Source organism: Panthera leo, chromosome D1 (assembly GCF_018350215.1).
Source record: "Panthera leo isolate Ple1 chromosome D1, P.leo_Ple1_pat1.1, whole genome shotgun sequence".
Classification (NCBI taxonomy): domain Eukaryota; kingdom Metazoa; phylum Chordata; class Mammalia; order Carnivora; family Felidae; genus Panthera; species Panthera leo.
Window position 1 is genome coordinate 106,589,420 of NC_056688.1, and position 63,841 is coordinate 106,653,260.

The 63,841-nt window shown below is 43.5% G+C and overlaps 1 protein-coding gene across 1 annotated transcript; it reads left to right on the top strand.

Moving 5' to 3' along the window:
- Positions 1-25,463: 25,463 nt before the first annotated feature.
- On the top strand, positions 25,464-58,406 carry LOC122200382 (solute carrier family 22 member 9-like). The gene is made up of 10 exons (XM_042905946.1): positions 25,464-25,865; positions 26,777-26,880; positions 40,029-40,183; positions 40,294-40,462; positions 41,214-41,337; positions 53,842-53,957; positions 54,384-54,598; positions 56,443-56,551; positions 57,003-57,206; positions 58,200-58,406. The coding sequence occupies exons 1-10, from the start codon at positions 25,464-25,466 to the stop codon at positions 58,258-58,260; spliced, it is 1,659 nt and encodes a 552-aa protein (XP_042761880.1). The 3' UTR covers positions 58,261-58,406.
- The last annotated feature ends 5,435 nt before the right edge of the window (positions 58,407-63,841 follow it).

The window sequence follows — 63,841 nt, forward strand, 5'->3', positions numbered from 1 at the left end:
GAGGTATTTTATTAAGGTTACTGAATTTTGTCAAATGCTTTTTCTGCATCGATTGACAGGATCATATGGTTCTTATCTTTTCTTTTATTAATGTGATATATCACGTTGATTGATTTGCAAATGTTGAACCAGCCCTGCATCCCAGGAATGAATCCCACTTGATCATGGTGAATAATTCTTTTTATATGCTGTTGAATTTGATTTGCTAGTATCTTATTGAGAATTTTTGCATCCATATTCATCAGGGATATTGGCTTGTAGTTCTCTTTTTTTACTGGGTCTCTGTCTGGTTTAGGAATCAAAGTAATACTGGCTTCATAGAATAAGTCTGAAAGTTTTCCTTCCCTTTCTATTTTTTGGAATAGCTTGAGAAGGATAGGTATTATCTCTGCTTTAAATGTCTGGTAGAACTCCCCTGGGAAGCCATCTGGTCCTGGAGTCTTATTTATTGGGAGATTTTTGATGACTGATTCCATTTCTTCACTGGTTATGGCTCTGTTCAAGCTTTCTATTTCCTCCTGATTGAGTTTTAGAAGCGTGTGGGTGTTTAGGAATTTGTCCATTTCTTCCAGGTTGTCCAGTTTGTTGGCATATAATTTTTCATAGTATTCCCTGATAATTGCTTGTATCTCTGAGGGATTGGTTGTAATAATTCCATTTTCATTCATGATTTTATCTATTTGGGTCATCTTCCTTTTCTTTTTGAGAAGCCTGGCTAGAGGTTTATCAATTTTGTTTATTTTTTCAAAAAACCAACTCTTGGTTTCATTGATCTGCTCTACAGTTTTTTTAGATTCTATATTGTTTATTTTTGCTCTGATCTTTATTATTTCTCTTCTTCTGCTGGATTTAGGCTGTCTTTGTTGTTCTCCTTCTATTTCCTTTAGGTGTGCTGTTAGATTTTGTATTTGGGGTTTTTCTTGTTTCTTGAGATAGGCCTGGATTGCAATGTATTTTCCTCTCAGGACTGCCTTCACTGCATCCCAAAGCGTTTGGATTGTTGTATTTTCATTCTCATTTGTTTCCATATATATATTTTTTTTTAACATTTTATTTATTTTTGAGACAGAGAGAGACAGAACATGAACAGGGGAGGGGCAGAGAGAGAGGGAGACACAGAATCGGAAGCAGGCTCCAGGCTCTGAGCCATCAGCCCAGAGCCCGATGCGGGGCTCGAACTCACGGACTGCGAGATCGTGACCTGAGCCGAAGTCGGACGCTTAACCGACTGAGCCACCCAGGCGCCCCTGTTTCCATATATTTTTAAATTTCTTCTCTAATTGCCTGGTTGACCCATTCATTCTTTAGTAGGGTGTTCTTTAACCGCCATGCTTTTAGAGGTTTTCCAGACTTTTTCCTGTGGTTGATTTCAAGCTTCATAGCATTGTGGTCTGAAAGTATGCATGGTATGATCTCAATTCTTGTATACCTATGAAAGGCTGTTTTGTGGCCCAGTATATGATCTATCTTGGAGAATGTTCCATGTGCACTCGAGAAGAAAGTATATTCTGTTGTTTTGGGATGTAGAGTTCTAAATATATCTGTCAAGTCCATCTGATCCAATGTATCATTCAGGGCCCTTGTTTCTTTATTGACCGTGTGTCTAGATGATCTATCCATTGTTGTAAGTGGGGTATTAAAGTCCCCTGCAATTACCACATTCTTATCATAAGGTTGCTTATGTTTGTGAGTAATTGTTTGATATATTTGGGGGCTCCCGTATTCGGCACATAGACATTTATAATTGTTAGCTCTTCCTGATGGATAGACCCTGTGATTATTATATAATGCCCTTCTTCATCTCTTGTTACAGCCTTTAATTTAAAGTCTAGTTTGTCTGATATAAGTATGGCTACTCCAGCTTTCTTTTGACTTCCAGTAGCATGATAAATAGTTCTCCATCCCCTCACTTTCAATCTGAAGGTGTCCTCAGGTCTAAAATGAGTCTCTTGTAGACAGCAAATAGATGGGTCTTGTTTTTTTATCCATTCTGATACCCTATGTCTTTTGGTTGGTGCATTTAGTCCATTTACGTTCAGTGTTATTATAGAAAGATATGGGTTTAGAGTCATTGTGATGTCCGTAGGTTTCATGCTTGTAGCGATGTCTCTGGTACTTTGTTTCACAGGATCCCCCTTAGGATCTCTTGTAGGGCTGGTTTAGTGGTGACGAATTCCTTCAGTTTTTGTTTGTTTGGGAAGACCTTTATCTCTCCTTCTATTCTAAATGACAGATTTGCTGGATAAAGGATTCTTGGCTGCATATTTTTTCTGTTCATCACATTGAAGATCTCCTGCCATTCCTTTCTGGCCTGCCAAGTTTCAGTAGAGAGATCTGTCACGAGTCTTATCGGTCTCCCTTTATATGTTAGAGCATGTTTATCCCTAGCTGCTTTCAGAATTTTCTCTTTATCCTTGTATTTTGCCAGTTTCACTATGATATGTCGTGCAGAAGATTGATTCAAGTTACGTCTGAAGGGAGTTCTCTGTGCCTCTTGGATTTCAATGCCTTTTTCCTTCCCCAGATCAGGGAAGTTCTCAGCTATTATTTCTTCAAGTATACCTTCAGCACCTTTCCCTCTCTCTTCCTCCTCTGGAATACCAATTATGTGTAGATTATTTCTCTTTAGTGCATCACTTAGTTGTCTAATTTTCCCCTCATACTCCTGGATTTTTTTTATCTCTCTTTTTCTCAGCTTCTTCTTTTTCCATAATTTTATCTTCTAGTTCACCTATTCTCTCCTCTGCCTCTTCAATCCGAGGTGTGGTCATCTCCATTTTATTTTGCAGCTCATTAATAGCATTTTTTAGCTCCTCCTGGCTGTTCCTTAGTCCCTTGATCTCTGTAGCAATAGATTCTCTGTTGTCCTCTATACTGTTTTCAAGCCCAGCAGTTAATTTTATGACTATTATTCTAAATTCACTTTCTGTTATATTATTTAAATCCTCTTTGATCAGTTCATTAGCTGTTGTTATTTCCTGGAGATTCTTCTGAGGGGAATTCTTCCGTTTGGTCATTTTGGATAGTCCCTGGAGTGGTGAGGACCTGCAGGGCACTTCCCCTGTGCTGTGGTGTATAACTGGAGTTGGTGGGCGGGCCGCAGTCAGACCTGATGTCTGCCCCCAGCCCACCGCTGGGGCCACAGTCAGACTGGTGTGTGCCTTCTCTTCCCCTCTCCTAGGGGCGGGATTCCCTGTGGGGTGGCGTGGCCCGTCTGGGCTACTTGCACACTGCCAGGCTTGTGGTGCTGGGGATCTGGCGTATTAGCTGGGGCGGATTGGCAAGGTGCACAGGGGCGAGAGGGGCAGGCTCAGCTCCCTTTTCCTTTAGTGATCTGCTTCGGGAGGGGCCCTGTGGCACCAGGAGGGAGTCAGAGAGATGGATCCGCAGAAGCACAGAGTTGGGTGTTTGCGCGGTGCAAGCAAGTTCCCTGATAGGAACTGTCTCCTTTTGGGATTTTGGCTGGGGGATGGGCAAGGGAGATGGCGCTTCCCAGTGCCTTTGTTCCCCGCCAAGCTGAGCTCTGTCGTCCGGGGCTCAACAACTCTCCCTCCCGTTGTCCTCCAGCCCTCCCACTCTCTGAGCAGAGCTGTTAACTTATAACCTTCCAGATGTTAAGTCCCGCTTGCTGTCCGAACACACTCCGTCTGGCCCTTCTGCTTTTGCCAGCCAGACTCGGGGGCTCTGCTCTGCTGGCAGGCTGCCCCTCTGCCCCAGCTCCCTCCCACCAGTCCGTGGAGCGTGCACCGCCTCTCCACCCTTCCTACCCTCTTCCGTGGGCCTCTCGTCTATGCTTGGCTCCAGAGAATCCATTCTGCTAGTCTTCTGGCGGTTTTCTGGGTTATTTAGGCAGGTGTGGGTGGAATCTAAGTGACCAGCAGGACGCGGTGAGCCCAGCGTCCTCCTATGCCACCATCTTCCTTGACACCCTTTTAGTTAGACTGATAGAGAACATGTAAATGCAGTGGTCATACCGATAGTCTGTGCCATTTACTAAGATGTAATGAAAGTGATACTTAAAAAATTTTTTTTTAAGTTTATTTATTTTGAGAAAGAGAGAGCATGAGTGGGGGAGAGGGAGAGAGAATTCCAAGCAGGCTCTGCACTGTCAGTGCAAATCCCAACTCAGGGCTGGAACTCACAAACCATGAGATCATGACCTCAGCCAAGATCAAGAATCTGACGCTCAGCCAACTGAGCCACCCAGGTGCCCCAAAACGATGATTTATCTGTTTTCTTACTCTTTAAAAAAAAACATATCTCCAGTACTCTCATGAGAAGAATGCCAGATGAATTCCACTATTCTACAAAATTCTCCATCAGTACTCCTAAAAACTGGTAAGGTCATCAAAAACAAGAAATGCCTGAGAAAGTGTCACAGCTGAGAGGATCCTAAAGAGGCATAACCACTGAATAGAGCGTGGTCTCATGGATTGGATCTAGCGATAGAAAAAGGTGAACGCAAAAGAAACGTGAATAAAATATGGACTTTAACCACAATATAGTAATAATGGTCTATTAATTTTTTTGAAAGTTTATTCATTTATTTTGAGAGAGACAGAGCACCCAAGCAGGGGAGGGGCAGAGGGAGAGAGAGAGAGGGAGTGAGAGAATCCCAAGCAGGCTCTGTACTGTCAGGACAGAGGCTGATGTGGGTCTGGGCCCCAAGAACTGTGAGATCATGACCTGAGCTGAAATCAAGAGTCAGACGCTTAACTGACTGAGCCACCCAGGGGCCTCCCCCGACCTTTTTTTTTTTTTTTTTTTTTTAAGTTTTTCATTTATTTTGAGAGAGATAGACAGAGCTCACAAGTGGTGGAGGGGTAAAGAGAGAGGAATAATGGTTTATTCATCTTAAGAAATACACCAGACTCGGGTAGGGTGTTAACAAAAAGGGAAATTGGATGTGTGATCTGTGGAGACTGTACTACCTGGGAACTTTTTTTTTTGTCAATCTAAAATTATTCATCTTGAAAAAAGTGATGAAGTGATTTAAGGAGGTTAGATTTTTTTTAAGTTTATTTTTATTTCTTTTGAGAGAGAGAGAGAGAGAGAGAGAGCATGAGTGGGGGGTGCATAAAAAGAGAAGGAGAGAGAGAATCCCAAGCAGGCTCCACACTGTCAGCGCAGAGCCCAATGTGGGATTGGAACTCACATACAGTGAGATCACGACCTGAGCGGAAACCAGGAGTTGGATGCTTAACTGAATGAGCCATCCAGGCACCCAAGGAGGTTAGATTTTGATCTTCAAAAAAAAGGGAGAGACAGCGGGGGGCGGGGGGGAGAGTTGATGAAAACAACCCTAGATTAAATTAAAACAAAGTGGATTGTTCAGTGTAAGCATTAACTTTTGCTGACTGACCTTCTGTCTTGGGTGAAATCACACCAGGAACTTACAGACATTTCAGTCCTTGAATTGGGGGACAGGAGTGAATGACAAAGACAAAAGGAGTGGTAAACCGGCATAGGGGTTTATTTCCTCAGAGTATTGATCATTTATATAACATTTTTTGAGAATCTCTACTGTGCTAGTGCTAGGGACACAGCAATGTGTAAAACTGGGATCACTTGTGATCAGTGAGAAAAAGACAGATACATGGCAATATTATAAGATACGTACATGGAGAAAGGCTTGAGGTGTTATGGAAGAGTTGAAGAGGCAACAAGGGAAAAAGAAAGGAGGAAATGGGGGCGCCTGGGTGGCTCAGTCTGTTGACTGTTTGACTCTTGATTTCGGCTCAGGTCATGATCTTGAGTCCTGTATGGGGCTCCACGCTGTCATCTTGGGATTCTCTCTTACTCTCTCTCTGTCCCTCCCCTGCTCATGTGCCCTCTCTCTCTCTCTCTCTCTCTCTCTCTCTCTCTCTCTCTCTCTTTCTCTCAGAATGAATGAATAAAGTTAAAAAAAATAAGAGGGCCCCAGAGCTCAGTAGTTGGACCTCTCTTCTTCTCTGTCTATACTTACTTCCTCGAGGATCTCATCCAGTTCCACACTCAATATGTGTCTTCAGGGATAGATGATAAACCTAAATCTCCAGGCTGAATTAACACACTGAATTCCAGATTTGTTTGTCTGACTACCTAATCAAATTCTCCACTTGGATGTTATAGTGGGCAGGCCCCAAAATAATTTCCATGACCTCCACCTCCTGAAATTTACACTCTTATGAAATCCCTTCCCTCTTAGCATGTGCTGTCTGGGCTTATTAACTTCTAATAAACAGAACAAAGACACAAGTGATGGGATATCAGTTCTTGGATTAGGATTTACAAAGACTCTGGCTATTGTCTTGGACAGTTTCTCTCCCTGTCTCTTGCTGAGATCATAGTACTGAGCACCTCTTTCAGGAGAGATTTCCATGCCATCCTGTAAAGTCATCTTTTGGCTTACGAATTAGCTGTGCTTCTTTTAGGTGACACTTTGATCTAGGAACCTGTGTCTAGATTCCAGGGAATTCTTTTTATATTTTTTTGAAGAGAGAGAGAGAGAGTGAGAGTGAGAGAGCACTTGTGTGAGCAGGGGAGAGACAGAGGGAGGGAGGGGGAGAGAGAGAGAGAGAGAGAGAGAGAGAGAGAATCTTAAGCAGACTTCATACCCAATGTGGAGCCAGACACAGGGCTCGATCTCACAACTGGGAGATCATGACCTGAGCCAAAATAGAGAGTCCATTGCTTGACCAACTGAGCCACTAGGGGCCCCCCAGGGATTCTTTTTAGGTAATTAATGGAATCATGCTTTAAATGCTGTGACTTTAAAAATGTATAGCCACTGAGCTCAGATTGTTGACAGGACTTCCTTTCAAGGGGCTCTGCGCAGGAAAAAGCTCTAATACAACAATTAGGATAAAGAATTTGCCATAATTTCTAAGATTTCCTCTTCCATTTGAAATCTCACCTTCAGTCCTCAGGCTTATATTTTTCCTTTTATAAAAATCTATTGGGGGGCACCTGGGTGGCTCAGATGGTTAAGCATCCAACTCTTGGTTTTGGCTCAGGTCATGATCTCATGGTTCATGGGATTGAGCCCTGAGCTGGGCTCCGTGCTGACAGTGTGGAGCCTGCTTGGGATTCTTTCTCTCTCTTTCTCCCTGCCCCTCCCTCACTTCCACTCTCTTTCTCTCTCAAAATAAATAAACTTAAAAAAAAAAAACTATTTGAAAACTATTGTAAACTACCAGTGAATGAAAAATAAATCACTGATAATCTGGCTGCAAAATGATAACCAGAGAAAATACTAACCAAGTACTTGAAAAATGCATCTGGTGCTTCCTGGAAAACTGAATGACAGCCGGGCCACCATTAACCATTCTCAGGGAAATAGACTTTCTATACTTCCTATCACTGTTCTTTCTTTCTTTTTTTTTTTTTTTAATTTTTTTTGACGTTTATTTATTTTTGAGACAGAGAGAGACGCAGCATGAACGGGGGAGGGGCAGAGAGAGAGGGAGACACAGAATCGGAAACAAGCTCCAGGCTCTGAGCCATCAGCCCAGAGCCCGACGCGGGGCTCGAACTCGCGGACCGCGAGATCGTGACCTGAGCTGAAGTCGGAGGCTTAACCGACTGAGCCACCCAGGCGCCCCAGTTCTTTCTTACCAAAAATCCTCACTCCTTTTTTTTTGGGGGGGGGGTGTAAAATACATATAACATAGATTTGCAATTCTAATCATTTTTAGAAATGATTAGTGGCACTAACTGCATTCACAAAGTGGTGCGACCATTTAGCACTATCGATTTCCAAAACTCTTTCAATTCCCCAAACGGAAACTCTGGATCCATTAAACAAAAACCCTTCTTTCCCCCTTCCTCCAATCCCTGGGTAACTGGTAGTTACTCTTCATCTCTGTGAACTTGCCTACTCTACATGTTTCTCTAGTTACTCTAGATATAAGTGGAATAATGCCGTATTTGTCCTTTTGTGTCTTTTTCACTTAGCATAATTTTTTCAGGGTTATTAAGGGTTGTAGCATTATCAGAATTTCATTCCTTTTTGGGGCACTTGGGTGGCTCAGCCGGTTAAGGGTCAGACTCTTGGCTATTGTGAAGAATGCCGTTATGTACTATCATGTTCAATATTCTGTTTGAGTCCACGTGTTCAATTATTTTGAGTATATACCGAGGTGTGAAATTGCTGGGATGGGTATTCTATGTTTAACATTTTGAGGAACTCCAAACTCTTTTCCAAAATGGCGGCACCATTTTACATTCCCACCTGCAGCATGCAAGGGTTCCAGTGTCTCCACATCATCATCGATATTTATTTTCTAGTTCTGTCGTTGCTGTTATTGTTACAGCAGTCCTAGAGGCTGTGAAGTGGTAGCTCTTTTTTTTTTTTTTTTTTTTTTTTTTTTTTAATTTCCCAAACCACTAAGCATGACACGGTTGTCGATCTGCAACAGGAAAAGCTCGTGAGGATTTGTGGGACATTCTCCCAATGAACATCAGGCTCTGTGGCTTGGCCACCAGCCCCCGGGGAGATGAACAAAATAGACATCAGTCTTTCTCTTCACGAAGCAACAAATACTTCACTAGGAGGAAGAATGACTTTGATAAACCGATGGTATTCATAATAGATGGTTTTCCTGAAATTTCTCCTGTCTCTTCCCCACATTCCCTCAGATTATCCATTCTATGCTTCTTGATGTCTTGGAAGACATTTTGCAGATGAAAGAAGAAGAAGCCTGTAGACTTTTATGTCCAAAGCTAAATTCCACAGAAGGTCTTTGAAAGAGGCAGTGAGAGAAAAGTGTTTGTATAGACAATTGGGAAGGGGTGTTTGGGAAGGGGTGGAGGTAGGGGAGGGTCTGTGGATACCAGGGGGCTATGGACCCAGTCATGAGCCCTGGCAGCATCCCAGGGAAGGGCAGACCCCTTCCCGAGCGGCTGTAAGGGGAGTCGAGGGATCCGGGTGGAAACCCTGGGTTTCCAGGGCTGGTGCTGCTGCTGCTACAGTGTTGAGGCCGCGAGGCCGCCCTCTTCCTGGGCATGGTGGCCCTGTCCACGGTGATGAGAAACCCAAGAGAAAAATGGAAAAGGAGCAGCTAAAAGATGAACTGGACGGCTTCCAGACCAGGGCTCCAGGCCACTCATCAGATACACTTACAATGCCTCTGCTAATCTCTTTGAACAAGGAACCGATGACCAGTGGCGGCCCCTGTTTTTTCCCACCTCATCATGTTGGCACCACGCACGCCCCTGGAGTCTTGATAGTCCTGGCGTGGAGGATTTATGGAAATCATAAACTTTTACACCTGTCGATGCATCTTCAGTGGGTATGTTTTCCACTAGACAGAAAGAGAAGTCATCTAAATGATTTTCTATTGGGGGCCCATTGCTCCTCACAATGCCCACCATTTTGTGACAATTGAGCCATTTCTTGTTGCGTTGTTGTTGAAGGTCGTGAGATCTAGCATGCAGGAAGAGCTGGAGACAGCACAGAAAACACCCGCGTGTGACTTGTTCTCATGCCCGAGTTGAGGAAGGAGGTCTGTTTACTGGCCTTTGTGAGGGAGGTTTCCCACCATGCCTGAGGAACGTTAAAATAGTGGACACCTGAATCTGTTCCTTACCAAGGAATGCAACGTGTGTGGTGACAGGTGGGTAGATAAAACATGAGGAAGCCATAAAGATAATTGCTGTGTTTGGACAGACCCAGAACTAATCGTACAGCGAGGAATCTTGTCTACCTGTCACCCTACCAGACTCATCAGCCGGAAACTGAAGCTGGGAACTTCAGTCACAGTTCAGATTTTGGCTTTAACTTCCTTCACTTGTTTGTTGTTATTTTAATTGAGGCAAAACTACAAACAGTAAAGTGAACAAACACGTACAGTTCAATGAATATTTCCATGTGTAAATACGCAACCAGATGAAAATACAGAAAAAAACTCTAACACCCTAGAAGGCTCCATCATGTATCCTCCACAAGAACACTCTAAGCCCTTCCCCCCCCCACTTAACAACAATTAGCAGCTCAAATTATACAATTATTTAAAAATTTTTAAAGTTTATTTATTTTTGAGAGAGAGAAAGAGAGAGAGAATGTGGGCAGAGAGGGGCAGAGAGAGAGGAGACACAGAATCCGAAGCAGGCTCCAGGCTCTGAGCAGTCAGCACAGAGCCCGACACGGGGCTTGAACCCACGAACCGTGAGATCGTGACCTGAGCCAAAGTCAGATGCTCAACCAACTGAGCCACCCAGGCGCCCCTACAATTATTTTCTAGTTTAAAAATCGTCACCCGGCAAGGAAATATTCCACAAAACATACCAGGTCTTTATACTTAAAACCAGTCATTGGCTGCCTGGGCCTCTATTTATTATTGTCCTTTATAAGATGTAAACTCAAAACTTATATAAGTGTCTTTTATCTCTGTTGGGCACAGATTTTCAAGCCTCCTGGACTTTCCACCTCGAGCACTTGGGTAGCAGGGTTTTCCTGATTCAGGTTTCTTGGATGTGGAAAAAGAGTGAGTAACCCCCCTGGCTGTCCCTGAGGGGAGCTGTGTGCTCTAGGTCTGTAGTGAGGAAGGCAAGCCATCATTCAGGGTCACTGTCCCCAGGGAAAGATTTATGAACATTTCTTTTTTAAGTAAGCCAAATGCCCAATGTGGGACTTGAACTCATGACCCCAAGATCGAGAGTTGCCTGCTCATACTGACTGAGCCAGCCAGCTGCCCCTCCCAGGGAAAGATTTAGACCTGGACTGTTCCATGTGGCCAGTGCCTCTGGTTTAGCTACAGCCTCATCATTCCTGACCCCAACCTCAGACTCCCCCACGGCTCCCTAGATCATACAGACCGGCTCTGCCCAGCCTGCATCAGTAGGTTTAGTGGTGCAGGGGCCAACATTAGGTGACCTCGTGTGACATACACACCCTGGAAGGTATATCACAAACATGCCCACATCCAAACACCAGACTCTCATCCCTCAGACCCTGGCAGCCCCCAGCCCGGGGGAGTGCAGTCAGGTCCCCGGGGCTTCCGGTTCCTGTAGGCCTGAGGACTGTCCTGGCCACTGAAGAAACCTGAGCGAGATCAGGGAGAGGACCTGAGCCCCTCCCACAGATGACAGTACATCTCGGGGAGGAACCCTGTTGTGTGGCCTGTGACATTCAGATCGTCTGGTTTCACTGGGAATTAAACCGCTGAGGAAAAGGGTGGTAAGCGTTGGGATTCTGAAGTGATAACACATGAGAAGGGATTCCAAACCTTGCTGTGTTTCCCCTGCTTTTTCCAAATCCCTTTAGCCAATGCCAAGGGTGAGAGTTGAAACTCTGGCGACTGCCTTCTCAGGTCCTGCCCCGGGAGGCTGGTCATTTATTTCGGAAGATTTACTCAGCCCCTCGGGGAAAGGGTCATGGTTTATACCGAAGCCAGTGGGGAAAGGATCGCTTGTTTTACTGAATGCAGAACATCTGTGTTTATTCCATGTCTTTTCCTTTTGTGTTGGTTGGTTCATTGTATATCACTTAGGAGGGTAGGTGGCCGATTCATAAAATCTGATATTTCTTGTCAAAGAAAGTCCCGTAGATCATGGGGCGCCTGGAGGGCTCAGTCGGTTAAGCGTCCGACTTCGGCTCAGGTCATGATCTCCCAGTCTGTGAGTTGAGGTCATGATCTCTCGGTGTGAGTTTGAGCCCCGCGTCCGGCTCTGTGCTGACAGCTCAGATCCTGGAGCCTGTTTCAGATTCTGTGTCTCCGTCTCTCTCTGCCCCTCCCCCTCTCATGCTCTGTGTCTCTCTCTGTTAAAAATAAACTTTAAAAAAAAAATTTTTTTTTTTTTTAAAAGAAAGTCCCATAGATCTTCCATCGGCTGTGACCCATCGACTGTGATGTTCTGTGGTGCAGGGCAAACAGGACGAGGCATATTTTAGGTCGAGAAGTATAGTGAGCACACATCCTAAAAATGCTGTGCTCAGAGGGCTGGGCCAGTTTCCTTCCAGTGTGACAACAGGCAGCAGATGCCCTCTGGACAGTCATGTTTTCAAATGGTCATCCCTTTGCAATGGGTTACCAGGGAACATATTTCATTTACTTTGTGTTTTGCAGTAATTCTTTTTTTACTGATTGCTTTTTAGGGAAAGAAAGAGAGAGAGTGAACGGGAGGGGGTCAGAGAGAGAGAGAGGGAGACAGAGGATCCAAAGTGGGCTCTGTGGTGACATCAGGGAGCCTGATGCGGGGCTCGACCTCATGAACCGTGAGATCATAACCTGAGCTGAAGTTGGACACTTAATCGACTGAGCCGCCCAGGCGCCCCTTTGGTAGTAATTCTCGAAGGGATTGTTATAGAGAGAAAAACAAGTTGGAGAATCAATGGTGACATCAGAAAACAGGGGAGAAATGCTAGAAATTATGGCAAATTCTGTCTTCTAATTGGGGGATTAGAGCTTCTTCCTGGACATGGCCACAGATCACCCCTTAAGGAAGGTTCTGTTAACCATCTCTTTCCGAGCTATATTCTCAATTCTTTCAAGATTCCCCGAATTCTCGTCCTTATTATAGCACCAGCTCAAGGTACCCAATCTTATCATCTCAGTAAGATCCAGGTACAGATGTGGCTCATCAGGTGTAGGTCCTTAAGTACAGCTGCTGTAGTTCATTAACTCTTGCCTAACATTACATATCAAGGTTCCCCGTCACCCAATTTCCATTAACATGGCCCTCAGTCGTCTTTAGCCCTGTTCTGATTTTGCTAAGTTAACATTTGTTAAGTGGAGCACGGGGTGCCAGGTGGTGAGTTGTGGTTCAGTAAAAGACCACAAGAGAAAATGAAATAGAAAAGTTTATTACTGGCAGACCCTGGAGGCAGTACCCAGCATGCCTCAAAGGGCACCATGGGGAGGCGAAGGCAGGGGGCAGCCAGAAAGAGCAACAAAACTTGGGGCCCATGCTTTATTAGGGAATGTGGGTAGAGTGCTTTGGGGTCCCCCTCTAGGGCTGCATTGGTGAATATCAAACCAAAAAGGTGGGGTTTCGGTAAAGCCCCACGGGGGTCCTATTGAAGGGGCGCATGAGGCATGCAGGTGCTGGGAGGCAGGGAAGACCGTTGATGACAAAGGCTGTTGGGAAAGTCAGGGCGGGAACTTGGATTTGCCTGGACTCTGGGGCTGCCAGTGAGGCATGCACTTGCACGAGGGGCTAGTGTCAGTTCAAGGCCTCTGCAGGCAACCAAGATGGGTGACAGGGCAGCACAGAGCCCTGCTGAAGGGGCCACTAGATCCTGGAAATCTGTTTTGGATTTCATTTTCTTTTTAAATTTTTTTAATGTTCGTTTATTTTTGAGCGAGAAAGTGCACGCGCGAGAGAGACAGAGCACGAGTAGGGGAGGGGCAGAGAGAGAGAGAGGAGATGCAGAATCCCAAGCAGGCTCCAGGCTCTCAGCTGTCAGCACAGATCCTGATGTGGGGCTCGAACTCACGAACCTTGAGATCATGACCTGAGCCGAAGCTGGACGCTTAACCGACTGAGCCACCCAGGTGCCCCTGGATTTCATTTTCTAGTGTGACTAGCCATCCACTAAGTGGGGGGGCCCATTTTCCTCTCCCCGAGGCCCACACAATTCCTCTAGTGGGGCCCAGAGCTATAATTTTCATCTCCTGCAAACTTTTTGGTGAGTTTGTTTTAATTAACGAGACTTTATAAACTGAATAGTAAGGCAAAGCGTTGCCTTAACCTCATCTAGGCTAATAATATATGTATGATCATTATCTCTAAGCAATTTGGCAGGGGTTTGTCCCCTAGGGCTCTCCATTATAAGACTCATATTGCACAATGTGCCCTCTATCAGTGTGGAAGATGGCAAGATGAGCGAAAATCAAAATGGTAAGGGAAACATTCATTTGGTGAGCACATGTGAATAATGTCTTTTCTGAGGTCAAAAGCATGGGGGTTCCCTGGGAGTGAGTACTAACAGGGAATCTTTGGAGGAGACCGGTGGTTGGTGTAAGGTATTTGGAGATCTTAGGGCCGGGAAATAGGCAGTATTAGAGACTGGAGTAAAATTTCTGTCCATATGGGGGACCACTTGTTTAAAAGCTTGAGGAGCATGTCTTTGAGTAGGTCATTGTGCGTCTTTATGTCTGGCCAAGGGGGCCCGTTGGCTAAGTGGTAACTCCATGAGATCCCATGTTCCAGAACCCGTGATTGAACACTTGGGAGGCGAAATGGGCACCTTGATTTGAATCCATAATGTCTGGTGGGTCAAAGGGAGTGAACATATGTCTGGTTAAGGAGGAGATCATGTGACAGGAAGCAGCATGCCTGGAGAGAGCTGTCAGCACAAGTCACCAGGTAAGGGATCAACGATGATGGGTACATACCCAATAGCTCCAGCAGAGGGCAACGGTGGCCCAAGAAAACATATTTGCCATCCAGCAGGGTCTGTCCCCCTGCTGCCCAAGCCCCACCTGGGAGGCTTTCAGGATTTTGTCTGGGAGCAAAGGAGGTAATTGACTACCACCACTTTGGCTAGAGCCAGGGTGAGGGCTCAAAACAGGCCATGCTTGTATTCCCAGACAGTGAGGACTGTCCCTCCCCGATGGCCTGATGTAATATGGGCCCACTCCGCTAGTGGGTATGCCATCTCTGGAGGAATAGTTGTGTCTGGGCAATGTTGGGTATTCTGGTTCATGTGGGGTCTTGAAACAGGCAAGCCTTCTAGATAAGGATCTGCAGTGTGGTTATAATCTGTTTCTGTTGTCTGCCGGTGTGTGGGTGGGTTCGTGCAGACACAGAATGACCAGAATCAGCATGTGAGAGTGGGCTGTTTCTCTCCGAATGGAGGCACCCCAGATAGGCCTTCCCTGAATCATGAAATTACCCCTTTGCCATTTTCTAGGACAGACAATGAGATCATTGGCTACCGTCCAGAAGTCAGTAAAAATGAGCGTCGTTGGGAGTCTCGCTTTTGCGGCCTGTGTAGAGCCGGGCACACCGCTACCGATTCTGCTAGTTGGACCAGGCCAGGAGGGCCCTCCCTACTAGGAATGTGCCGCTGGCAGGATGATAAACTGAAGCCTTCCAGGCAGCTGCGTTGCGTACAGGAACTTTGCTGCGGTCAGTGAAAAACATCAATTCCCTTTCCACTTTTTATTTGTTTGTTTGTTTGTTTGTTGAGAGGCAGGGCATGAGTAGGGGAGGGGCAGAGAGAGAGGGAGAAAGAGGGAATCCCAAGCAGGCTCCACCCTGCCAGCGCGCGGAGCCTGACGCGGGGCTCGAACCCACGAACCGTGAGATCATGACCTGAGCGGAAACGAAGAGCTGGATGTCTAACGGGCTGAGACACCCAGGCGCCCCCACTGCCCCTCAGTGTCAATGGACAAGGGGCTGAGCGTGGAGGAAGCCGCATCCCCTCATAATTTGGAAAGGCCCCTAACATGAAATTTAGCCCTTTCTTGAAGGTATCGTTTCCTTTTTGTCAGCGAGGCCTCCGTGGCCAGGCCAAGCCTCTGCTGAGCCGAGTCTCTGACCCAAAGCGGGGTAGGGCTTGTGTGTAAAGCAGTTTGAACTGTGAGAACATTCATGCCTCTTTCTCTAAAAGGGCCCAGTAAGCTGCCGAGATTCCGTGCTCATGTATGTATGGTGAGTACAAGGCTGCTGTCTGGGGCAGACAGTCGGTCCGGAACCCACAAGCAACCAGGTAGAGCCACGTTTAGTCCAGTGACTCCACGAGGCATAATCAGGTATTGTCAGTAATTCAACTCAAAGTTCTGGGCCCGGAGGAACTAATGGCAGGGCCTGCTGTAAGGCAGTTGATTAAGCTTCTCCCCAGTGGAAGGAGGCTGATTTGCTTGCAGCGGCATAAATGGGCCTCAGGAGAATGGAGAGGCGTGGAATGTGTTGCCCCCCAAAGGTGAAAAGGCCTCGCATGTGCTGTCCCTGCCGAAGCGTAGCAGGAGGCTTGACGGTGAGCGGTTGGTATTTTCCAGAGAGATCGACTCTGCAGCCCTCAGCTGACTGCACTCTGCCAAGAAACTTGACAGAAGTGGCCAGTCCTTGGACCTTACACGGGGCAACGGCAGTCCTCTGTGCTGTGAACGTTGTGTCACTGGATAAGAGTCTTCCTGTGTGGCATTCTCAGAGGGCCCCCCTAGTAGAATGTCATCTATGTGATGTCAGAGGCGGCAGTGGGTTAGTTTGAGTGGATCTGGATCTTGTCTGCAGAGGCTAGAGGCTATATCTGATGGGGGGGGTGCTATTCAGCTCCTCCATGGACAGCCAAGGAAAGGTATATCGGATGCCCCTGGAAGTGAAAGAAAATTGAAGTTGTCTTCAGTCTTCAGTCATTGGAACCCAATAAAACATGTTGGCTACAGCTAGGACAGCAGAGAGAGGCCCTGAGCCCTTGCAGACCACCTATTATCTCTACAATATTGGGAAGGGGAAGCCTTAATGGCAGGAGCTGGTGCATTTAAATTTTGATAGTCACTTGTTGGTCTCCATTCATTGGTGGTCAGTTTTAACACTGTCCACGGCTCTTAAAGGGTGAGATGGTAGGGCTAATGACCCCGGGGTCAAGCATGTCTCTAACGAAAGGGCCAAAGTCCTTCTGTACTTTGCTTCGGCCAATATGTTGGTGTATTTAACATTTTCACTACAGGAGGCAATTGGACGGGTTCTCGTTGGACAGCTCTCCAGAGAAAGGCCAGGAATTTGGGTTTATTCCCAGGCGTGTCACTGAGCGAGGGCATTGGTACTTCTGATAGGAAAAAACAAGAGAGCTAGGGGGCCACCACCATTGGCAACTGTTCTAGAAATACGGTGCCAATAGACACATCTAGATTAATATTCACTCCCTTTAGAGTTTCAGCTGCCATGCCTTGTAGACTGTAGGGTCACTGGGGGAACTGAGAAGGGTTACCTGGAATTGTCCTGACTTGAGCTCCTATGTCTAATAGGACCAGTCGATATATAAATGGGTGACTGTCCTTAGGAGGCGGGGCAAGCTCCAGGGAGCCACCAGGTCCCTGGGGTAATGCCCTGGGGAACTGATGGCTGCAGTTGGGGAAGTTGTTTGGGAGCAGAGGGGGCCTTGAGATCTTGGGCCATTGAAGTTGGCCTCTGTTAGTGAGATCATTGCTTGTCTTAGGGAGAGGAATTTGCACCAGGGCTACTGTGGGTCAAGGTCATCAGAGACCAATTGGCAGAACTGCCAGTATAGGGCACTGTGCTGTTAAGAATCATTTTAAGGGTCGCTTCCCAATAGGCTTAGCATGGGGCTCAGGGACCAGGAGGTGGGAAGGGTGCTCTGCAAGGAGCGTTGCAGGGCCCAGCACCCAAGGGCTGGCATTGGGGTTGTGGGCTGTCTAGGCCCACACCTGGGAGTCTGTGTGAATATCTCCTTCATAGCTGACCCCCATGTATGTTCCCTCCAGGGCTTCCTGAATCGTATAGGAGGCCCCATGAAGTAAAGGAGTCCAGACTTGTAATTGGGGTGGGGGGTCCCTACAAGGAGAATTCTCTGGATTTGGGGTCGATTTGGGGCCTCTTTGGAATTAGATATAAAATCCAGATCATTTGGGTTGCTACATGTAAAGAAAATGAGAGGGGTGTCTGGGTGGCTCAGTCAGTTAAACGTCCGACTCCTGATTTCGGCTCAGGTCATGATGTCGGTTCAGGTCGTGAGCTCCCGGTTCGTGAGTTCAAGCCTCACGTCAGGCTCCGCACTGACAGTGGGGAGCCTGCTCGGGATTCTCTCTCTCTCTTTCCCTCTCTCTCTTCCCCTCCCAAGTGCGCCCCCCTCAAAATAAATAAATTAACTTAAAAAAATAAATGAGAAACTCATTGGACTATACCAATCTCAGGGAGAAGGAGTCGGGGCTCATCTAGTGTCTTCCACTGGCTTTGAGAGGGTGGTTTACGTTTAATGGGTAGCATGCGAACTTCCTTGGGTGTTTTAGGTGGTACCAGCACCAAGTGCTCAGGCCATTTATAGTTCAGGCCATTCGATCTTGTGCCACCATGCCCGGGGGGGGGGGGGGGGGGGCGGAACCCATGATATTCCATAGGGCTGGGGTGGGGGACGGAAGTACCACAGCAGCACGGTATGCAGCAACAGAGAACTGCAAATCTGGGCTGCACGTGCCTTTGCAAGGAGCCACGCCTCCCCCAGCTGCGGTGTCCCTGTTGTGCTGGTTAGGACTTAGGGTTCTGGTGGAGCCCACCAAGACAGCAGTCAGAGAAGAGGGGTCTGCCCCTCCTCCTTCTAAGGGCACTGCTGGCACCTTTATCCAGAAGCCCACACTTGGACGGAGGTTGCGACTCACATGCCCCAGCCATGAACTCATTCAACGGGACCTTGAGAAAATCATAGTTCATTTACCTACCAGTTGGCAGCGGGTCTGTGCTGAGAGTTGTGAGACGTACCCAAAGTGGATTCCCTGCTGGGGGAATTCACCCTCTGTGGGCGTTAGCAGGTAGAAGACACATCCACCACCAAGCTCTGAACTGTATGCGGGGTCTTCTTCCCTTTACCTTTAAGGCTAAAGCATGTTCACAGCCAGGGAGTTTTCTTGGCCCATGCCGTAGAATCCCAACAGTCTGCCTTGCTTCCTTTCTCCCTCTTTCTCTTATCTTCAGTCCAGGCTGGCCGTGTGTCTGTTAACAACAAATTCTCTAAAAATGGGTTGGCCTCCCATGCAACCCGGAGGCGCCTAAGCCATTAGACAAGCAGGTCCTACCCAGATCTTTCCTTGTTAGCGACATCGCTACCCTGACCTCTGCAGTGATGCTGCTCGATTTTATGAGCCACCTCCGAAAACACTTTAGCAAGTGGTGGCCCAGCCGCACCTCTGATCTTATCTCCAGGACATTCTTTCTCATTGTTTTTGCAATATGTGTAAGCTAAGAATGTTCCAAATATTCAAGTTATGGTTACTGTTTGCTTACGACTTCCTTCTTTGATGTCTCTCTCCCCTCTTCCAACTTCATGTCAGGGGCAAAGAGAAACCAGGTGGTACCTCCAACGCTTTGCTTAGCAACCTCCTTAGTTAAATATTCAAGTTCATAACTTATTAGTTCTACTTTTCCCAAAACACTAGAACACAATTCAACCAAATTCATTGGTATGTTATAAGAAGGATCTTTTTTCTCTTCCAATTTCCAATGACATGTTCTGTCCATCTGAAACCTCACCAGAAGCATCTTTAACAGTCACATGTCTACCAATACTCTATTCAGGATGGTGTATGTATCATCTAAGATGATAAAAAAAAAACTTTCTCTAAAGCCCTCTCCTTTTTTCTTCCTGAGCTCTCAAAAGAATTGCCTTTGACATACATTTATCTACTAACAGTCTCTTCTGGGCAATTGAAGCATTTTCTAGCATGCACTTCAAAACATTTCCAGCCTCAACCCATTACCAACTTCTAAGGCCACTTGCTTCTATATTTTTAGGTATTTGTTACCAGGAAGTAGAACTCCATATCCCAGTGCCAAAATCTGCACCACTATCTGGTACAAAGAACAGTAGAGACAGAAGCTATGCATAAACCCAACAACATTACTCCCATTGAGTAAGTCTGAATTAGCTACCATCATGGCTGAATGTCAATGTGCTGGGTCAATAATATGCCAATGTTGGATCAACAATGTGAGGCCATTTCTCAAAGAGACCAGCTAGAATACGGATGCCGAATTGGTCACATTAGATCCCTTTCAAGACCAAAGGGCAGTGATTCATCTTGACTCGGATCAACCCATATTCTGGCCAAGTATTTCTCTTTCTTGCCTTCATGACTCCACTAGAATAACCGTTCCAAGGCACAGAGAAGCACGTGATTCACCCACACAAGCTTATTCGTAACAGTTCATTGAGCCAAAGAAGACATGCATGGAGCGTAAAAAAAGGCATGGCAGGGGGATCATGACCACCAAACCCCCTGGTTCAAATTTGCACTCTACCACACAGAAGCTGCCACTATCATAGAGCAATGGGATAGCTTTGTTAAATTTACAGTGCACCGAGAGCCAGTTAGGAGATGATACTCTGCAAAGACAGACAACTATTTCCAAATTGAATTACATACTCTAAATCAATGACCCCACTACGGTTCTTTATTCCCCATAGGTAGAGTAAATAGTTCTGGGAACAAAATGGTACAAATTGAAATAGCCCCATGTACCGAACTCCTAGTACCCTACCTGGGGATCTTGTTCCTTTCATCCCTACAAATCAGACTATGTATATAACATGGGGGTCTTGATATCCAGAATGGGAACATTTCCACCAGGAAACACGGGAAGAGCATCACATGTCAGATTCTGCTGACTCCACCATCATGTCAGTTTCCTAGGCTAAGAGGCCAGAAGTCAAGAAAAAGAGTCGCCAACCTGACTGGATTAATAAAGCCTCAGCATCAGCAAGACGCAAAGCCGATCTTTCCAGTATGCCTACACATTCTTTTCCTCCAGAGTTGTTCCACTGGGGTGTCTCTTGGTACCTCCTTGCCCCACTTTGATGGTAAAGGGACATGGTAAAGTATGGAATGTAGGAAGTCTGACCTCTCAAAGATTAGGCCAATCCTGGTTATGCCTCCTGGTTATGGCTCTTACACCAGGACTGTCAGTGGTACCTAGGAGGTGTTATAGCAGAGAGAGAAGGAATCACACTCACAGAACTGAGATTAGGAGCAATGATGGGATCTATAGTTCATCAGACTTATTTCCTTTGTAAGTTCTCCCTGAAGGAGCATTTCCATGGTGGTGACCGAACTTATTACACACATCATATGCATTGATCCAGCACAAGAGATGCACTATGTGGGTTGTGGGACACCACCTAGATACCCCAGGCTGTTAGGAGTTTTAACAGATAGTGGCTCATAACAGTATCTATCCCTTGGAATTACCCTTGGTGAAAGGAAGGTATACCCTGCAATGTTGTATCCCAGGGGCACTGCCTGTATCCACTAACAGGTCAATGGGGGGTGCAATGTGTTGTTCTGTGCCTCAATTACAGACATTTGTGAAGAATCAAGCTTGCGTTAAAAAGCGAAAACTTCTAGCTGTAAAATAAATAAATAAGCAACAAATAAATAAACTAAACCTCCAGCCGTAATATAACTATTTTGTAAATATAACTGGTGTATGGCGAGTAAGGAAGCAATAACTACAACTAAAATATTTTCTCGACAAATTATTACCCTTTCAAAAGTATAATTGTTGCTAAAACTTGACGGCTGTTACCATTAAGGAAAATTCATAACATTGTTTCGAAAGTGAAATCTTGTTCACTTCATAAATGCGGCCAAACAGAAACTAATCTTTGGTTCACAAATTTGTGTTGTCAAAGGAATGAATAAAGTAGAAAATAACTTTGAATAAATAACCCAGTTTCATTCTCAGCTAGTGGTGTGGTTTATATTATGACCATCCAAAATTTTTCTAGTTTTCTTTGCACAGAGTTTTATGTATTCCAGCTAATTTTTAAAGCAAGCATTTAATTCTTAGAGACTGATGTTGTATAGCCATTTCTAATGCACTAAGATTTTTTCCCATCATTGATTAAGATGACTTTGTTTATAAACTTTATGTACTTAAACGGTAGAGAAACTGGATTGTTTCTGTTTAGAAGACCACTTTCACATGAATGCCATTACGGGCATTTGGGAGTTTATGCTGTAGGAGGTATTGTTGGAGGTAATAATAAATAATCTAATATTATGAACTATTTATCTGACTTCTTAAATTCATATATCCCTGATGTTAACCATTTCTAAAAAGCTGATTTCTACATATACATAAATGTGTGTATGTGTGTGTGTGTGTGTGTATCTATTATACATATATATATTTTAGTAGAAATATCTGGTCTAAGTAGGGCCGTTAGGGTCAGATTTCTTTCTTTAAAAAAAAATTTTTTTTTAAGCGTTTATTTATTATTGAGAGACAGAGCATGAGCATGGGAGGGGCAGAGAGAGAGAGGGAGACACAGAATCCGAAGCAGGCCCCAGGCTCCGAGCTGTCGGCACAGAGCCAATGCAGGGCTCGAACCCTTAAACCGCGAGATCATGTCCTGAGCCGAAGTTGGACGGCTAACCGACTGAGCCACCCAGGCGCCCCTAAAAAAATGTGTTTTAATGTTTATTTATTTTTGAGAGAAAGACAGGCAGAGCACAAGCAAGGGAGACACAGAGAGAGGGAGACACAGAATCTGAAGCAGGCTTCAGACTCTGAGCTGTCAGCAGAGTCCAACACGAGGCTTGAACTCAGTTACCTCAGGATCATGACCTGAGCCAAAGTCGGACACTTAACCGACTGAGCCGCCCAGGCGCCCCAGGATCAGATTTATTCCAATGCTGCTGAGCAAACAATTGCATTTGCTTTAAATAAACAGAAAAATTACCAAATCTACTATTCGTATTGCCAAGCAAAATACATTACAGTTGTCAACTCTGAATTTCACATGGGCTGGTTTTACCAGGCTTCTGGAACTCAGTCTAGGAAAGTTAGAGGAAAAGACTTCAGGTTTCTGCTCTGACTTGTAAAGGGCATGAAAGATGTCATTCCTGTCCTCACAAAAAGAAGAAAAGAAACTACATAAACTGAAAACTATTCTTAGATCTATCAGAGAACTTAGGTCCCAGGGCACCCACCACTTGCCAAACTGAAGAGACAGAAAGCTACATAGAATCACAGCTTCCCGGGAGCAGAGGCGCCCTGCTGGAGCTGGCAGGAAGACTGACACCTTAATTAAAGAATTTTGTCAAAGTCTCAGCAGTAGACCAGTTTGGGATTTAAAAGCTCTGAGGCTGTGGGGCTCCCACACATTCATGGAGCCCCACCAAGTTCTCCCTATGCAGAGAAAAAAAAAAAAAAAAAAGAATAAAATGCCATTTCCTTCCAAGAGGATGAGAAACAAAGCAAACATTTTGAAATATACCCAGAGCCCGGGTATCTGTTCTTGGCTCTACTTTCTGTAAGGAAGGAGGGTCCTTAAGAGAAACGATGTCACCAAAGCCTTATCTGGCCTGGAGAAAGGCAGTCAACTTCAGACCCTCTAGCCTTTCTATCTCATATATCCGGAGAGAAAAAAAAAAAACAAAAACAAAAACAAAAAAATGAAACTCATCTGAAGATCACAGCGCAGGGACTCTTACCCACCACAAAGAAAAAGAAATAAAGAAATGAGATTAATATCCTCAGGGCTCTAATGGAAAAAGCGGGCTATACGCTAGAACAGACAGATAATATAAGGCAGACAGAAACTCTAAGAAGGAATGCATGGAAATGCTGAAAAGCAGAAACTCTGTAATGGAAATGATGAATGCCTTTGATGGGCTCGACAGCAGCCTGGACACGGCCAAGTGAAGAATCCATAAGCTTGAAGGCTGGTTAACAGAAACCTTCCAAACTTAAATGCAAAACAAAAAATAGAATTTTAACCGTGAGACAGCAGCAAGCAGTGTGATATCCCTGCAATTGGGAATGCCAGAGGGCGAAAGGAAAATTGAGAATAACAATGCCTGAGCATCTTCCCAAATTAAGGACAGATCAAAAATCAGTGGAAACGCCCTAAGGGGACTGATTTCTTTCAAGCCGAGGCAAATGCATCCAGGCAGAAATTGTACCGTTGGTTGCCAGAGTTTGGATGGAGGTAATCGGGATTGCATGTTAATAGTTAATGGAATGGTTTCTTTTTGGGGGTGATGAAAATGTTCTAAAACTAGGTGATCATTACAGTTTCAAAGTTTTCCCAGATACTAGACTTAGCAGAAAAATACTTCAAAGCAGCTATTAGATACGTTCAAAAACATATTTACATTTTTACACACTACATATTTTAAAGTGTTACGTTTTTGCGTATTAAAAAGATGTTACATTCTTATTTGAGAACGAAAGGCTTGTCAAATAGAAGATATCAGCAAAGAGAATTTGTGACTTGGAAAGTACAGTTGCTGATGCGCTAAATTCACCCAGGTGTCTCCACAGTTGATTTGAAATGGCAGCAAAAAAGAATTCTCGAACGTGAAGATAGGGCCATAGAGATTATGACACCCAAAGGGCAGGAAGAAAACACACTACTGAATTCTCCAAGACAGCATAACACCTTTGATGTGCAGAATGTAGCCTTTTCAGACTGGCTTCTTTTATGTAATAATTTACATTTATGGCTCAACCATGTCTTTTCCTCTCTTGACAGCTCGTTGTTGTTTTTTTTTTTTCTTTTCTTCTTTTTTAAGGTAATGGTCCATCCAGACAATGGACTCTTTATTTATCCATGCACCCACTGACGGATATTTGGGCAATGATAAAGAAACTGCTATGAACATCTGTGTGCACATAAGTTTTCAACTCATTTGGGTAAATACCAAGAAGCATGAGGGTCGCCATGTTTTCTCTTCAATTCCTCTCTGGCATATTGTGCATTTGCTATGTATGTGTTTTATAATAGCAGGTGGGGGCGCCTGGGTGGCTCAATCGGTTAAGTGTCCGACTTCGGCTCAGGTCATGATCTCATGGTTCGTGGGTTCGAGCCCCGCATCAGGCTCTGTGCTGACAGCTCAGAGCCTGGAGCCTGCTTCGGATTCTGTGTCTCCCTCTCTCTCTGCCCCTCCCCCACTTGTGCTCTGTCTCTGTCTGTCTCTCTCTCAAAAATGAATAAACACTTAAAAAATATATAATATAATATAATATAATATAATATAATATAATATAATAGCAGAGTGTATTTATGTGCCCCTCCCTTACCCACCACAGCAGGAGACCCTTAAAGACCTTGTCTTACCCACTGCTGTCTTCCTGGCGCAGAACAGATCTTCACAAACATTACCCGAAGAAATCAATAAGCCTGTAAAAAAGTAAATGCCTTTCTGAGCTTACCACTGACTTAGCCCCCGCCCTCCATCGCTACCCACCCTGCCCACATTTCGAGTAATTTCTTTTCCCTGTGAACCCATGGTTGCATCTGAAGTGAAGCAGAATGTTACTTTCCAAAATGGAAGGATTGCACCACATTGCACTTGCTTGAGTTTAACTCACAGTGACTTTCATTAACTCTTTTAATCAAAATTCAGGACTACACAAGCCACGCGCTGACCTTCAGTACTTTTCACAGGACAATCCCAAGCCGTTCGCTGTGAGGTCTCACAAGTGACACGTCCTGACAGGCATTGCAACCCACGCAGTAGGTTTATTTTATTTACAGACGTGGGGATCGAAGTTCAATGCCACTTCAGGGCACTGCTGACGAAAAGAATTTTTGCAAAGAACACCTTTAAACAGTGTTGGCTGTCAGCTGTTGGAAGTATCTCAGCAAAATACCGCTTGGTGACTTTAAAGACAGCGGTTACCCACCTGCTCCCCCCAAAGAGCCTGGAGAAACAGCTTCTGGGGCCCATTGAGGAAAAAGTGGGATCAGGATCAACACACGCTTACTGTGATGTACTGAATGGAGAACTTTCTCCCTTTGAACTTTGCGTAATAAAGTCATTTTGCTCACGTTGGAGATCGCTTGTTCGGCCACGATGGCCTTTCAGGACCTTCTGGATCAAGTTGGAGGCCGGGGGAGATTCCACATCCTTCAGATAGTTTTCTACAGCATCTTCAACCTCATAGCGTACCCTCACGTTTTATTGGAGAGCTTCACTGCAATCGTCCCTGGTCACCGCTGCTGGGTCCACATCCTCGACAATGACACGGTCTCTGCTAACAGCACTGGGATCCTCAACCAAGACGCCCTCCTGAGAATCTCCATTCCACTGGACTCAAACCTGAGGCCAGACAAGTGTCATCGCTTCCTCCACCTGCAATGGGGGCTCCTTCACCTGAATGGGACCTTCCCTAACACAAATGAGCTGGACACGGAACCCTGTGTGGACGGCTGGGTGTATGACCAGAGCTCCTTTCCCTCCACCATCGTGACGGAGGTAAGAGGTCCCATTTGCCTCTTGCGAGTACTAGGTCCGGGTGTTTAGAGGTAATAGCACAAATAACGAACATGCTCCAAGTTCTTGAATCACTGTTTGGGTGCTCGTTCTTTATTATTTCAGCAAATAGTAGTTACATCTTTCTTAGATACCACCAATCTGCATATTTTATGAGTCTCATGAGCTAAAAAGTAGACGTGACCTTGAGATTATACGGCTTTTATTCTTAGAAAGACCAAAGGTTAAACACATAGTTTGTGTAATGTGTTAAAGGTGTTGTTTGCAAATGAGACACATCTGGGGATATTGATCAAAACTTCCCAAAGCACTGACTGTGTCTCCGGCCAGCCTTAGGAGATTGGTAGTGAAACTCTGCCATCGGTAAACGTTTAAAGCCCTTCAAAGGATTGCATTCTGTGGCCCAGGCTGAGAACCGCTTCATATGAAATAAAACGAGGCGTGAATATAGCCAACAGGTTTAGATGAGTCTTTTTACAGGAAGTTGTATTTAAGCTGATACCTGAATGATAACGGTCAGCTAATGCAAAAAACAAATGGAAATTGGAAGAAGGGGGGCTGATATACAGAAGCTTGTAAATCATCTCAGTTGTTTCTTTAAAAAAAATTTTTTTTTAATCTTTATTTTTGAGAGAGAGACAGAGTGTGAGCAGGGGAGGAGCAGAGAGAGGGAGACACAGAATCTGAAGCAGGCTCCAGGCCCCGAGCTGTGAGCACAGAGCCCGATGTGGGGCTCGAACTCACAAACTGTGAGATCGTGACCTGAGCCAAAGTTAGACGCTCAACCGACTGAGCCACCCAGGCGCCCTATATCTTAGCTGTTTCAATCAGGTTTCCATGAGGGGTTATAGGCTGCTATAGAGCGCTCCTTTGCTGGTTTCCTTCTCTTCCAGTGGGACCTGGTGTGTGAATCTCAGTCACTGAAATCAGTGACCAAATTCTTATTCATGGCTGGCATGTTGGTGGGAAACATCATATTTGGCCATTTATCAGACAGGTGAGTGTCTCTGGATCACTGGGATATTTTCTCGGGGGTATTTTCATGAACTAACATACCATTCTTCCATTAAGCAACACTTGTTGTTACTTACACTGTCCTGGGGTTTCCTTAGTCCTGAGGGGTCTAGAAATACATGGGGAATCACAGTCAGTATAGCAAATGCTATTTTGTCAGCTGTGAGCTCAGTATACAGGACACAGAAACACCAGCTCCAGCAGACATGGGGACATTTTAGGACAGGGTTTATGAAGGAGGTGACACAAGATGTGGTTTAGGAAGGTGAGAAAAAGTTAGCCGTGGGAACAGAGAAAGATGCTTCATGACAAAAGATCCAGCCTGTCTGAAGGCACACATATGTAAAACAGTGTTGCAGATTTTGGCCTGGGAGGCCATATTCAGTCCCTCCTGGACCCTGTGAACTGAGTGCTTATGGATTTCCAGAGCATGGTGATCATGTCCCTGTTTCCCAAGTGTGATGGGCAGGCATTCCCATTAAACTTGGGGTGTCCACAGCAATGTGTTTTGATGGTGTATAGAAAAAACCTTTTCCAGTAACCTCGATTGATATTTTTGTTGCCGAAAATAAAGCACTTTAAAGGTAAGTTTTCAACCATGTAAAGGTAAGTTTTCAACCATGTCTGACTTTGGCTCAGGTTGTGATCTCATGGTTCATGAGTTTGAGCCCCACATCGGGCTCTGTGTTGACAGCTCAGAGCCTGGAGCCTGCTCCGGATTCTGTGTCTCCCTCTCTCTCTGCCCCTCCTACTCATTCTCTCTCTCTCTCTTCCTCTCTCTCAAAAATAAATCAACATTAAAAAAAATCAACCATGTAATTAATCTAATGACAACTGCCATTACCATTTGCGTGGGTGTATCCTATGCCTGACGGTACATCTCCTGAATTACACAGCCAACCATTGCCAGCACTGAGCACCTCTCCTCTGAGGATTATGGGGGATTAAGTTTACCTTTACCACCTACCAGCATAATGTTATCTGTTAGGGCAGCTCAAAACTGGGAACTCTGAATGTATGACAGTAAATGTAGCTTATAAAAGTGTTCAGAGTCAGCGGGCCCATGTCTAACAGTTCTGTAACGCAGAGCCACCCACGTACAAGAATAAAAATAAAACCACATATCTGTGGCTGATTCAGTTTTTGAAAAGGGTGCCAAGATCATGCAGTTGGTGAAATATAGCCCCTTCAACAAAAGGGGCTGTGATGACTGGATACCCACATGCAAAATAATAAAGTGTGATCCTTACCTAAAGCCATAACAAATGTTAACACAAAATGGATTAGTGACTTAAAGATAAGAGCTAAAACCATAAAACTCTTAAAAGAAGACATTAGGGTAAATCTACATGACTTTGGGTTTGGCAATGGATTCTTTGGTATGTCACCAAAAGCCTGAGTGGCCAAAAACTAGACAGATAGATCAGACTTCATCAAGAATTAAAAACTTTCTGGGGGCACCTGGGTGGCTCAGTCGGCTAAGCGTGTGACTTCGGCTCAGGTCATGATCTCCGGTTCGTGGGTTCGAGCCCTGCATCAGGCTCTCTGCTGACATCTCGGAACCTCGTGCCTGCTTCATATTCTGTGTCTCCCTCTCTCTCTCTGCCCCGCCCCTCCTTGCTCTCTCTCTTTCTCTTTCTCTCAGAAATAAACATTAAAATTTTTGTTAAAAATTAAAAACTTATGTACATCAAAGCACATTATCAAGAAAGTGAAATGATAACCTATGTAATGGGAGAAAATATTTGTCAATTATATATAAGCCATAAAAATAGGCAAATAGACCAATGGAATGGGTTTAACATTCTCCCACAACTCAACAACAAAAAGATAAACAAAAAAATTTTTTTTCAATGAATAAAGGGCTTGAATATACATTTCTTTAAGAAAGATGTACAAATGGTACATAAACACATGAAAAGATGCTTGACATCATGATATTTAAAAAATGTAAGCCAGGGGCGTCTGGGTGGCTTAGTTGGTTGAGCATCCAACTCTTTGTTTTTAAATGCATTTTATTTTATTTTTTCAATTTTTTTAAACATTTATTCATCTTTGAGAGGCAGAGAGAGACAGACAGAGCATGATTGGGGGAGGAGCAGAGAGAGAGAGGGAGACACAGAATCTGAAGCAGGCTCCATGCTCTGAGCTGTCAGCACAAAGCCCAATGCGGGACTCGAACTCACTGACTGTGAGATCATGACCTGACTCGAAGTCAGATCCTTAACTGACTGAGCCACCCAGGCGCCCCGAGCATCCAACTCTTGATTTGGGCTCAGGTCATGATCTCACAGTCTTGGGATTGAGCCCCACGTTGGGCTCTGGGCTGAGCATGGAGGCTGCTTGAGATATTCTCTCTCTCTCTCTCTCTCTCTCTCTCTCTCTCTCTCTCTCTCTCATAAGGGAAGGGAAAAAAATTAAGCATACTCTTGTCACACAATTCAGCAGTCGTGCTCCTTGGTATTTACCCAAAGGAATTGAAAACTTATGTCCACACAAAAGTCTACCTACGGTTATAGCAGCTTTCTCTGTAATTTCCAAACCTTGGAAGCAACCAACATTTCTTTCAGTAGGTGAATGCATATACACTGTTGTACATCCGGACGATGGAATATTATTCAGTGCTAAAAGTGAAAAAAACATGGAGATAGTAAAAAGATGAGGCGTTGGAAGGAGAGAGAGAGAAATTAATAAGCACATCACAGAGGCTTTAGGGCAGTGAACTACTCTGCAGGATGCTGTAATGGTGGGTACCTGTCAATACACACGTGTCAAAAACCACAGAATGTACAACACGAAGAGCGGACCCAATGTAAACGGTGGACTTTGGGGGATAATGATGTATCGTTGTAGGTTCAATTGTATCAACTGTTTCACTTGGTGCAGGATATTGATAGGTGGGGACATTGTGCATGAGTGGGGGCAGGACGTATGGGAAATCTCTGTACTTTCTGCTCAGTGTTGCAGTCAACTTAAAACTGGTCTAAAAAATAGAGTCTATTTTAAAACACACACACACACACAAAGTAGTTTAATGGAACAAAGAAAAAATAGGAACATGTGGTTCATAAAGCCTAAAATAATAGTTATCTGGCTCTCTACAGGAACTATTTGCTGCTTCCTGCTGTAATAGCACTCTGAGGCTTTTTGTTCGCCTTCTTAAATCATTTCTCTCTGCCCTTGACCTTCTACAGCCTCTACTGATCTGTCTTCAAAGAGTCTCTCTTGTGTCAATATAATCGTTAAGCCCATCTAATGAATTTTTATATCAGAAGCTACTTTTTCAGCTCTCGAATTTCACTTATTTTTGGCTTATCTGCTGCCGTCTCTCTGAGAATGCTGATTTCTGAGCTGTGATTTTCATATGTTAAAATCATATTTTATTTCTGTCTTAGAGGATAGTTATGTCACCACTTTAAAATCCTTGTGGGTTAGTTCCAAACTTTGTCTCCTCTTAGCAGAAGTTCCGCCAGATTTCCAGTCTATTGGGAATGGATTTCCATTTTCTTGGTTCTTCCCATGCCAGGATACTATGAATTATATCTTGAATATGATAATATTAAGCTTAAAGATTCTATTTGCCATTGTTACTCACCAGTAACGCTGATTCCATTTATTTATTAATTTTAATTTTTTTTTTAGTGTTTATTTTTGAGACAGAGACAGAGTATGAGCGGGGCGGGGAGAGAGGCAGAGAGAGAGGGAGACACAGAATCCAAAGCAGGCTCTAGGCTCTGAGCGGTCAGCACAGAGCCCGACACGGGGCTCAAACTCATGAACCACGAGAGTGTGACCTGAGCCGAAGTCGGAAGCTTAACCGACTGAGCCACCCAGGTGCCCCCGATTCCTTTATTTCAGCAAATAACTTTCAAGCCTCAGATTTTGAACTCAAGACTGTTTCTTACACAACAGCTCCAACCTCAGTTCAGAAATTTGTCTAGAGTTGACCTTCTTTGAGCTTATTCTTTACAGGCACGCTTTAGTGGCTATTTAGGGGACGTGTGGTAGACACGATTTAAGGATTCCCTCTTTGCCACTTTCCCTTGCTGGAACTCTCACTCTCTTCATTGTTTCTAGTACCCCACCATCGGTGGCCTTGTTCCCCAGACCACAAGATGCATGGCGTTCACTTTGCTTACTGTGTGGATTGCACCTTACTCCAGTCTAACAGCCATGGAAATAGGACCCTCCCTGTATCGTTCTCCATCTGCCCTCCTGGGAGAGAGCAAACACTCCTCCCCACAGTCCACCTGCTTCTGTTCACTCTCTAGTAAGCTCAGGTAGTTCCTTTGTGTGTTCTGTTCATGTGTCTTTTCTGGGGGAGTGGAAGGCAAGCAGTAGAATTTAAGGCTTTTATTCCTGGAACCTGAAATGTATCCATCAGAGGCTTTTAAGAGGATTATTATGACAGGATCTTTTAAATCTTATTCTTTTTTTTTTTTTTTGACGCTTATTTATTATTGAGAGACAGAGAGGGACTGAGCGTGAGCAGGGGAGGGGCAGAGAGAGAGAGGGAGACACAGGATCCGAAGCAGGCTCCAGGCTCCAAGCTGTCAGCACAGAGCCCGATGCAGGGCTCGAAACCACAAACCCCGAGATCATGACCTGAGCCGAAGCTGGACACTTCACCGACGGAGCCACCCAGGCGCCCCTTTTAAATCTTATTCTTGATGCTTGATGCTCCTTTGATAATTCACGGGGAGAGCCAGAGTGGTGGTAGGGAAACGGTTTAAGAGGCTCTCAAAATAATCCTTAGGAAAGATGGTGGGCATTTAAACTAGGAAGGTGTAGGGGCGCCTGGCTGCATTGGTGGGTTAAGTGTCCAACTTCGGCTCAGGTCATGATCTCGCAGTTCGCGAGTTCGAGCCCCCCGGCGGGATCTGTGCTGACAGCTCAGAGCCTGGAGCCTGCTTTGGATTTTGTGACTCTCTCTATGTCCCTCCCTGGCTTACTCTGTCTCAAAAAATAAATGTTTAAAAAAGAAGAAGAAGAAGAAAAAGAAGAAGAAGAAGAAGAAGAAGAAGAAGAAGAAGAAGAAGAAGAAGAAGAAAGGCCTTCTTTGGTAGCAATAATTTAAAAAATTAATTAATTAATTGATTAAGAAGGTGTCTTGGAAACGGTAACAAGTAGCTGTATTTGGAACGTATTTTGTAGGTAAATGCAACAGAGTTTCCTGATGCTTTTGGATTCTTAAGAAGGAGGCTTTGGTGTGGCAAACAGAAGGCAATATCTTCAGCCTGAGAAAATGGATAAATGCTGACACTGTTTAGTGATATGAAGGAAAACAGAGAAAGCAGCGCATGGGGAGGAGAAAGTCAAGATTTCCGTTTGGGGCATAATGTATTGGAAGTGCCTATTAGTCACGCAGCAGGAGATAGCAGGTAGAGCCAAACGATCCTAAGAATATGGACCTGCTTGAAAGCAATCTGTCCCAAATACAACCCTTAGCCAAGGCTGTACTCAATAAGTACCCAAGTAGCCATCTTCCCATGACCCTCCCATTACAGGGGGACAGGGGGAACAATATACGGCCAAGCGAGGAGATTCGAAATGGCTGCTTCGGTGTCAAGGCCAGCATCCATTATGATGTGAACACCCCTCCTACCCATTCGAATACTACTTTCATCTACAACTTAAAATGATCAGTTTCATATTTTTGTCCGGGGATCTTCCTCCTTTCCTGTGTTGAATAGATATTTCACATGTTCAGATGGAAAGCAAGCGAAAACGTGCTGGTTTGAACTTCTCACACAACTTGAACTTCTCTCCTTAGTTCCAATTCAGAAGTACATTGTTGGTGTACCCCAGGAGGAGCCAACGGTCTAAACCCCTGGTGAGGGTGGCCAAGGCTATGGACATGGGCTATTGAAATCCAGAAAACTACCTTAGCAACGTGATCATAGTCTCCTTGTGCTCAAGGAACACTTGTCTGAGCTTAGATAGACTTACTCAGCATCGGTTCCTAGAACCCCTTCCCTTGAAATATCCAATGTCATCGCCCATTTTCTATTATTTATTTATTTTTTAGAGACCAATCATCCCATCTGCTGGTACATTCTCAGCTTAATGAGTAATAACACTCCTTCTTGGTTTCAAAAGTACCCCACTGAAGCTGAAAATTTTATGTTCACCCTACTTACTTATTCCAGACTGCAAGAGATGGGAGCGGGACCCCTGCCTCTCAGGGTTTGGAGAAAAGTGATCATTGCTGGCACATTCAAGCACTTTGATGGTGAAGAAAGACTTTATTGTAACGCCTTGATCCATCATACCGACTTTGAGAATATACAGAATGTCATGAGGTTATTTTCTGCCTACCTTCTTTCTGGGTCACAGGAACATTAAGAAGTTGGGCTGAAGAGGAGACATTGATAGAGTTGAAACTGTCTGCTTGTTCTTTACTGACCATCAGCAACAATATTCCTTCCCTATTCTCACCTCACATTGAAAGGACTCTCCGAGCCGCCAGCAAATAAGATGCAAACACGTACTTTACTTTTTTTTAACCTTTTGTTATTTTCAGACCAAAAAACACGTGCTCATGGTAAAAAAATTAGAATGTAGATAAAATATATACATATATATATTGTATATATTTGGTTGGTTAGGTGTCTGACTTTGGCTCAGATTATGTATGATCTCACGGTTCGTGGGTTTGAGCCCTGAGTCTGGCACTGTGCTGACAGCTCAGAGCCTGGAGCCTGGAGCCTGCTTCAAGTTCTGTGTCTCCCTCTCTCTCTGCCCCTTCTCCCCTCATGCTCTCTCTCTGTCTCTGAAAAATGAATAAACATTAAAACAACTTAGAAAAAGGGGCGCCTGGGTGGCTCAATCAGTTAAGCATCTGACTTCCGCTCAGGTCATGGTCTTACAGTTGGAGACTTCGAGAGTTCGAGCCCTGCATGGGGTTCTGTGCTAACAGCTCAGAGCCTGGAGCCTGCTTCAGATTCTGTGTCTCCCTGTCTCTGACCACCCCTGCTTGTGCTCTGTTTCCCTCTTTCTCAAGAATAGACATTTGAAAAAAATTTTTAATTAAAAAACCTTAAATCGTTCATAATTCCCATTCTACAAGACAACCGACCTAAACTCTTCAAAAAGGTAATGTCCCGAGAAAAGTGAGTGGAGTGATCATTCTAGATTTTAAAAGATTCACAAAAACATAACAATCATATACAATGTGTAAATACTGGAGCATAGATGGGAAAAAAAGAAAAATAACAATGAGAAAATCATTTGGAGGACCTTTTGGGCAACTTGAATATTGTCTGATAGCTGGCGGTGGAATTATTGTTAGTTTTCTTTAGGTGTGATGTCAGAGTTGTAATGATATAAGAAACTGCTTGTATTCTTTTTTTTTTTTTTTTTATTGTTTCTTTATTTTTGAGAGAGAGAGACAGAGTGCGAGCAGGGGAGGGCAGAGAGCAAAGGAGATACAGAATCTGTAGCAGGCTCCAGGCTCTGAGCTGTCAGCACAGAGCCCAACGCAGGGCTTGAACTCACGAACCATGAGATCATGACCTAAGCTGAAGTTGGATGCTTAACTGACTGAGCCACCCAGGCGCCTCTCGAAACCGCTTGTATTCTTAATACACGCATGCTAAAAAAAATTAGGAGTCTGTAACTGCCATTGAAATGGTTCAACAAAAAGAGTCTGTGAGTGGGGTGTGTGTGTGTGTGTGTTCACACATGCAAAGAAATAAAGCAAATATAGCAAAATGCTATCTAGTGGTGAATCTGTTTGGGAATTATACCAGTGTTAATTATAGTATTCATTTAAACTTCCATATTTAAAAATTTTCGAAATAAGAAGCTAAGAACAAATCCGCTCAAGTGGGAGCCAACATTCAATTTATCATATTTACAGACATCACAAATATATGTTTTAGATAAATTTGGTAAAAGTGAGTATGTAATTTTGTAACCTCTTTTTAATTTTTAAAAATCTTTTTATTTATTTTTGAGAAGGGGAGAGAGAGAGACAGAGCACGAGCAGGAGAGAGGCAGAGAGAGAGTGAGACACAGAATCTGAAGCAGACTTCTGGCTCTGAGCTGTCAGCACTGAATCCAACGCAGGGCTCGAACTTGTGAACTGCGAGATCATGACCTGAGCCGAAAGTTGGATGCTTAACTGACTGAGCCACCCAGGCACCCCTGTAACTTCTTTTTACACTTATGTTTACAGATCTACATCACATTTTCTTTTCAAATAAAATATTTTTTCAAATAATTAGGGAATGAACATATAGCCAAAAAAAGAAACACACACAAAGCTTCTCTAATTACCTGCATCAAACACAATTATTATTTAAAAAAAATTTTTTTTTAAGTTTATTTATTTTTGACAGAGACAGAGTGCGAGCATGAGCTGGGGAAGAGCAGAGAGAGAGGGAGACACAGAATACGAAGCAGGCTCCAGGCTCTAAGCTGTCAGCACAGAGCCCGACGTGGGGCTCGAACCCGTGAACTGTGAGATCATAACATGGGCCGAAGTCGGACGCTCAACCGACTGAGCCACCCAGGTGCCCCTCGTCAAACAAAATTATTAAAACATTACTGTGTTAGCCAAGGTAGCTAGTTACAGTAAGAACCCAAGAATTATAATTGGTTATTTTAATAAAATCGTGATTCTCGCTGTTATCATAGTTTGGTGTGAGTCATGTGGCCCCCATCTTCTAGGCAGTGGCTCAAGGAACCAGCACCTTCCATTGTGTGACTTTTTCATCAGCACATTTTTTGTTTCCAGCCATGTTGTCAGAAGGAATGAGCAGGACCCGAGTAAACCTTATATGGACAGGCCTGGGAATGGCTTAGGTCCCTTTTGTCCACAGTCCTTGGCCAGAATGCAGATGTAAGACTGTAACAAATATAAGACTAGGGGGGTGGCGCCTGGGTGTCTCAGTCGGTTGGGCTTCTGACTTGATTTTGGCTCAGGTCATGATCCCAGGGGATAGAGCCCCACATGGGGCTCTGTGCTGAGTGTTGAGCCTGCGTCAGATTCTGTCTCTCTCTCTCTCTCTCTCTCTCTCCTTCTGCTGCCCCTCTCCCCTGCTTGCACTCTATCTCTCCCTCTAAAAAAAATTAATAACAATTTAAAATAAAAAAATATAAGACTGGGAAGAGTAATCTTCCTCTGCATGCTGGTGGGCAGAGTCATGGTGAACATATAGCCAAATTACACAATTAAACACAAAATTAAACACAAATTACACAATTAAACACAAAACTAAAAGGCAACCGATGGAATGGGAAAAGATATTTGCAAATGACATATCAAAGAGCTAGTATCCAAAATCTATAAAGAACTCACCAAACTCCTCACCTGAAAAACAAATAATCCAGTGAAGAAATGAGCAGAAAACACGAATAGACACTTCTCTAAAGAAGACATCCGGATGGCCAACAGGCACGTGAAAAGATGCTCAATGTCGCTCCTCATCAGGGAAATATAAATCAAAACCACACTGAGATATCACCTCACACCGGTCAGAGTGGCTAAAATGAACAAATCAGGAGACCAAAGATGCTGGAGAGGATGTGAGAAACGGGAACCCTCTTGCACTGTTGGTGGGAATGCAAACTGGTGCAGCCACTCTGGAAAACAGTGTGGAGGTTCCTCAAAAAATTAAAAATAGACCTACCCTATGACCCAGCAATAGCACTGCTAGGAATTTACCCAAGGGATACAGGAGTACTGATGCATAGGGGCACTTGTACCCCAATGTTTATAGCAGCACTCTCAACAATAGCCAAATTATGGAAAGAGCCTAAATGTCCATCAACTGGTGAATGGACAAAGAAGTTGTGGTTTATATACACAATGGAATACTACTTGGCAATGAGAAAGAATGAAATATGGCCTTTTGTAGCAACATGGATGGAACTGGAGAAAGTTATGCTAAGTGAAATAAGTCACACAGAGAAAGACAGATACCATATGTTTTCACTCTTATGTGGATCCTGAGAAACTTAACAGAAGACGAGGGGGAAGAGGTAGGGGGGAAAAAGTTACAGAGAGGGAAGGAGGCAAAGCATAAGAGGCTCTTAAAAACTGAGAATAGACTGGGGGTTGATGGGGGGTGGGAGGGAGGGGAAAGTGGGTGATGGGCGTTGAGGAGGGCACCTGTTGGGATGAGCACTAGGTGTTGTATGGAAACCAATTTGACAATAAATTTCATTCAAAAAAATAAGCAAAAAAATAATTAATGAGACAATAGCTTTATATTTTACACAGCACAAATTTCTCTTCTTTTGAATATCAACCATCGATGGCTGAATGATCGTACTGCTCATTTCGTGAGACAGTGTCCTTATTAGTCTAGCCATGAATTCCTTTCATGGGTATATGTATCTGTTTCATTTTTTCCTTATGCCCCAGTCCCAATTCCTTCTTCCCAATATAAGGTTCATGATAATGCTTTAACTCTATTTCTTTACATTCATATGGGTTTTTACAAAATACATGACATTGTTTGGTTTACATATATTTTAATTCACATATTTATGTAAATGTGTGATTATCTCTTTCTTTTTCTTTTGTGCAAACATCGCTATGGTTTTGAGGGACATATGCATTTCTACAGATACTTCTAGTTCATTCTTCTGGTTGCTGCATGGTGCTCCACAGTGGAGATGCATTATGATGCTCTAATCCATTTTTTGGTGATGGACAACCAGATTATTGCCAAATGCCTGCCACTTTAAATGCGCTACATTTAATAAGTTTTATATGTGACTTTTCCCTGTGAGAATGCACATGATCTATCTTTTAAAAAAATTTTTTTTAATTATTTTTTTATTTTAAAGAGGCAGAGAAAGCCCAAGCAGGGGAGAGGGGCAGAAGAAGAGAGAGAATCTTAAGCAGGCTGCATGCTCAGTGAGGAACCCATCATGGGGCTCGATCCCACGATCCTGGGATCATGACAGGAGCCAAAATCAACAGTTGGACGCCCAACTGACTGAGACATTCAGGTGCTCCTACATGATAGAATCTTTATTTTATTTTATTATTTTTAATTAATTTATTTAAATTCAAGCTAGTTAAAATACAGTGTCCTATTGGTTTCAGTAGAACCCAGTGATTCATCGCTTACATATAACACCCAGTGCGCATCCCAACAAGTGCCCTCTTTAATGCCCATCACCCATTTAGCCCATCCCCCCACCGTCCTCCCCTCCAGCAACCCCCAAATTGTTCTCTGTATTTAAGAGTCTCTTATGGTTTGTCTCCATCTCTGTTTTTATCTCATTTTTCCTTCCCTTCTCCTATGTTCGTTCATCTGTTGTGTTTCTTAAATTCCACGTATGAGTGAAATCATGTATTTGTCATTCTCTTTAATACAGCTGCTTTTCGTTTTGATGGACCAGACTTTCCAATGATTGTCATGACATCATTTCATTAATTATAGCATTTATTTACATAGATTTTATTCCATTTTAAACGGAGAGACAGGGGCGCCTGGGTGGCGCAGTCTGTTAAGCGTCCGACTTCAGCCAGGTCACGATCTCGCAGTCGTGAGTTCGAGCCCCGCGTCAGGCTCTGGGCTGATGGCTTGGAGCCTGGAGCCTGTTTCCGATTCTGTGTCTCCCTCTCTCTCTGCCCCTCCCCCGTTCATGCTCTGTCTCTCTCTGTTCCAAAAATAAATTAAAAACGTTGGAAAAAAAAAAAAAAAAAACGGAGAGACAAATGCATGTGATATAAGTATTCAGAATATAAAAGATTTAACAACGCATCATAATATAAATATTCTGCAAGGGTAGAAGGATTTAAGAGCCCTTGTCCGATCCCCTTGTTTGTCTGTTTATAAGTATTACTGGTCATACAGAACCAGCACAGGCATCTTATCCAAGTTGTCTAGAAAAAGGCCCTCTCTCCCAGAAAACTGTGAAGCACAGAATTCTCATTCCTTTTTAAAAATACCTTCTCCTTCTCTGTTTCTTGATGTTCATCTTACCCAATCCTTTCCTTCGAGAACTTGCTCTAAGTTCTGTGTCTGGGTTGTGGCTCCCATCCATCTTATTTTAGGGAAAAAATGTTCAAGACCCAGACGTGGCAGAGAGAGGCTCTTAGGCAACCCATCAGCAATTTTGATGTGTTGTTCCATGGATGTTCCTTTTACATAATTTAGCCATGACCTGCATGGTCCCGGAGTCCCAAGTACAGATTTAGATCCTGTCTTAGTCAGCTTAGGCTACCACAACAAAATACCGTAGACTAGGAGGCATAAACATCAGAAATTTATTTTCTCAAGTTTCAGAGACTGAGAACCCAAGATTTAGGTGCAGAGAGATTTGGTTCCTGGTGAGAGCTCCCTTCCTGGCTTAAAGACAGCTGTCTTCTTGCTACAGCCTCAAATGGCAGAAAGAGAAGGAGAGAAATCTTTCTGATACCTCTTCTTATAAGGGCACTAATCCCATCCTAAGGACCCCAATCTCATGATCTCATCTAAACCTGATTACCTCCCCCAAAGCCCATCTCCAAATACCATTTCACTGGGGATCAGAGCTTCAATATATGATTTTGGGGAGGGGGACACAACTCGGTCCATTTTTTTAAATTTATTTATTTTGAGAGAGAGGGAAAGAGCGCATGAACAGGGGAGGGGCAGAGAGAGAGAGAGAGAGAGAGAATCCCAGGCAGGCCCCCTGCTGTCAGCACAGAGCCCGATGCGGGGCTCGGTCTCACAAACCACGTGATCGTGACCTGAGCCAAAACCAAGAGTTGGACGCTTAACTGACCGAGCCACCCAGGCACCCCAGATCCCTTGTGTTGTCGATACTGCACTGACTCTCTACTATGTTAACTGCATGTGATAGTCCAAGGGACATTTGTGATGTGTTAAAATCTCCAGCGTTGCAACCTGTCTTATACGGCTTCAATTGGCCTCAAAGTTCTGGTAGAAGACTGGGGAAGAAGCTTGGTTATACTCAGGGTCTATTTACAAACAGGAAGGTTGCTTCCGGGAAGAAGGATCTATTTACAAACAGGAAGGCTGATGATCTGTTGATTCTTTCAAGTCTCAAGGACAAAGTTTCACTTATTAAAACACCCCCTAAACTTCAAAGCGTGCCTTCTTTTTGTTAATTTTTCCATCAGGTTGTTATACTTCCTGTAGCTAACCTGTTCCCACTCCTCAGGTTTGGGAGGAAGTTAATTCTCAGGTGGTGTTTCCTCCAGCTCGCAGTTACTGACACCTGTGCAGCCTTCGCGCCCACCTTCTTCATTTATTGCACCCTACGCTTCTTGGCTGGCTTTTCTACCATGACCATCCTGACAAACTCTGTGATGCTCAGTAAGTAAAAACTTCGGATATTGACACTCTCCAAGACTTAACTTTGACTTTGAAATCCCAACTTTGAAGTCAAAATCCTGCTTGTTTGTTTTTCTGTTGTCGTTGTTCAGTTGTAGAATGGACAGTGCCCCAATTCCAAGCCACGGGAATAGCAATGACCATCTGTGGTGCTTGCGTAGGACAGATGATCCTGGGAGGACTGGCTTTTGCCATTCGAGACTGGCATACCCTTCAGCTGGTGACTTCTGTACCATTATTTGTCCTTTTTCTTTCCTCAAGGTATAAGCTTTCTTCTTCCCTTTGTCTTAGAGGATACTGGATACAAGATACATGGAATGAGGACATAAGAATTCTGTTTGATCCTTAGTTAACACTTGAGCACATGCTCTCCTAATAAGCGTCCAGCGTGCAGGTCAAGAAGCTGAACACGTACGGTTGTCAGATAATATCAAGGACACTCCGTTAAATTTGAAATTCAGATAGATAATACATTTGTGTGTGTGTGTAACTTTCCAAATACTGCAGGAAGCATAGCTACGCGAAAAATTATCCATTGTTTATATGAAATTTATGTTTATTTGAGATTTCTGTGCTTTTATTTACTAACCTGATAAAATACAGGGCATCTCGTTAAAGTAAAATTTCAAGTCAACAAATACTTTTCAGTGTAAGTGTGTCCAAAATATTGCATGGGACATAGTTATACTCAAGAGTTACTCATATTCACTGTTTATCTAAATTCAGATTTAACAAGGCACGTTATTTTGATTTGCCAAACCTGGTAACATCCCCCTGAATAAGATGGGGGGGCAATATGACTCCTACTCAATGTTGCCATTAGTGAAAGTGTACTGCGAGGAGAGGTTATCCTTACAGTTTCCTAGTTACAGAATCAGCTGCTTTTCTATTGGCTGGCACAACAAAACAAGAGGTAGGTATCAGATGGGAGGGTAGAGGCATTTCAGGCCAAAGAATATGTGAAAAATGGGTACATGAGAATTGACTGCACCTCTCTGTCTTCTTTGATCAGGTGGCTGATGGAGTCTGCTCGGTGGCTGATTATGACCAACAAACCTGAGGAGGCCTTAAAGGCACTTAGAAAAGCTGCACTCTGGAACGGAAGGAAGAATGCTGGAGACGCCCTAACCATGGAGGTGAATAGGAAAGAGAGTTGGTTACGGGATGTAGGGGAGACACAACCTGACATATGCACTAGGTGGCGTCCGTGAGGTGAAAAAAGGGCAGGAACACAAGTCTGGCTTGGGGTCTTCTCTCCTCATTGTCCTGGTTCTCAATGGCTGTCAGCATTGTTTGAGTTAATATAAAGAGAGAGTATCCTGTTGCGGAGAACGAGACATGTATATTTTACTCAACAGGACCAGATAGCTCTTAGTGTTTCTGGTTGTAAAGATTGTGTATTTGTCTCTATGTTAGAGAAAAAGTAACAAAGACTAATCCATTTCTTTCCACTAATATTCTGACGGCCTTTTTTCAAGATAGTAAGATCGGTAGAAGGGAGGCTTAGGGACCATGCAGAATAGAGCATAAGGAGGATCACTTATTTGTTAATTAGGTCATACACTCTTTCATTAATGGTGTATTACCGAGTGCCTCCCTGGGCCACTTCTGTTCTCCCCAGGAAATACGGCATTGGCCACAACAATCCAAATCTCTGCTTTTTGGAGTTTACATTCTACTTATTACAAGTTCCAAGAGCATGACTCAGTGGAAATGCCTCAGAGAAGTCTTTTTTTTTTTTTTTTTTTTTCACCCTGGGCTTGGAAGGCAGATATTGATGTGGGTCATAAAGTAAACCGTTCATCATCACGAACGTATAAATTATTTATCAAAAAATCATAATGTGCTAGGCGTGGTGCTGGATCTTGACCAGCAGTGTGGTTCAGAATTCCATGTTTTAAGGAACTTTAGTATTAATAAGAGAAAAATTAATATTCATTTTTAAATTAACATGGATTATCTCTTCTTAAATTTTTAACTGTACAATACAGTATTGTTAACTCTAAGTACAATGATCTCTAAAACTTTTTCATCTTGCGTGACTGAAACTCTATACCCATTGAAATGCAATTTCCCATATCCTTTGTCCCCAGTCCCTGGTCAACCATTCCATTTATTGTCTTATTATTTTAGTATTTTATATACTTCATATAGGTGGGATCATGCAGTGTTTGTCCTTCTGTGACTGCCTTATTCAACAAAAAGTCCTCGAGACTCATCTATGGTAGTAGCGTATAGCAGGATTTCCTTTTTTTATGGATGAATAATATTCTGTTGTATGTATACACCACATTTTCTTTGTCCATTCATCCACTGATGGTCATTTAGCTTGCTTCCATGGTTTGGCTGCTGTTGCAATGAACATGTGGATGCAAATATCTCTTCTCTGTTTATAATTCTTGGGGATACACAACCGGAAGCGGTGTTGCCAGATCATATGGTATTTATATTGTTAAATTTCCTGTTGGCAATGATAAGAGAATGGAGAGAAAGCTAATAGAGACAAGGAAAAAATCATCTACGCTTGTTTAATTGAAAAAGGGAAGGCTTAGGGTTTAGACAAAGAGGGACAATAAAACATTTCTGGAAACATGTTCAATGCACATCTGAAAGATTTTTCTTTTTCTTTTTCTTTTTTAATGTTTATTTATTCATTTTGAGAGGGGGAGGAGAGGCAGACAGAGGAGAGAAAGAATCCCAAGCAGGCTTATATGCTCAGTGCGGGGCCCAACATGGGGCTTGATCTCATGGCTGTGAGATCATGACTGGAGCTGAAATCGAGAGTCAGACACTTAATCGACTGAGCCACCTAGGTGCCCCGAAGGATTTTTCTTAAAACAACTTTATCGAGGTATGAGTAACATACAAAAAGCTGTACCTATTTAATTTATACAACTTGGTGAATCTGATAAGCACACATCCAAACATCATTACCACTACCTATGCAATCAACATATCCATCACCTCCTAAAACTTTCTCCTGCCCTTTTTATTCATTACTTTTTGTGATAACACTCAATAATACACCTACTAATAGCAAATTTTCAATATGTAGTATAGTATTATAACTATAGACAGCTGTACAGTGGATCGTTAGGACTGATTCACCTTGCGTAACTGGAACTTTGTACTCTTTGACAAATATGTCCCCATTTCCCAAATCCCCCAGCAGCTGGCAAACACCATTCTGTTCTCTGCTTCTTTATTTCCAGTCTTACATCTTAGTCTCTAACCTTTCGTGAATTGATTTTTGCGTACAGTGTAAGATAAGTTTCCAGTTTCATCCTTTTATATGTGAACATCCAGTTTTCCACAACACCATTTATTGATGACACTATCCTGTCCCCACTGTGAATTCTCGACACCACTGTCCAAGATCACGTGACCGCATATGCTGAGTTTATTGCTATTCCACGCCATTGGGCTGTAGTTTCTGTTTTTATACCAGTACCGTAGTCTTGGATACGGTGGTTTTGTAATATATTTTGAAATCGGAACATGTGACACCTCCAGCTTTGTTTCCGTTTAAAAATTCTTTTGATTATTAAGGGCCTTCTGTGTTTCCGTACGAATTTTTGGATTTTTTTCTTTCTTTATTGAAGAACAGTTGACACACAATGTTACGTTAGTTTCCGGGGTACAACACAGTGAATCAACAACCTTATATATTATGCTATGCTCAACACAAATGTAGCTGTATCTGTCACCATACAACACTATTACACCATTAACTATACTCCCCATGCTGTACTTTTCTACCACATGACTTATTCATTCCACAACTGGAAACCTGTACCTCCCACTCCTCGTCATCCAATTTGCTCACCTCCCACCCCTCTGGCAGCCATCAGTCTGTTCTCTATATTTACTAATCTGTTTCTGTTTTTTTTAGTTTGTTTTGTTTTGTTGATCCCACAGATAAGTGAAAACTTGTGGTATTTGTCTTTGTCTGATTTATTTCACTTAGCGTAATATCCTCTAGGTCCATTGATGTTGCCACAAATGGTAAGATCTCATTCTTTTTTATGGCTGTATGTGCATATATGTGTATGTATACATAATGTATGTATATATATATACATACATATACATACATTATGTATACATACACATATATTATACACATACCACATCTTTATCCATTCATCTACCAATGGGCATTTGTGTTGTTTCCATATCTTGGCTATCGTAAATAGTGTTGTAAGAAATATAGGGGTGCATACGCCTTTTTGAATTAGTGTTTTTGTTTTCTTTGAGTAAATACTCAGTAGTAGAATTACTGGATCATATGGTATTTCTATTTTTAATTTTTGAGGAACCTCCATGCTGATTTTGGCAGTGGCCGTACCAATTTACATTCCCACCAACGGTGTTGTATCCTCTTATTGGATTGTTCCCTTTATCATTAGGCAATGCCCCTCTTTGTCTCTTGTTACTGTCTTTGTTTTAAAGTCTAGTTTATCTGATATAAGTATTGTTACCCCCAATTTTGTTTTTGCTTCCATTTGCATGGAATATTTTTTTCCCCATCCCTTCACTTTCAGTGTGTCCGCATCTTTAGGTCTGAAGTGAGTCTCTTGTCAGCAGCATATGGATGGGTCTGGCTTTTTTTTTTTTTTAATCCATTCTGCCACCCTGTGTCTTTTGATTGGAGCATTTAGACCATTTACATTTAAAGTAATTATTGGTATATATGTACTTATTGCCATTTTGTTAATTGTTTTCTGGTTGTTTTTGTAGCCCTTCTTTGTTCCTTTCTTCTTCTTTTGTCCTCTTTCCTTGCAATTGATGACTCTCTTTAATGTTGTTCTTGGCTTTCTTTCCCTTTATTTTTTGTCTATTATAGGTTTTCTTATCTTTATTTTCATGAGGTTCATATATAGCATCTCAAGTATACAGTAGTCTATATTAAGTTGATGATTACTTAAGTTTGAACACAGTCTAAAAGAACTTCCTCTTTATCCCCTTCTCCACATTTTATGTATATATTGTCATATTTTACATCCTTATTTTGTGAGTTCCCGAAACTAATTCTTTACATGTAATTGATTTTACTAGTTTTGTCTTTTAACCTTCATACCAGCTTTCTAAGTGATTGCTCTACTACCTCTCCTGTAAATTTGCTTTTATTTATGAAAATGTTTTCCTTTTAGAATTTTCTCACTTCTAATTATGGTCTTTTCTTTGCCACTTAAAGAAGTCTCGTTAGCATTTCTCATAGGGCCAGTTTAGCGGTGATGAACTTTTTAAACTTTTGTTTGTCTGGGAAACTCTTGATCTCTCCTTCAATTGTGAATGATAATCTTGCGGGGTAAAGTATGCTTGGTTGTAGGGTTTTTTGTTTTTTGTTTTTTTTTCCCTCTCAGCACTTTGAATATGTCACTCCCTTCTGGCATGCAAAGTTGCTGCTGAAAAATCAGCTGATAGTCTTATGGAGTTTCCCTGGCCTCTAACTAGTGGCTTCTCTCTTGCTGCTTTTTTAAAATTCTCTCTTTATCTTTAATCTTTGGCATTTTAATTGTCATGTGTTGTGAAGTGGAACTCCTTGGGTTCATCTTTTTTGGGGGCTCTCTGTGCTTCCTAAATTTAGGTGTGTTTTTCTCTGCCCGGGATAGGCAATTTTTCATCTATTGTTTCTCCAAATAAGTTTTCTACCCCTTTCTCTTTCTCTCTTCTTCTAGGATCTCTATAATGTGAATGTTTGTTCCCTTGATGTTATCTAAGAGCTCCCATAACCTATCCTCATCTTTTAAAATGCTTTTTTATTTTTGCTCTTCAGCCTGAGTGTTTTCCATTACCCTGTCTTCCAGATCACTGATATGTTCTTCTGCATCCTCTATACTGCTGTTGATTCCCTCTAGTGTCTTTTTCCATTTCAGTTATTGTATTTTTTTTTCTCTGATTGGTTCTTTCTTATATTTTCTGTCTCCTCGTTGAAGTTCTTAGTGACTTCATCTGCTCTTCTTTTCAGTCTGATGAGCGTTCTTATGACCGTTACTCTGAACTCATCAGATAGATTGCTTATGTCCTTTCCTTTAGTTCTTTGTCTGAGGTTTTGTCTTGGCCTTTCATTTGGAGCATGTTTCCCTGTCTTCTAACTTTGCTTGCCTTTTTGTGTTTGTTTTTATGAATTAGCTGGAACAGCCATTTCTCTGAAACTTGAAAGAATCATCTTGTGTGTGGTCAGCCCCTGGGTAGACTCTGTGTACCTCGTGCCTTTTGCTGGCTGGCTGGCTGGAGCTGTGGCTGGGCATCCTGGGGCACTCCGTGCTAGGGCTGTCCTGGTGGGATGCCTGGAGCTGAAGTGGGCATGGGCCAGGGTGGTCCCACCTTGGTCCTTGGAAGGACAGCTGAAATTGAAGTGAGTGCAAGCTAGGGTATGCTGGGGAACTCTGTACAGGGGACACCGCAGCAGGTGGTTGGAGCTGAGGTGGGTGCCGTCCGGGGAGGGTCCAAGGGTACTCCGCACAGGAAGCACCCTTGAAAGTCATCTGGAGCCAAAGTGGTGCAGGCCTGGAGTGTTCCAAGGTGCTTTACACCTGGGTCATGTAGGAGAGACAGCCAGAGCTGTAGTGAGCATTGGCCAGGGGTGTCCTGGTGTGCAGCACACTGGGGCCACCTTGGTAGGATCGTTGGAGCTGGTATGGGCTAGGGGCCCAGGGCTCACTGAGGCAGTAGGCTGGCTTAGGCGCCTGGACCCTGCTCCCATCTGTGCTATCAAGGTGGAGGGGAAATGTAAACCCTGGCGTTCACCAGCACCTCTGACCTGGAGAGTGTTCTAACAGCAACTAGGGCTTAATCTTTTATTTTTAATAAACATAATCTTAATCTTTTATACTTTATTTTAGGTGCTCTTTTCAACTTTGGCCTTTTTTTTCCCCCTGAGCCCTAGGGCAGACAAGTCTGTTCATAGTCCTTCAGCACTGTCCCTCCTCGCTCCAGTTTGCAGTGTGACCGAGATGGGGGTTCCCTTAGCTACCGTGTCTCCATCTGTCTTGCCATTCTCCGTGTGGTCTTCCTGTCATTTGCTGTGCAGAAGCTGTTCAGTCAACCCTCAGTTCTTCTTCAGGATCAATTTCTCTAAAAATAGGTATAGATTAGTGTGCCCTGTGGAGGAAAGTGAGTTCAGGGTCTTCCTATGTTGCCACCTTGGACTGGAACTCAGGATTGTTTTCTTCCTTCTCCCCCTCCCCTCCTCCTTCTTCTTTTAAAAACATTTATTTGAGGGCTACCTGGGTGGCTCGGTCGGTTAAGCAACCGACTTCAGCTGGGGTCATGATCTTGCGGCTGGTGGGTTCACGCCCCACATCAGACTCTCTGCTGTCAGTGCAGAGCCTGCTTCGGATCCTCTGTCCCTCTCTCTCTCTCTGCCTCCCACTCTCTCTCTCAAAGATAAACAAACAAACAAATACATACATACATACATACATACACAAACATTAAAATTTTTTTAAAAATTTGACATTTCATCATGCAAAGGATTTGATGCAATTTACAACATTCACATATGTGAATCATTTGTGAGGGAAATAGAAATCAAAATTTAAAAAAACATTAAGATTGTAGAAAGAATAACACTAACACATAGACAAAAAAATATGTATATTCTCTAATATGTTCTGAATCTGTCCAACCATTTCTCAACTCCATTTTTACTACTGCACTCCCAATCCTTCTTCCCTCTGGCTAGCTTCTCTCCCACCTCCATTGTTGCCCCATTCTCATCCATTGTTTAGAAAGAAGCCAGAGGATCCTTCAGAAATGTAAGCCTGATCCTGTTAACCACCTCGCTCCTGCTTAACGGCCTCTACAGACTCCCTCTTGCATTTAGGATTAAAGTCATGTCCTTAAATATGGCCCACTAAGCTTTTTGTGGTCTGGTGCTGACAGCCTCCAGTGGCCGTTGTTGATTTTGAGCTGCCCAGTATCCATTTGTACTTCCAAACTGCAACCTGGTTTTCTTTTAGGGAATCATCTCTTTCCCGTTGGACACCGTCTGGTAGAACCGTCAGTCAGGTGCCATGTTTTTTTTCTAGGCATGGGGCAAGAATTTTTTTTTTTTTTTTTTTGCAAGCGTGTCTTAAGGGCAAGGCCAATTGATGGTCCAAGAATGTGAACGTTGGTGAAAGTTGACATCCAAGGGGCAAGCACCCAGACCTGGCCATTCTTACTACAAGACTCTTCCTGGACTTCCTGCTCCCTAGCACTTTGTAGATTCCCAAATCCTACCTATTTGGAAGCCTTTCCATCAATTCAGGATTGTTTTCTCTATTTCTGTAAGGAATGCCATTAAGATTTTGATAGGGATTGTATTAAATCTGTAGGTTACTTTGGGTACGATGGGTGTTTTTTTTTTTTTCAGTTTACTTATTTATTTTGAGAGAGAAACAGTGTGAATGGGAGATGGACAGAGAGACAGGGAGACAGAGAATCATAGGCAGGTGCCATACTGCCAGCACAGAGCCCAACACAGGGCTTGAACTCATGAAACTGCGAGATCATGACCTGAGCCATAACCAAGAGTCAGATGCTTACCTGACTGACCCAGCCAAGCACCCCTGGGTGTTTTAATAATATGAACTTTTTCAATCCATGAACATGGGATGTATTCCCTTTTTTCCTATGTCTGCTTTAATTTCTTTCTTCAGTGCTTATGATTTTCAGGATACAAGTCTTTTGTTCCCTGGCTAAGTTTATTCCTAAGGACTTTGTTTTTTTTAATGTTTTATTTATTTTTGAGAGAGAGAAAGAGAGAGAGTGCACGAGTGGGGGAGGGACAGAGAGAGAGGGAGACACAGAATCCAAAGCAAACTCCAGACTCTGAGCTGTCAGCACAGAACCGGACGCGAGGCTTGAACTCACGAGTCATGAGATCATGACCTGAGCTGAAATCGAACACTTAACCTAGTGAGCCACCCAGGCACCCCAGGACTTTATTATTTTTGAAGCTATTGTAAACAGATGTTTTCTTAATTTCATTTTCAGATAGTTTGTTGCTGGTGTATAGAAATGCAACTGGTTTTTATGTTTTGACTTTGTATCTTGAAACTTTACTGAATTCATTTATTAGTTCTAACAGTATTTTGGAGGTGTCTTTAGGGTTTTCTACATATAAGACGATGTCATCCACCAGTGGAGATAATTACTTCTTCCCTTCTGATTTGGGCGCCTCATGTTTCTTTTTCTTACCTAATTGCTCTGGCTAGGACCTCCCAACCCTATGTTGATTTAAAGCGGCATTCTTGTCTAGGAAAAGCTTTCAGTTTTTCACCATTGAGTATAATATGAGCTGTGGGCTTCTCATAGATGGCCTTTAAGGTAAGTTCCTTCAATACCTTGTTTCTTGAGAGTTTTTTTTGTTTTGTTTTGTTTTGTTTTTTTTTATCGTGGATGTGTGTTGAATTTTGTCAAATGTTTTTTTACATCTATTGGGGTGACCGTATGATTTTTTTTTTAATGTTTATTTATTTTTGAGAGAGAGACAGAGGATCTGAAGCAGTCTCTGTGCTGACAGCAGAGAGCCCGATGCAGAGCCCAAACCCACGATTTATAATATCATGACCTGAGCTGAAGTCAGATGCTTAACTAACCGAGCCACCATGGCGCCCCGAAATGATCATGTGATTTTTAACCTTCATTCTGCTAATGTGGTGTATCACATTTTTAAAATTTGCTTATGTTGAATTATCCTTGCATCCCAGGAATAAATTCCACGGCTTCATGGTATGCAGTGTGCTGTTGAAGTTGGTTTACTAATATGTTGCTGATAATTTTTTTTACCTTTGTTCATCAGGGATATTGGCCTGTAGTTTTCTTTTCTTCTGGTGTCTTTGTCTGACTTTGGTATCAGAATCATACTGCCCTCATGAAACAAATTTGTTAGTGTTTCCTCTTATTCTATTTTTGGAAAAGTTTGAGAGGGATCGGTGTTAATAATTTACATGTTTGTTAGAATTCGCCTGTGAATCTGTCTGGTGTTAGGCTTTTATTTCTAGGATACTTTTTATTAGTGTTTCAATCTCCTTATTAGTTATTCGCTTCTTCAGGTTTTCTATTCTTCTTGATTCCATTTTGGTAGCTTGTATACTTCCAGGAATTTATCCATTTCTTCTAGGTCATCCACTTTTTGGCATGTAATTTTTTATTATAGTCCCTTATGATCTTTTTTTAATTTCTGTGGCATCAGTTGTGATGTCTCCTCTTTCATTTCTGATTTTATTTGTTTGAGTCTTCTCTCTTTTTTTATGGTCAGTCTAGCTAAAAGTGTGTCAATTTTGTTCATCTTTTTTTAAAAGAATCAACTCTCTTATCGATATTTTTATTTTGTTTTTTCCCCCCCTAATTCGTGTTTGTGCATTTGAAGAAGGAGTCACCTCCTCCAGTCTTTACAGTCTGGCTTTGGCAGGAAACATAAACCCTCCACCAGTCACCATGGGTGGGATTCTGGGGAGACTAGTGAGCAGGGTTCATCAGCGAGCCTGCTGTCTGGGTCCGTGGATGTGTGGACCATTTGCCAGAATCTGCAGGTGGGTCCACTGCTAGGTTCATGAATAGATAGGTAAGGTTATGGGCTTGATAAAGCCTCTTTGAAATAAAGGAAGGGTGGTATGCGAATACCGAAGAGGGAGACATAACCTGGATCACAGATGTGTCGGAACTTAATGCTACTCGAAGGTAGTTACATTTGAAATGGGTCTTACAGGTTAAGGAAGAACTAGCCAGGTTTAAACCAGGCAGGGATAGGGGCACCTGGGTGGCTCAGTCGGTTAAGCAGCCCACTTCGGCTCAGGTCATGATCTCTCGCAGTCTGTGAGTTCAAAGCCCTGCATCAGGCTCTGTGCTGACTGCTCGGAGCCTGGAGCCTGCTTCGGATTCTGTGTCTCCCTCACTCTCTGCCCCTCCCTCCCTCTCTCTCAAAAATAAATAAATATTATAAAAAAATTTTGCAATTTAGAGGAGTCCAGACGACTGCAGAGGGGCCGAGCCAGTGGTGTGCTGGTAAATGTTTAGCACCTAACATTATAAGAGGAATAAAAAATCCATAGATCTCAAATTTGTGGTGATTGTCAACTTCTATAGTATGAACACCACCACCATTGTCAGTCAAAGCCACGAGCATCATGGCAACTGCTTCACAAACTATCTAAAAATTTAACAAGGGGCTTTTGTGAATTTGTACCCCCTGATTCCAGGACACCAATGGGCAAGACTTCAGACAGGAGGCTACTGCATGCTTTCCACCCCAGCGTGGTGTTATGATTGGCACAGTTTTTTTTATTTACTAGCAAAGGAAAATCAGAGAAACAGATGCGTTTAAAAACCAAAGATCCAGCGGGCTCTCCGTTTGAATAGAGGCTTCCTCTTCCTTGAATAAGATTTTTTTACCAGGTCGGAGTAGCTCCTTTAGTGCCCACAAATGACCTCGCATTGCCTCCCTCAATTCTTCTGGAAACATCTCTGCTTTCTCACTAAAAATGAATGGCCTTGGTGAAGTAACGTCAGTGTCTCCCAGACTTTTACTCCGATATCGGCTGTGATTTGAGGCCAGCCTTACAGGTACAACAGGCCTCATCTGGCCCGAGTTTAAGGTGTCCTTGGAGCCCATTCCTAGAACGCCCCTGTGATAGTGGCCGGTGGTCCTGGGTTTCTGAGTGTTAGATGCAGGAAGGAGATGCTATCATGACTCTTCTCTTCCAAGAGGGTAAGTCCAGCATTTTGCTGCTTGAGCGAGCTCTGCAACTCGAAGACATTCTTGATCTGGTTGGTCTTCATTTGATGGGGAGGGGGGTGGGTATTTCTCCCAAGTCCCTTCTTCATGGAATTCTTCCAGTGGACTTCATGGTATTGCTTCATTTTTTTAAAGTTTATTTTGAGAGAGAGAGAGAGAGAATGAGCAAACGGGGAAGGGGCAGAGAGAGAGAGAGAATCCCAAGCAGGTTCCGGGCTGTCAGTGCAAAGCCTGGTGCCAGGCTTGAACTCACGAACCCATGAGATCATGACCTGAGCCAAAATCAAGGTTCGGTCACTCAACCGACGGAGCCACCCAGGTGCCCCAGTATTGTTTCATGTGTAAAAGTGAGACGAGAATTAAGTTGATAGTATCTGAATATTTCAGAAACAATTAAGTATCCGAGGTGTGTTGGGTAGAATTGCATATGTATGTTTGCAACCTCACATATGGCTAGAAAATCCTCGCGAGGGGCGCCTGGGTGGCTCAGTCGGTTGAGCGTCTGACTTCAGCTCAGGTCAGGATCTCACGGTTTGTGGGTTTGAGCCCCGTGTTGGGCTCTGTGCTGACAGCGCAGAGCCTGGAGCCTGTTCCGGATTCTGTGTCTCCCTCTCCCTCTGTGCCCCTCCCCTGCTCACACTCTGTCTCTGTCTCAAAAATAAATAAACATTTAAAAAAATTTTTTTAAAGAAAAGAAAATCCTCATGAAAAGGGTGCTATTATCTTTCTTCACCTATTTCTTCTTGTTCTTCTTATGCTTCTCATTCTTCTCGTTCTCTTCCTCCTCCTCCTCCTTCATTTTCCTGATGACAGGGACATTGGGGTTTAGAAATATTTAATCACCTTGGGCACGGTATATACCCAGCATGTTGCAGGACCATTAAATAACTCCAAATTATCACCAGCTCAGGTATAAATTATTCTACACCAAGACCCCACCCTGGTTTCATCCTCAAGTTTAATTCTAGGCATCTCATTCATGGAGACACAATATTCCAGGATTTCCCTCAAAAAGACTTAAAAAAATTTTTTTTCAATGTTTATTGATTTTTGAGAGACAAAGACAGAGTGTGAGTGGGGGAGGGTCAAAGAGAGGAGACACAGAATCCGAAGCAGGCTCCAGGCTCTGAGCTGTCAGCACAGAGCCTGACGTGGGGTTCGAACCCACAAACCATGAGATCGTGACCTGAGCTGAGGTTGGAACTCAACAGACTGAGCCACCCAGGGGCCACTCAAAAAGACTTGAAGAACCAGAATAAAGATTCTCAGGAAATGTCATTGTTCCTGAGATAAACAGTTTCTCTGCAAGGACAGCCGGGAATCCAGCTCAGCTCCCAAGTCTTTTGTGCCCATTTAGCATAAATGGAGCTTTGGACCTTAATCCAAGTGACTTGCATTTGATTCCCTTTCTGGTCTGAATATCTAACATACTCATCCATTTTCATGCTCTGCAGCCCACTCAGATCTAGTGTTTAAAAAGCCCTTGTTGTGGGGCGCCTGGGTGGCTCCCTCGGTTAGGCAACTGACTTCAGCTCAGGTCACGGTCTCGCGGTCCGTGAGTTCGAGCCCCGCGTCGGGCTCTGTGCTGACGGCTCAGCGCCTGGAGCCTGCTTCCGATTCTGTGTCTCCCTCTCTCTCTGCCCCTCCCCCTCCTCGTGCTCTGTCTCTCTTGTGTCTCAAAAATAAACAAACGCTTAAAACAAAAATTTTTTTTAAAAGTCCTTGTTGCCACATAATTATCCTAAAGCTCCTTTCACGCCTTGATTCACCTTTCACATGCAAGGACATCTTTGGTGTCTCTATCTCCTACTAAATATAATAGCAAGTGGCCTAGCTTATCCTCCGTGAGGGGCCTCCTGGCGCCTACATTTTGTGACAACTGAACAGTTTCTTGTTGCCATCGTTCTTAAAGGTTTTGAGGTCCAGCATGCAAGAGGAGCTAGAGGCAGCACAGAAAAAAATTTCTCTGCGTGACATATTCCGCACGCCTACACTGCGCAGGAGGATCTGTTTGATGTCCTTCGTGAGGTGGGTTTCACGTTGTGCCTGAAGAATATTCAAATGGTGGAGACGTGAATCTATTCCTGTCCGAGGGTACAGCCCGTTGCGGGGACAGATTTTGAGATAAAACATGGGGATGCTATAAAGATAACTGCATTTTTAGGGGCGCCTGCGTGGCCCAGTTGGTTAAGCCTCTGATTCTTGGTTTCGGCCGGGGGTCATGATCTCACAGTAGTGGGATCGAGCCCCATGTCGGGCTCTGCAATGACAACGTGGATCATCATGCAGTATTTTATGACAGTTTTTAAATCATTACCATGTAGAATATTCTATAAAACAGACCGTGCCTTTTTACCACCAACCACTGGCTGCCTGTCTGACCGTATTTACGATTGTCATTTGTAGAATAAGGTCTAAACTTCATGACGTCTATCTTTTTCTTTGGTTCCACAGATTTTCAGTCTACATGTGTTTTTATGGCCTGATTCTCCACATCCAGCACATTGGAAGCAATGTTTTCCTGTCCCAGGTTCTCTTTGGCCTAGTCAACATCCCATCCAGTTATATTGCGGTTTTGGCACTGAATCATATAGGCCGTCGAATATGCCAGATGATTTTCTTTTTCTTCCTTGGAATCTGCATTCTGATCACCACATTTCTGCCCAAAGGTGAGAAAAGAGCACAGGTTGAAGAAAGGAAATAGCTCAGGGACTCAGGGACTGTGCTCACACAAGGAAAGGGAGATGTTTCTAATGATCCCCTAAAACCAATCTGAGGATTTAGGACAATTCTACCATTAACGTGGTGGCTGGGAAAGAGTCAAAGGTCAGTACACGTTGGCTCAGACATATGGCTATCCTCATCACATGTGAGAAGTATCTGGTAATTGGTACCATTTCTTCCTAAAAGTTTCCCTAGGAGAGCAGTGGACCACTTGCCCTTTGGCTATGACCAATCACGCTTGTAATTCTAAATGATGGTATTGTGTCCATTATATATAATTGTGTCCCATATGAGGACACAATTTACCATCACTTCCTCTGCCTGGTTGCTTTCTGGTTACTACAGCTTCAATGACAATTTACTCCCTGATGTCTAGTCTTGTATGAGGTCACCATCACTGCCATCCGGGTGTTGGGAACTTTTTGACTTCAAGGAAATCAAAGTGCCTTGTCTTCAGGTGGAGAAGTATACCATAGGAATAAGCAGTTAAGGAGTTAAAGCCTCTCTTAGAATCAATTTCGCTAAATGAAATGATCATATGTAATGAATGGGGGAACCCAGGTGGTCCCACGCTTCAACCCCCAGCAAAGTTGTGCACTTTACAGGATCCCAGATGGACAGCTGTGCCCTGATCCTGGATGTCAGCAATGATACATGTTTGCTGCTGGACTACACAGCTTACTCCAATGTTATATAACGGTTTCATGAAATTTTTTAAAATTATCGAATACAAAACTGAACCCTGAAATTTTCTTCCAGAGGTCTCCAAAGTCCAACTATTTTTTCCCTAATACGGATCTTTATTCTTAAATCTTCAAATATTACTCTAGGTCAGGATGCCTGGGTGGCTCAGTCGGTTAACTGTCCGACTTCGGCTCAGGTCACGATCTCACGGTTGGTGAGTTCGAGCCCCACGTCGGGCTCTGTGCTGACAGCTCAGAGCCTGGTGCCTGCTTCGGATTCTGTGTCACCCTCTCTCTCTTCCCCTCCCCTGCTTATGCTCTGTCTCTCACTCTCACAAATAAATACACATTAAAAAAGATTTTAACACATAGCACTCTAGATCGAGTTCCACTCCAGCTTATCCATACCATAAAACTCCTGTTCTTATTATTTTTTTTTAATGTTTATTTGTTTTTGAGAGAGAGACAGAAAGAGAGTGAGTGAGAGGGGGAGGGCAGCGGGAGAGGGAGACACAGAATCCAAAGGAGGTTCCAGGCTCTTGAGCTGTCTGTACAGAGCTTGACACGGGGCGCGAACCCACGAACCATGAGATCATGACCTGAGCCGAAGTCAGACGCTTAACCGACCGAGCCACCCAGGTGCCCCGAAACTCCTGTTCCTTTATTATTCTACTGCAGTACTAGCCCTATGTCAATATTGTGTACCCAGGGCTTAAACTTCTCAAGGATGTGGATAAGTTTCACATCCTTCAGTAATTATTCATATCACAGTCCTACTTTGTACATGCAAGGCAGAGGGAGACACTGGACAGAATTAATGAAAGCAAACTCACGTTCCCCTCTCCATCTTTGGCAAATCTCTGCCATGTAAGAGAGAGGTAATGAAAATAACTCAGGTTTTTTCATCTCTGTTGAAGTTGTAACATACAGATCGGTCACATTTCTCGGCTACTGGTCACTAGCCATTCTCTGCCCTGTGCGCTTTCCCTGCGATGCGTCTAACACATGCGAATATTCTAATTGTGTCTTTTTCATTTATCATTTGGTGGATGGTGGTTCCTTTGGCTCTAATTTTCTTCCCGAGTCTCACTGGTCTTCCTCTCCAGAAATGCAGACCCTGCGTCTTTCTTTGTCATCCCTGGGAGTCAGTGTTTCTGCGGCAGCTATTGTGAGTTCTTCTACCCATGGAAACGAACTAATCCCTACCATAATCAGGTACAAATCTCATGGAAGGTCCCGTAGGGGCAACACAGACCATTCCCAGCTAGTGAACATTTATAGCAGGAAGAAAACTGAGTCATTATCCAAAGCATCAGTTATAATAGCATTGGCAGTAACGAAAATTGCAGCCGGAAATTATTAAAATCTGTTTTGGCAAGGCACCGTGTTGAGTTTTCTAACGTATCCCCTCACCTAATCTATTGAACCACGAAAGCCACTGAACTACGGATAAGAGTAGTTTTTAAATAATGAAAATCTGTCCTAACGGCACTTGAAAAAAGTTGCCAGCAAATGACAGAGCATATTTGAAATGTAAGAGTATATTGTCAACCTTCATGTATCTAAGCACTGTTGTGGTATCTCCCATAATCAAAGCAAAATAATAAATCGCCAATTACATGTGTGGATTTATACCAAATTATTTTTGTATTGTTTGCACCCCAAGGGCAACTGTTACAGGAATCCTGGGGATTGCTGCTTATATTGGGGCAGCGCTGTCTCCCCTCTTGATGATCCTAACTGTGTATTCCCCCCACCTGCCCTGGATCACGTATGGAATCTTCTCCATCCTCGCTGGTCTTATTGTCTCACTCCTTCCTGAAACCAGGAATCAACCTCTGCCTGACTCCATCCAGGATGTGGAAAAGGAGTGAGTAAACCCCCTGGCTGTCCCTGAGGGGAGCTGTGTGCTCTAGGTCTGTAGTGAGGAAGGCAAGCCATCATTCAGGGTCACTGTCCCCAGGGAAAGATTTATGAACATTTCTTTTTTAAGTAAGCCAAATGCCCAATGTGGGACTTGAACTCATGACCCCAAGATCGAGAGTTGCCTGCTCATACTGACTGAGCCAGCCAGCTGCCCCTCCCAGGGAAAGATTTAGACCTGGACTGTTCCATGTGGCCAGTGCCTCTGGTTTAGCTATAGCCTCATCATTCCTGCCACTAACCTCAGACTCCCCCATGGCTCCCTAGATCAGTAGGTTTAGTGGTTGCAGGGGCCAACATTAGGTGACCTCGTGTGACATACACACGCCTGAAGGCATTTCACCAGCATGCACACATCCAAACACCAGACTCTCATCCCTCAGACCCTGGCAGCCCCCAGCCCGGGGAGTGCAGTCAGCTCCCCGGGGCTGCCGGTTCCTGTAGGCCTGAGGACTGTCCTGGCCACTGAAGAAATCTGAGCGAGATCAGGGAGAGGACCTGAGCCCCTCCCACACATGACAATACATCTCAGAGAAGTCCTGTTATGTGGTCTGTGACATTCAGACCATCTGGGTCCACTAGGAATGAACCTGTTAAGAAAAGAAGGAAAGTAGTAAACCTAAGTATTTTTAAGTGATCAAGAATTGGAGAGGATTTTAAAACTTTGCATACTGCCCTTGCCTTTTCCAAATCCCTTTGGCGTCCGGATCCCCTGTCGTCCAAAAGTGAGAATCGAAACTACCAAAGCTGCCCTCCCAGATCCTGCCCCGGAAACTTGGTCTTCAGAAAATTTACTCAAACCCTTGGGGCAGGGGTCACGGATTTTATCAAAACTGGTGGGTCAAGAATCAGCTTGCTCTGGAGAATGCGGGACCTGTACGCTGACTTGAGGTCTTCTCACTTTTGTGCTTGTTTGTTGGTCTCATTGTGTTTTTACCAGGAGAAAAGCCTCAAGAAAAGTAAAGCAGGAAGATCCCTTCATGAAAGTGACACAGTTTTAAGGAATTCCAGGAAATAACTGCCACTCAAAGAGTAAGATAGAAGAAGGAAAATCAGGACCGTTCCCAGAAATTGGAAAAGTTTGTAAAATAAAATAAAAAGATAGAATGGAATAACAGATCCCATCTACGATTGCAGGACTAAGTAACTATGGATAAAATATCTACAATCGATCAAAATAAGAAGTTTGAGAAAAGTCGTAATACTTTTGAAAAAAGATTTTATTATCCAAGTCTAGTTGACATACAACGTTATATTCATTTCAGGTACACCACATAGTGATACAATCCTGTATATTAAAAGTCATAATATTTTTAAAGGAATCATAGTAAAATATATGTAAAATTGTAAACCTCCAGCATGTTTCTGGATAGAAAGATGGGATAGTATTAAAGACACTGATTCTTGATTCCAAAACCAAAGACCCCACTAAAAAGGAGAACGACAGACCAAGATCCCTGATGAACATGGATGCAAAAATTCTCAACAAGATACTAGCCAGCCGGATCCAATAATACATTAAAAGAATTATTCACCACGATTAAGTGGGATTTATACCTGGGATGCAGGGCTGGTTCAATATCCACAAGTGAATCAATGTGATACATCACATCAATAAAAGAAAGGACAAGAACCACGTCGTCCTCTCAATAGATGCAGGGAAAGCATTTGACAAAATACAGCATCCTTTCTTGATGAAAACCCTCAAGAAAGTAGGGATAGAAGGATCATACCTCAAGATCATAAAAACCATATACGAGATCAGGCCCCACGTCAGGCTCTGCACTGACAGCTCAAAGCCTGGAGCCTATTTCGGATTCTGTGTCTCCCTCTCCCTCTACCCCTCCCCCACTCACACTCTGTCTCTCTCTCTCTCAAAAATAAAATAAAAACATTTAAAAAAGTTTTTTAAAGTAAATCTTTTTTTTTTTTTTTTAACGTTTATTTATTTTTGAGACAGGGAGAGACAGAGCATGAACAGGGGAGGGTCAGAGAGAGGGAGACACAGAATCCAAAGCAGGCTCCAGGCTCTGAGCTGTCAGCACAGAGCCCGACGGGGGGCTAGAACTCACGGACCTCGAGATCATGACCCGAGCCGAAGTCGGCCGCTTAACTGACTGAGCCACCCAGGCACCCCAAAATAAATCTTTTTAATGTTTTATTTATTTTTGAGAGAGAGAGAGAGAGAGCACAAGCGGGGGAGGGGCAGAGAGAGAGGGGGACAGGGGATCCAAAGCAGGCTCCGTGCTGACAGCAGCGAGCCCCATGTGGGGCTCGAACTCGTGAACCATGAGATCGCGATCTGAGCCAAAGTGGGACGCTCCACCGCTTGAGCCACCCAGGTGCCCCTCAACGGACTTTTTGATTTACCACACCAAGCTTTTGTGATCATGCGATATTTTTACGAAGCTTCTCTTTCTCCACTATCTCCACGATCACTGCAGTCACCTGCTTCCCTCGACCATGGTATTCTCTACTAATACGAAGGGACTACAGGACAATCCTGGGGAAGATAGGTGGTTCCTGGAGTACACTCATCTTACTAACACACTTCGAATTATGACATTTTCCCACTGGGCACGTCCCCGGCAATCGCTAGGACTACCACCCATGGAGAACATCTATTCTCACAATACACTCAGCAGTATTAATCACCACTGCTTGAATGTGTATTGGTCCCCAAAGTCCCACCTACAAAATTGCATCAGTCCATTGTGCAATCTGAAAGTTATTTCCAAATCCCGCCAAAGTCAGTTTCCGACGCAATACCCCCTGGTAGCACAGTGGATGGTTCCTCGATATCCCCAAACTATGAACGAAATTCCTTGGTTGCTGTAAATTCTCCCAATACACCTTGATCAGTGCGTAATGTCTCCGGTTCAGAAGCTGCTGGATTTTGGACTTTGCCCCAGTTCTGTTTGTTGCTGAAGGGAATAAAGTTTGACCAGAGACGTCACATCAAAGCCTTTGGATCAATACTAGGCCACACGGCATTGACCTCACCGAGGGGAGCTAGACTGTGTGCTGTAAATGTGCGAGGTCACTGATGATCTTCAGTCTGGCTCTTAAAACTGTACTGCCATCCCCTGGACTGAAACCCAGACAGAATATCCCTGATGAGTAAACTCTCAGTCGCTCCTGTGGGTAACCCCTGATGGAATGATCAGATACATATGGTCCTATGGAGTGGATCTTTTTTTTTTTTTATTTTTTTTTAATGTTTATTTATTTTTGAGACAGAGAGAGACAGAGCATGAACGGGGGAGGGTCAGAGAGAGAGGGAGACACAGAATCGGAAGCAGGCTCCAGGCTCTGAGCTGTCAGCACAGAGCCCGACGCGGGGCTTGAACTCACGGACCGTGAGATCATGACCTGAGCCGAAGTCGGACGCTTAACTGACTGAGCCACCCAGGCGCCCCGTATGGAGTGGATCTTTAATTGGCCTGTTTAACTGTCCCATAACCTAAAGAGCCTTTACCTTAGCTTGTGTCTACGCTTCTGTGAGTTTTGTTGCCCAGGAACGGAATCACTTTCCAGAAACACAAGAGCATATGTAACTGTCTGGGGAGCAGGAGAAAAATATAATCGTCCCCAGTAGCCTGGTTCTGCAGATTGCACAAACTGGTCCATCTGAACCTGGGTGAGTGTCTCATTATCTTATTTCAATGATAAATCCAGGCTCAAGGTACAAGGCCTTTAATAGAAGTGATAGCTCCCCATATTTCTATCCCTAGCTGCTTAGCAGGTGACATAAACTCATCCCAGGAAGGGAAGCGTTTTATTATAGATTTAAAGACCACCGAAACAATCCTCAGTTGCTGTGTACGTGTTCTTTCTTCATGTTCGCATCATCAGCCGAGTTCAACATAAAGAAGCTTCATAAAATCATTTTATTTTTATCAAGAGGATCTGTCAGGCACAATTCAGTCTCTTTAAAGGGACTTTGTGTGGCTGAATCCTACTCTGGCCACACCTGGATCCTTCCGAGGTCTTTTCAGATGGTTTCATACTTACATCCCCACTTGGTGTATAAAGATGTTTTTCTGGTAATATCCTGGATTTGGTATTTCTTTAGAACCCAGTCCTAAATTTTAGCTCACTTGCTGTCTAGAAAACTGTCATGTCCTGGATCTTCTTACTTTAGGAGTTCTTGATTCAATTTGTGTCTCTCCCTTCACTTTTTCCTAAAATCAGCAAGAAGAAATCAAATGGCTTCTTCAATGTTTTGCTTGAAAATGATCTTAGCTATGTCACCCAGCTCATGAAGCCCATTGTCTGCTTTCCATGTATCAGTAGGGACAGTGTTGCTAAGCTTTCTGCCCTTTAATCCAATAAGGTTTTTCTTGCTTTTCTTTAGGAGCTCGCTAGCAACCAATTCAAAGTGAAAATTCTATGAATTCTGGGAGTGACATCAACTAGAAGACAGAATAAGGAGCCCTAGACCTGCCTTCCTCACAGAGTTAACAGCGACCAAATGATAAAATTCCTCCCATGAGAATTCAAAAGCCAGCGAGAAGATTCCTGCACCCCACATGACCGTGAGGCCAACTGCGTCAACCAGTAGGGAATTCCTCACGGTCTCCACTCTGGCTGGTCAGGGTCCCTCCCCACACTTAACACTGGGGTGCATGGGCTAGGAAACCACTAACTCCCGTATTCTTTCTGGGGAGGAAAATCAGAAAATTGTATGCCCAATTTTAGGGGGTTTCTGAGAAGTCACCAGAACATGCAGTACCACAGATAGACACTAGATGGAGACCAAGGGTGGTGATTTACTACAGCACCAGCTAGGCCACAGTACCAAAAATAAACACCAGGGGGAGCGCCTGAGTAAAAAGCAGCAACCCCCGCCCCCGCCCCGCCCTCAGACACAGGGGCGCCAAGGCCACTGAGGCCCAACCTCTGGCTTTTTGGCCGAGCACACCTATAATCTTTAATTCCTAGTGAAAATAAGTAGGCAGTTGTGGAATGCCTATTACACTGGTATTCTGTGGGTTGGCAGATTTATAAATACATTTCCTAATTTCTAGCAGTTTACTTTTCCTCGCAGGAAAATTTTCAATGTGGTACAAAGCACGTTTAACAATAGACCCCAATATCTTTAGCTCTTCTGTAAGAGGAAGCCAGAAAAAAGGATAAACCAATGTCCGGTAATGTTTCTGTATTTCATATTATTTGGAAATGATTTAGATATTCAGTGAATAACCATCATTCAACTTGTCTCCATATATCTTCAAGATTTCAAGTTACAAAAAAGAAATTTGGAAACTTTTTTTTTTTAATTTTTTTTTTTTAACGTTTTATTTAATTTTGAGACAGGGAGAGACAGAGCATGAACAGGGGAGGGTCAGAGAGAGGGAAACACAGAATCTGAAACAGGATCCAGGCTCTGAGTTGTCAGCACAGAGCCCAAGGCGGGGCTGGAACTCACGGACCGCGAGATCATGACCTGAGCCGAAGTCAGCCGCTTAACCGACTGAGCCACCCAGGCGCCCCTGGAAACTATTTTTAAGTAGACATACCATAATGCATAATTATTGTTGCAAAGGTCATTTATAAGCTTTTATCTCACACCTATTGAATTCGCTATTTGTTTCCACAATTACGTTTAGATCACTCATGAAGATTTCACGAGACATTAAACAGCTGTGGTCTTGTTATTTTCTTGCTAACAAATCCTGTAACAGATAACAGGAGCTTATGTGACCTTTAGTAAAACCTAGGTGGAATAAGAATTGTTCATCTGCGTCGTGCTTAATGCTAATAATGCTAAAGAAAGACCTGTTTTAATTAAACGTACACATGTAAACTACCTTCTATTTACTGAAGATTGTTCTAGATCATGTGAATTTGAAAAACACTTAGGTTAGTTTCTGCATATCTAAGAATATACTTGAAACCAATTTGACAATAAATTTCATATATTTAAAAAAATTAAAAAATAAAAAAATAAATAAAAACCAAAAAACAAACCAAATATGGAAAAGAAAAAAAAAAAGAATATACTTGATTCATGTAAGTGCTTGTCTGTCCTTCAACCAAAAATTAATTTTGCCAATAGATCTGGAAGTAGAAAAAAAAAATCCCACATTTATAACACACATACATAGACATCCACACACACACACCCAGATGCAGAGAGATCTTGCGGCTTTCATTTTAAAGTTTGAGCCATGGTCCAGGTATGATAATGCAAAACCCACTAGTTTATAAAAGACACATTGGATCCAAATCATGTTTCTGGCTGATGGAATAAGTTAAGGTCACCTGCTCGGATGGCTTAAACTTTTCACTAATATTTGTGAGGAAGATTTTTTTAAATTTTTTTAACATTTATTTATTTTTGAGAGACAGAGAGAGACAGAGCATGAGCGGGGGAGGGGCAGAGAGAGAGAAGGAGACGCAGAATCCAAAGCAAGCTGCAGGCTCTGAGCAAGCGGTCAGCACAGAGCCCGGTGCGGGGCTCGAACCCACAAGCTGTGAGATCATGACCTGAGCCGAAGGCGGATGCTCAACTGAGCCACCCAGGCGCCCCTGTGGGGGAGATTGTAATGCTTTTTCATAAGACTAGTCTTCAAATAA

What these genes read in the sequence shown, in the direction of transcription:
- LOC122200382 (XM_042905946.1), top strand. Translation starts at nt 25,464, where the DNA reads ATGGCCTTTCAGGACCTTCTGGATCAAGTTGGAGGCCGGGGGAGATTC. An exon ending in TTTGGCCATTTATCAGACAG is followed by an intron (nt 26,881 to 40,028) that starts GTGAGTGTCTCT and finishes CCCACTCCTCAG; the next exon opens with GTTTGGGAGGAAGTTAATTC. An exon ending in GTCCTTTTTCTTTCCTCAAG is followed by an intron (nt 40,463 to 41,213) that starts GTATAAGCTTTC and finishes TTCTTTGATCAG; the next exon opens with GTGGCTGATGGAGTCTGCTC.